The sequence below is a fragment of the Lepisma saccharinum genome, chromosome 16, assembly GCF_977018435.1.
Source record: "Lepisma saccharinum chromosome 16, izLepSacc3.1, whole genome shotgun sequence".
Taxonomy (NCBI): Eukaryota; Metazoa; Arthropoda; class Insecta; order Zygentoma; family Lepismatidae; genus Lepisma; species Lepisma saccharinum.
Genome location: NC_139244.1, coordinates 31,640,249 through 31,712,337, shown reverse-complemented (window position 1 = coordinate 31,712,337; position 72,089 = coordinate 31,640,249). Strand labels below are relative to the sequence as shown.

The following is a 72,089-nucleotide window of genomic DNA, read 5'->3' as shown; positions in this document are numbered from 1 at the left end:
TCCGATACGTCACGTGGAGTTTGGTGATAAACAGAAGGATCAATAATGACGTGCTTTGTCCGAATATGCTAGTATCAGTATCAATTTCAGGCCATTATTAGTAAAATATGTGCAATTCCACGACGAAAATTTGACCTTTATTTTTATTTTTGCTTCCAACAATTGCGTAAATCGTCAATGTAGTTTACATATATCGTCGCATGAAGTTTTCATTTTGTAGGTGTTTATCCATCGATTTGATTTTTTATTTGTTATTTAGCGTCGTTTCTCTTACACTTCTTGCTATTCGCTACAATGCGGATGAGTGATGATGTGAAGAAATTTATAAAGGGACACACACAAAGAACACCCATGTCCAAGCTGGGATCCGAACCCGGGAATTTATTTGTTAATGCAGTAGTTTCGGAGATGTAAGAAGTTGTTACCGTAGGACAACGCGTACCATTTTTCCGCTGCCTATATTCCTGAAAAATTGTTTGTGTTCGGAAGAACCCTCGATGCCCCTATGACTCAAAGTTCACAGTGGAAATTTAACCTTCCATTGAATTGTGAGTTTGAAACATTCAGTGATAATATGGAGTCATTTTTCTCAGTCGTAATAAAATATCGGTGCGTTTATTCTCCGCACTAATTGCACATTGTGTACTACAGTCTGTTGGCTACACTTCCGATTTTTTTTTCGAGTAAATGTATCTCGTACTTTCTGAGGCGAGAAACTAGCTGAATTTTAGAATAAAGTAACAGTAACTGATATTTTTAAATGGAGTAGCTGTAATTGTATCTCAATTGCTATAAACAAGCAACTGTTTATAGTGCGCGTGCGCTCTGGGGCCGGCTGAGAAGAAAAGAAGAGATATAAGGGAAGAGATAGAGAAGGAGTCAGCCGAAGAAATATAAGAAACGATAGACAGAGAAGCAGTCAGGGGAAGAAATATAAGAAACGATAGACACAGAAGGAGTCAGCGGAAGAAATATAAGAAGCGGTAGACAGGGAAGGAGTCAGCGGAAGAAATATAAGAAACGGTAGACAGAGAAGGAGTCAGCGGAAGAAAGATAAGAAACGGTAGATATTAAGAAGTTCTCAAGCTATTCAGAAGTTGAGGATCTACACACTTATATTTAAATAATACTTTGGAATTAATAATTTAATTAATGAAAGATTCAAATTATTATATTTATGGTAATTAATCTTCTAAGACTTTTTTTCGGTATGCCTACTTTGATTTTCCATTTGAAATGGAATGAAATTAATATATTAGTAATAAAGTTTACTGAAGAAAACAAATTATACGAAGCTGTAAACGGAATACTAAAAATAGCATAAAACATGAAAGCAAGGAAAAAATCATGTAGAAAATTTGGAAATATTTGTTGTTTAAAGTCCACTTTTTGCACAGAGAGGCTAATAGGGACTCGACTTAAAGTGGGATCCGAATCAATGTGCTATGTGCTCCATCGGGTATCATAGCTGGGAATCCTTCATATCACGAGAGAAATGGGTTGGACTAAAACTTGTATAGAATTCATGGCAACTATTTTCTTTTCTTTTCTTGCCAAACAGGTGGCAACACTGCGATGGCAGAATACATGTTTAAAAGTCCAGTTGCTGAACTCGGTGGCGCAATGGTTAGCGAATCCTAGATAAAGCAGATACGTTTGTTCGTTGTGGTAGAAATACAGTGGGAAAAGATAAATCATTGAAGACACAGATAAAGATACAAAGATTTTTTTTTGTGTATAAATTCGATATTGTACTTGAGTGCTATGCGGGAGACCCGTGTTCGATTCCTGTTCTGGGTGGGAATTATCAGATGGGAATTTTTTCGGTAATGTCCTTGCATAAAGTGGGGACTCAGGCTCAAGAATTGGGTCCCTGCGAGCTAGATGGAGACAAAAGCGGCCGGAGAGTGGTGCTGACCACGTCGCTTCCAATATGACTTAGAATTGCCACTTAATAAGACGATGTAATGCAGTAGCTTGCTTTGCTTTTCAATGAATGATTTACTCTTTCAAGTGTAACACTGATGGCTGTTTGTATAGGCTGTTGCAAATTGGTATCGCTTCCGCCTTTTCAACAGAGTAAACATTCCTATCTTCACAGCGTTGTTGATCGTTCATCCAAAATCTAGATTCAAGGTCAGTCGCTTCCACTTCGGAACCTAAACGTTGGAAAAAGTATGAAGCGTCCGTTGTGACATGACTGCGTGATAGCGGTCTGTTGTCATTTGGCGAAAAAAAAGCGCGCAGAACCGGCCGTGAAGCTGGGAGCCATTCCTCATGATCGAAGGTCCATTTCGAAGGGGAAATGTCAAAGGGTATCTGTCAGACGGGGCCATTCATCACAGGCCCCGACTAGATAGAAGCTTCCTCTAAAATTATGTCTGCAGAGCGTGTTTGGAGAGATATGCGTGGTGTGTCATCTTTGCACGTGCAGTCTGAACGGCGCAGAAAATGTTTGTAGTGAAGCGCGAAAGAGTGAAAACAACATCAAAAGGCAAGATATTTTAAGTCTAATTTCATTTTAATTGGCAAAACATTCCTAAAACTTTTTCCGGTTCATTTTTTTCCGCACTATTTCCTCTTCGCTGGACTTCCTTCCACCTGGGCCACCACTGCTTCTTTCTCTCTCTCTCTCTCTCTCTCATATACAGTAAAACTTTTCCTAACGGACACCTTTAAATTACGGACATTTTTAAATTCCCCGGCAGAAATATATGGGGTTTAATGGCAATATTACTGCTCAATAACGGACATTCTTAATAACGGACGCGGACACTGAAAACTACCTCCCCAACGCAGATAAAACTTCTTAATAACGGACAGCCTGAAAGAAAACGGTCGTAATTCCTGGAATTCGACACAACAATGACCAGTATTTCGAACTAGCGCGCATTGTTTCATGTTACACCGAACGTATTTCTTTTTAAAAGTGCAGACAGTAGACAGTATTCTTTGTGATTATCTTGAGAAGTGTGTCATTTTGACACTACGTGTACTGTATTTTCTTCTTCGAAATTGGTAATGTATGTAAATTACTTTAGTAAATTTAAATTCACCGTATGTAGTACAGTATTTTGTTCCTTGAATGTAGAAAAAAACATTATGTTCGTAATGTACGTACTGTAATATGCTTATCCTATTGTGTAAGGTCCTACACTTTTTTTCTGAATAGCGGACATTTATTTTTCCCAAAGCCTGTCCGTTATTGAGAAGTTTATTGTATATATGTATATATCATGTGAAAGTGACCCTGAACCTCAAATTTTACAATTAAATGCAATGCTGTAACTTTATCCTATCTTGTGAGCGAACAATTCAGGCGTTGCGGATGCGAAGGGCGAACTCAACAAACGTACATTGTAAAGGAAATGCGTTTCAAGTTATCAGGCACAGTGCAAACTCCACAAAACCTTGGCAACAGTAGATCGGAATGTTTCATGCGTGATTTTCAAAGTTTTTTGTGAAGTTCGCACTGTGCCTGACAACTTGAAACGCATTTCCCTCACAATGTACGTTTGTTGAGTTCGCCCTTCGTATCCGCAACACCTCAATTTAAAATTTCCATTTGCATAAAAATTCAAGTAGCTATTATACATAATTAAGTTAGAAAGTAGAGGGTATATTACATATTATTCGTTAATTTTAACATTTTGACTTACTTGTGCCACCAAAAAACAATTAATGTTCAACAGAAAAAAAGTGTAGTCTCCAAATGTCTATGCATAAAAATAACAGTTGTAAGAAATCCAGTCACATTCGGAATCAACTGCTGATCTCCCGAGGCAAAAGTTGTACACGCTTCAGTTTAGAATATTTCTGAATGATTTCACCATGAACTGAAAGATTTCCTAGCAAGCACATCCTGTGTAAGGAGTGTTAGTGGTCATGCAGCATATTCTCTAGTGCGCATGAATATTTGAGACATGTTTAGAATTATGCGACGTAGAAATTACATACAAAGACATCTTGAAACACAGAGGCATATTATAATTAAGAGTCTGGTACAAGAAGTAAATATTTACCAGTATTTATTATGTTCATTTTTCTACGTAAGCTATCAAGGGTCGATCTATTTCGACGGTAAATACAGCCGCTATTTTAAGGATAAATGGAATATTTGAAATGGTACAAACAAGACCCTTACAACTCTTTCATTGCAGTTGATTGGGCCTTTCCCATAATATTTGCTGTGAATAAGTTTCGTCATGATTGCTATTACACCATTTATTTTACGAATGCATCAATGGAGGCACAAGTGGTTCGGATCCCACTTTAAACTGTAGGTCCAGTCCCGATTAGCCTTAAAGTGGACTTAAAACACTAAATCTAACCAACTAACGAATGCATCCAAATTCAAGAAATGGGCAATGAATAGCACAATACATTTCCTTTGCCACTATTATTGCCATTTATACACTATACTTTTATTACAATCTCCAACATCAAGTACGCGTCGTCGCCTTGTAATCAAGGGGTCCCGGGTTCGATACCCGGTGGACGCACATGGCACACACTCTAAAATGTAGGTCCAGTCCCGATTAGCCTTTCTGTGCATAAAGTGCATTTAAAACAACAATTGAACACCAAATACTTTTAGTTTTTTTCTCACTCTTGTATTTGGGAGGTGTTTCAGTACTTTTAACTCTTTTCCGGCATTATGCAAGGCAGCATCATGGAATGTCGATACAGCATGCACAATAATGGATATATTTACTCGAACGTTTGCTGCTTTTCTTATAGGGCAAAGCAAAGTTCCTCTATCGTGAATCAATATACTTTAACTGCGATAATATTGTAGTCAATAAGTCAAAGTTGGTTTAAGTCTACTTTAGGTTATGGAAGCCTAATCGGGACTGGACTAAAGTGGGATTCGAAGAATTATGCAAAGTGGCTCCACCGGGGATCGAATCAGCGACCCCATGATTGCAAGCCGAAATTTATACATCCGTGCTTATCTCTAACTTGCACCGTGCTATTCTTTCCACAGCCTTGACGTTGTTCAAATGTAGTTTCAAGAAGAGTAACATTTTGACAGCCCTATCTTTCACTTGTATCGCGTCATGTGACGAATGCATATACATTCGCTTCTGTACGTATTAACAGCAACACGCACATGTGCTTTAGTGATTTCAAAGGCATGACTGCACCATCTGTATTTTATATACAACACTCGTACTCAGTTCCTAGTTATGACACAATTTTATTTCAATTCTGTAAAGCTGATTGTTTCAACACACCAATATTTTTAAAGTTTGACACTCATTGTAAGTTATTCTCTTGTTCGAATACGATTTATTACATAAAGTACGTACTTTAAATGCAATAATATTGTAGTCAAAAAGTCAATATTTGTCATAGTTTTAAAAGCCCTCCCCTCCCCAACCGCCCCCTGCCCTAGCAAAAGAGAAACTTGGTAAATAAATGCAATTTTACCCCTGATACACATTTTTGTCAAATCTATAATTTCCTTGGGCAATTTTGAGAATCAGAGACTACGCCCATCTCCACCAAAAAAGGTTGATATCTGTGAAACACTACCATACCAAACGATTCTTTTGTACGAGAAATCTGTTTTTCGTGATGATAAACTACAACCTTTACAGATAGAGATTACAACCGCTCCGAGGTCACTGGAACCCAAGATTCAGTGTCTCAGCAGTGTCTCAACAAATGTACGTAGTCTACATTTTGTTTCAAGACATCTTTATACACGGTCAGGGTCACTACTAAATTGTTATGATACAATTAACTCCATATAGGTTTGATACAACCCAGAAATGTTCCTGACTGTACATATATGCTGAGAAGGACAGATCATGCATTAATATGTGCTCCTGGCGGGAAGCCTATGATTACAAGGAGACATCTTTAGCTACAACGTTTCCGAAATCTTGGCTGGAAGAAGGGCGTACAATTTATTTACATTTATAATATTTTTCTTCGCACGGTTGATCGTACACTAGCCAAGAAAAGGATAGGTCTACTCGATAATATAGTGCTAGTGTCGCCTTGTAATCAAGTGATCCCGGGTTTGATGTTCGGTGGAGACACATTGAACAGTGCTTGGAATCCCACTTCCAACTGTTGTAGTAACGTCGTCGCCTTGTAATCACGGGGTCCTGTGTTGGATACCCGTTGGAGTCTCATAGTGGTTCAGCTCTCACTTTAAACTGTAGGACCAGTCACGATTATGGCTCGACTGGAACTTTGGCCGTAAGGGCAATTTTTTTTCAAATTTTCCTTTCCATTCAAAATACCTCTTTGATATTCCAAAATATGAAAAATTACATATGCTTGGAATTCCTCCTCGAGTATTGACGTAAATTTTCGTGTAGTTTGCTTTCACTGTTCTATAGATATTCTCAAAAGTTTTGCGATTCCGTAAGTCTATTAAACTATTGATAATATCTAGATAATAGTGAAAGGAAACCATGAAAATTCACGTCAATGCTCTAGAAGGAATTTTAAGCGTATGTAAGTTTTCATATTTTGAAATATCAAAGAGGTTTTTCGAATGGAGAGGAAATTTGAAAAAAATTCGCCCTTACGGCTGCCGAAGGTCCAATCGAGCCTTAAATTACCTGAGTTGACTTCTAAACTTTTTAGATCTTTTTGATCTAGAAACACCCACCGACCCGGACCGGAATTCATACTGGGAAACTTACGAGATGATACAATGATACGTAAAATAAAGAGAAGGGTGTATCTTGTTCCTTGAAGTTTGTGTCAGGATTTTCTTAAGGGAGTTACGTGGGGGTTACGACACAATTTCATTTCCACTATATAGCTGATTGTTTCAACACACCATTCTTTCTTTAAAGTTTCAGGCTGATTGAAAGTTATTCTCTTGTTCGAATACACTTTGTTACATTAAGTAATTGTCATAGTTTCAAATGCCCCTCCCTTCCTGTACTTTCTTAGCAGTTAGTCCTGATTCTGCTATCTTTTCCTGCCTTTTTAGCACTGCTGGGCCAAAGGATGGGTCATGACCCTCACCAACCCCCTCAAGGGCACGCCACTGTACACATACGAAAAAGAAAATAACATTTAAGTGATGGTTCTGCCCACTTACCTTGCCCATACGCGGCGCTTCCGTTCCACAAGCACGTGTCTACTCACTCAAATTCACCGGGAGACGTCAAGCAACGTTCTGACCCGCATTTCGGTCCAGCGCGGGTCTCGCTTCGGCCACGGTGACAGCGCAACTCCATCCTCCGTGACGCGATCTGCGCCGCGTCTCTCCACATGGCCGTCTGTGCGTCCCCACCCCCGCGGGGCTCCTGACCAAAACCTTGAATCAATGACCCACCTTCACGCGGGTGGCCTTCCCCGCTTCCCAAAACACATTATCTCAACCCTTTTTTCATTTGACGCTCTCCCCCTCCTCACCGGAGGCTGCTACGTTTGGGGTGGAAGATAAACAGGGGTGAAACAGATAAAGCGCGGGACAAGAATAACAGAATGAAACAGAAGATGAAGAATAAGGAAGGAGTAATCTTGAAAGTAACTCCGGAATAAATACGAGAAGTAGCTAATTGTGTATAGATAGTGCGGAGTTCTCGTAATCGGATCATTTTTGAATGAAACACATATAAAATCGACAGTAGTAATTTTTTTCGACACGAACTGAACAGCATCCACAAGTACATCATTGCTACATATGTTCCTGAAACGCTGTTTTCTACATTTGCATATTAATAAAGTTACATATTGAAAACTAAAGGAACTACAATTTTTTTTTAAAAAAATGTCCTGCAAACAGGATCACGTGTCCTTGGAAGCGGATCATAGGGTAGTAGCTGAAATATAACTGCAGTGACAAACATATTTGGCCAAAATTTCACTAACATCTTTCACTACACAAAACACTTTTCCCTGCACAACACACTTCCCACAAATGGCTGTAATTTTACCTTGTGCTCTAACACATTGTTCATGGACCGACGCTGAGCACCTCATACAAGAAATCCAATCGCCTATAAAACTGTAATTTAAATCTGAGTACAACCGCTCACAAAATCCACACTTGTCGTTACCTTGACTTTCCTCTAACGATTCGTCATCAGAACTGGTGGAGCTATCAGTTGAAGAAATGCTTCTCTCTTTTTCTATAATGTGATGTTCTGTCGCCTCTTAGATTTTAGCAGAACTTCTAGACTTTTAGATGCTGCTGCAACGTCTCGTAATTCTCTCACATTATTGGTCGTCTTTCTTCTCTTGTTGTTTTTCTTTTGTGCTGGTGTTGGTGCTTTTTTGGTGAGGGTACAATGTTTATATGTATATATGTGTGTGGGGGGAGGGGCTGGGTGTGTTATATATCTGTGTTTTCTGATTTCTGTTTTCTTACATCTAATCATACATTCTGTTTACATATTGTGCTATTTTGTGGTGATCTGATTTGCACTACTTTTTATGATCCGATTAAAAGGATTAGTATACGAACTGCAAAGTACCGCCAACACGAGCAACAGCAACAATGACCATGAAAACGTCAATGACATCGTATTTGCGTAGTATTCCTCCTATTTATAACACACAAACATCAACACCTATTACAACAATGCTTACCTTATGAGCTTAACCAAGTACTGAAGAAATATTTCACAGCAGTGAACACACACAATGGCTCACATCAACGGTATGTTCCGAATCGCTTTGTAACAATGAGTACAGAGTGAACACTGCACCCGTCCGCTATGGTCTGCACGAGGCATGGGGTCACTCAGTGAGAATATTAAAATATCACCACGCCATATGTTCAGCGCTGGAGATAGTAAACCTTAGGGCGATTCGGTTTGCAGGCCGATCCGATTTTGAGGACTCCACTCTTCGTAAATTTCTCATTACTTCAAGAATTTCGAAAGTGCAATGATCCAAACAGATTAAGGATAAATGTTATTCAACACATAGGAGCGTACTGCTCGAGAGATTTCAGTTTAGTTTTTGCTCTAAGTCCACTTTACAGGACTGAACCTACAGTTGAAAGTGGAATCTGAATGAGGGGCGTAGCGAGACTCGTGGGGGTGCCTGGTGCCTCGTTGTTACTGCTATTAGTGGCTAGATCTACGAATACAAGAAATGCTTAAGATTTAGTATGTAGAGTAAAAGTAAAGTGCTCCCCTGTGCCTTGCACCAGGCCATTATGACGTAGAAGGGATGCGGAGTTAGGGCCCCGCACTTTCTTGATCACGGCCGAAGGTGGGGGTGATGCGATCAGCACCACGCCCCTGGCCGCCATTACCCCCAGAGTTTTCTCGAGGTGTCCACTTTATGCGACTCTGCGTGGGCGCCGGAACCGCTTGAACAGGTGAAAAAATTCAGGTTCCCCAACCGGGGATCGATACCGGGTCTTTCGCATGGTAGTCGGGCGTCCTAACGACTCAGACATCCGTGCCTCCTCGTTAATACTATTTGTGGCTAGATATACAAATGCAAAAAATGCTTACGTTTTAGGACATAGGGTGGTTAATAAATAGTATAATTACCTCATTATGATTAGCGATATGTTTATTTGTCTTTACAAGTCAGCTGCTCGTGTACGTACACCTATTTACCGCGTTGCAGCCCTAGAAGAACGGTGTTAAACCCAGCATAATTTTACCACGCTAGCATAATGGGAAATCTTTGCATAATTATTGCACGTGCATTTATACAAAACTTTCATACGTCACTATAATCTACCTGCAGTGGCCAATCTAACAAAAAATAGGCCAGGAAAACTTATTACAGTCTCCCGATCCTTTCCTGGCCCCAGCCCAGTTACGCCCCTGATGCGAAATACTATGTACCTCCACCTAGTATCGAATCCGAGACCTTTGTATTACACATGCACGACAGAGCAAGCGGGCAATTTATACCCCCTGGTTAGGTCAGGGTAGGTTTGATTTGATTGATTGATTTAGTTTATTTTACTTCGCTACTTTGCCACTTCTGGCTACTCACGAACATGAGGATGAGTGATATGATGAAATTGATGAAGGGATACTCACAAAGAACAGCCATGGAGAGGCCGTGATTCGAACCTTCGACCTCTGGCGTAGTAGCTCGCTCTGCTAACCCCTCCGCCACGGAAGCCAGCAGGTAAAGGTAGGTTAAGTTAGGTTAATCTGTCGTATAAGTTTAAGCTAATCATTCATAAGCGTTTGGAACTAGGTAGTTAGTTATAAGTAACACTTTCTTATTGAGAAATTCTAACTGTAACTAGTAACTATTAAGAGTAACTAACTTTAACTGTAACTACTTTTGTACTAGAAGTAACATTATCAACAGTTACTTAAATTGTTAAGCTGAAAAATTGTAACGTCGTCTCTGTTTCCAACTATGTGTATTCTATGGATGGTAAGGTGAAAGGATTTCTGTGGAATCTCTTAAGGCAAGGAAGCCGGGCATCGTTACATACCAACAATCCACTCATGATCGTTCGTACAAATTACCTTCAGGTTCATCTTAATATTATCTTCATTATGATCTTCCCACTGGTCTCTTGCCACTAGGTTTACCAAACAAGTTTTATGTAGCCTGCCTCAGCCTCATGCGTGCTACCAACCGAAGTATTTTCATTTAATTGTTCTAATAATATCAGAGGTTGAATAGCGATTATACCTAGGTATACCATACAAGACTACAGGCATTATTCCAGTCTTGTATATATTAACTTTCATTTTTTTTCGAGAGTATGTGTAAGTTTATGTAATACATTAGACACGTTGTAAAATTAATTGACGCTTTCGATATATTTTTCAGTATGAACATGTGAACATTTTGAATGAGACTGTTCAATTTTCCACACCATATGAAAAAAAGTACTTTAATTTAAAAAGAGTATTTTTGAATTGATTGATTGAATTGTTGTATGCACAAAAAGGCTAAACGGTACTGGGCCTACAGTTGAAAGTGGGATGGGAACCACTGTGCCTCCGGGTATCGAACCCGGGACCCCATGATTACAAGGCGACAACGAAAAATAGTATTTTTTGCCGATGATAATATATGTAGTGGCTCGTTTGAGCGAGAGGGTTGATGGAAATTTAAAATCGCCACTTACTTCAGATTATCCTTTTAAATAAAGGAAGCCGTGATATTGCCTACCCATGATAACCAGAACCATGATAACTGTCCACACGAATTTATTATGTGTCGCAGCAGGGGCGCCGACTTGTCAAAATTATTGGGGGGAGGGAGGCGGGTGCTCTGATCACTGAAATAAATGAATGAATGACTCACTCCCTCCTTTTTTCAAAAATAAAAATTACGTCTTCGTATAGCAGTTTTTTAGCAGCTATTATATTCCTCATGTACATGAGATGTAACATGAAGAACGTGTGTCTGCTCATTTGTTTTTTAAATAACAATTAACATTTTTATTTAAAAGTAGGCTATGTATTTACATTAAGACGCCAACATAACAGTTTTATGCCGGCCTCGGTAGCCGAGCGTGTTGGGTGGTCAGCTCAACTCGCTTTGATCCGGAGGTCTCGGGTTCGAGTCCCGGCGAGGGTATGGGTGTGTTTTAATGTCCGCAAAATACTTGTAAAGAAAGGACATGTGACGTGTGCAAAGAACCTTAGTGTAGACGTATCCATAAAAATAGCGAATATTTACAATATTTAACAGTTTTATTTAATTATTTACATAAATGCTAACACAAATTCTAGGCAAATAGTTTTACTTTTTTGTTCTTCAGACAATATTATACTTTTGAAATTCAATTTTGCAATAATAAATAAACACATAGCACGCCGTGCTTTAGCAATAATGCCTTTGATCATAGCCGTTCGCGCTTTCGCAATACAGACGTTTCATAAGCTTTCCTTGCGTACTTTACTGCGAGCCAGTGTTAAATAAACTCAAAGACTTTAGAATTATTTTCCCTTTATTCTTTGGACTAGAGGAAGAGATTTCGAGGATAACTAAATATCGTACATATCAATATTGCCTGAAAGCCGTGTTTACGACCTCAAATTGTTCAGAATTCACTAAACTACATACTGGTATAATTGTCATATCACCTCGTTCTTTTGAAACTCTTTTTAGTAAAAATGTTAACAATACTCATAATTATATACTTAGTATATAGTAATAAGTCATTCGTTTTGCTGTCTCCATTCATAGCCCCCCCCCAAAAAAAAGTTGATGGTCTAGAACGTTTCAAATATGTATTTAAAGTTAAGATCATGTTGCACAATTTTACAAGGGAAGAAAAATAATACATTAGATCCTCTTAAGCAATATTATTTGAGGGGCTCTGCCCCCACATCATTAACATTGTAGGGCTCAAGCCCCCCCCCCCCCAAGCCCCATGGAGTCGGCGTCTATGTGTCGCAGTACACATCGGACGTGACTGGAAGTGTATTGGTTAGGTTTTACTTACTGTAACGATAATTATACTTGAAATATTGTGAAAGAAATTTCACAGGTGCGTGCGTACAGGCGCGTAGAAAGTTAATCACACAAGCATTTCCGCAGACTAGCTAGTAGATAACATTGGCTATTTGCATAATGTTGTAATCTGGTTTCCATGATAAGGGGGTCTAGACGATTCCAGCCAACATTTATTTAAAATTCTAATTAGGTTGATAGTTACTACGGAAACAGCATTACTGTCGTTATGACGAGAAGATTCCCTTTCTGAACTGGCGTAATGCGTGAAGTGAAAATTCAGTTGCCCAACCTCGGAATGGACACTCGCTAAATTATACCACACCAAATCAACAAATTGAATCTATGATCATGTTGCTAATATTACTTTTCCCAAACTCTGCTCTATACTCTGTCCCAGCTAAGTCTGGAACAGGCAAACGAAACAAGTCTCTGCGCAAGTAGTGACGCCAGACGGCTCCACCAATGAACACGTGAGAGGGAACGGGATTGCATGGAGGGGAAGCGACTGTAGTTACCAGCCTTCACAGCAGAGTGTACTGCTTCGCTCTGGCCACTCGATTTCCTTCGTTTCTCTGCCGCTATGCTCAGCCTTGCTCCACAGTTAGCTTGGACTGGGTATAGTGACATATTTAGAACATTTCTAAACAATGTGTTTAAACGCTATTCTAGAAACGTTCACATGAAATGGCGAATTTGCGGAACGTTGCATTGCCAGCAGTACTACTCGTATATCGCTCATACTTTTTCCCAGATTGCTTAACATATTTCCTGCTTATTGACATCCTCATATGTCAATGTATTTATGTGGGTAATTAGTATATATTTGTAATTAAGCTGCACTGTGTAAAAGTTGTGATAAAGAATAGTGTTAAAGAGGGACATTCCATGCCAAATTAACACAAGGGCAGTGGCGGCGATTGGGTTTCAAAACTAGTGGTTGTTTGTAAAATGTCCATTCATCAATTTCATAATTTCATCACTCGTCCCCATATTCGCAAATTAGCCAAGAGGCACAAACCGCCAAGTAAAATAAAACAAATCAATCAATCAATCACAAACTACTATTCACATTAATTTTCACATGATGTGTATATTTCTCTCTACTGTACTCTGATACTCTCGTCAAATTTCTTTTATGATCGACCACCTCTGTTTAACTTCCATCAAAACATATTTATGCTGTTCTCAAATTCCTCCGAATTATTATTATTTCTTTATGCTATTTAATTTTTACGACATATTTATTTAATTTGTTTCTGATACGTGGAATCCTAAAATTTCTACTAGTTCTTACTTTATTATATTTACTTCGACTTTGTGTCTTAACATTTGTTATTGATAAACAGTATGTCGCCGTACAACATAACAAACTTTCTACGCATGGTATTGTGGTACTGGAGTCACTAACTTAATAGCTGACTGTCCAGGATTTACGGTGTTCAACCAAACAATGTTGGAAGTCGACGCAATGACAAGACATGAAAATAATGTCACTATTAGTATAACTTTCTTTCTGTTTATTATTGTCACTATCTATTAATTCTGTAATTTTTGTGTATTATGATGTATTTTTCATTTTTTTTATTTCTCATATTTCTCATATTATTATTTAATATTATCATTATTATTCTTATCATAAAATATCACTATTAGTATTAATGTAACTTTCTTAATGATTATATTATTGTCACTTTTTATTAATTCCAAATATATGTTTTAAATATATTATCTTTTTTCATGTATTTTTTTTTAAATTCTCTTAGTCACTTTCCTATGGACAAGGGTTGGTTTTACGTAAGAGCGGCCAAAGTGTCCGAAACAGGCCTGCTTTAATAAAGATTATAATAATAATAATTATTATTATTATTATTATAAACTGACAAGAAGGTCGTCTGTAGGGCATGAAGTCTATTTTCAAAGACTTCAGGGCTCTTTTTGTAATATTTTTTATTCATGTTGTTGAATATATACATCAAGTTGGACATCTGCCATGCTTGTTCCTTGACGCTTGTCTTCTTCGCGTGAACGACAACACGCATACTTGGCATCACACTTAATGGCCAAAAAGATTACGCCTCTTGCATAAGAGCCGTGTTTGAATAGCGCCATTACACGAAACGGTTGCCATGGTAACATGCGGGAGCACCTGTCACTGGCTTCGTGCCATACAATAAAATTAATTCCTCCTGCATTAGGGAAAATGTCATCTCACGTGGCAGGAAATTTCCGAGACATCCATTTTGGATGGGATATCAGGTGGAGCCCTTCCTCTTTGCTTTCACCCTCATCCCTTGTAATGTCAGTCATCTTTGCAGAATCCTCAGATAACTTCCTTAATAGATGATAGAAACTGTTTTAGGATCTAGAGAAGCTACCACATGATCACGTTCTGGTTTTGTTAATGCAAATATGTTAGGATAATCCAGTGTTAAAGACCACTCCAATGCTGTAGTGGTAACGTCGTCGCCTTATAATCAAGGGGTCCCGGGTTCGATACCCGGTGGAGGCACATTGCACAGTGGTTCGGATCCCACTTTAAACTGTAGGTCCAGTCCCGACTAGCCTACTTGTGCATAAAGTGGAATCCAGTGTTAAAATTATATTGTAAGACAAATTTGAACTTTTCTTCTTGTACGTACGTTTTTAACTGTTGAGTTGGTGTTTTAAGTCCACTTTATGCATAGTAAGGCTAATCGGGACTGGACCCAAAGTGGAATCCGAACCACTATGTGCCTCCATCGAGTATCGAACTCGGGATCCCTTGATTACAAGGCGACGACGCTACCACTGCGCCATCGGGGAGGCCCTCTTTGTACGTACGTATTCTGCTCCTTGATTACACTGGATAATCAATAAAATGATTGAATTAGGTTATTTACTATAACTTTTGACTAATCTTCAGTGTGAAATGAATAGCTATAGGATGAAATGGATGAAGGGACAATCATGAACCCATACGGACAACGAAACACGAGCCCTACAGAGGATTGTACTGGCTGTGAGTCCAGATGCCAAAGCCTTGTTAGCCTGCAAAATACAGTCCAGGGTGTAGTATGTGAAAGGGAGCTTGACATTTGAGTATCTTCAGAAAAGTCACCCCTTACACCTCACCATAACGAACGCATAGGTTTGCATTCTTAATGTAATGTAGAGTTTGGCTTTGCCATTGTAGAAAAGCTGATACGTACCGTGAATGAGTTTGAGTTGGTGTTTTAAGTCCACTTTATGCACAGTAAGGCTAATCGGAACTGGACCTACAGTTTAAAGTGGGATCCGAACCACTTGTGCCTACACCGGGTATCGAACCCGGGACCCCTTGATTACAAGGCAATGACGCTACCAGCGCGCCATGGGGGAGGCTCCGATACTGTGAATGAAGTACAATGCTTACTTGCAGTTTGCACCTAGACGAAGTTAACAACTGATTAAATACTTGAAAATTCTGGTCTCTGAATTAAAACATATGTTTGTAGTTGTTAGAAATGTGTATGAAAATTCATAAATGAAACTGCCCTACCACTTACCAGAGACTTTGTTTTAGTTTTGAATAACAAAATTGAGATACTTAATACGCGGAGGGCTTCAAAAGATCTATCACTTCATCTTGTAATCGCCCTTTGGAGATTATCTGATAGTAGATCACACTCTTTCGGCAGACTGATTGTCTATAAGGGGCAAAGGAACAGATGTTTTCCAGTCAAGAACATGCCTCCTCCAACAGATAGGATGAACTATCAGCGAAAATGGTCGAACGTGGTATGTAAAAGTCCCAACAGATATTAAATTGATACAGAAATGCATGCAAAACTTTTTAGATACAAAAACAGTTGAATAGCGTAAGAGTAGTGGGTGGTCGTCAACGTCTGAAAAGAATATGGGAAACATTCATTCGCTTATCCTTCAACCGATCACGCAACTAATCAGTGGAACAATATGCACTCCAAGTGCCGAAGTCTACAATACACAGGTTGTTAGAACAGTGATTGAACTTTCATGCGTGTTAAGTTCAAATAGTGCAGGAACTGAAACCAAAGGACATTGAAAAACGGGAACAATTTTAATCAATATGTTAGACCGAATGGATGAAAATGAAATTTTCTTACAGCAGATTGTTCTGATGAAGCTACATTGCATGTAAGTGGTGTCGTAAACAGACACAGCGTTCGTATTTGGGGTTTCGAAAAGCAAAATATCAGGAGGGTTCATATCGGAAACCTTTCCAAGCTGAAACTTTCTTTTGCGCGCAAAGACCCGAGTCATTGGTTTTTCTTTTTCATGAAACATATATCGACGCTACTGTGCATGTGGATATGCCCGAGAATTACGCCATACCCTAGTTACACGACCTGCAACCCCAAGTAATTCTTCAACAAGATGGGGCATTAGCTCACTGTACAATGTAGGCCAGAGAACGTCTGGACAGAATTTTCCAATTAATGGGTTGGAAGAGACGGCCCTGTCCCATGGCCTCCACGACCACCTGACATTATCCCGTTGGATTTGATGCTTTAAGGATACGTTAAGGGAAGGCTGCCACATGTGCACAAGCTATTGTAAATGCCACTCCTCTAATTTTGATCAACGTTTGGCGGAGATTGAGCAGCGATTGAACATTTTGTTTGTCACTAGAGGTGCTCCTGTTGAGTGCCTAAAGTAAAGACTGCATTGCAGTTAAAACATTTATGCGTACATATGTTATTGTCTAAAATCTGGTATTTGTATCTATATTCAATATAAGTTTATAAGCAGTTGAAATCAGGGTCATCATTGTAGCACATGCTGTACTTGGGTCTGTTGGGGATTGGGTGAATCCCTGGTATTCTATTTCGCCCCCTTCATTAGAAGTTACCTAAAATGCACAATAGTTTACCATTAACATTCAACAGCCTGTCTGTTAATTTACAATAAAAGAGGACGCAACATGTCATCGGATGAATGCTCTTTTGTCGTATCTTCACATTTCGTCGGATATGAGTTGATGACGTTATCGTGTCCTGTGCATGTTAATGCGTCAGGTTCCGAAACGACGTGTCTGGTTGTCAGGTGGCGTGAATCATCAACAATAATAAAATGTTTGTGAAGATCTTGTAGTGTATTCCAAAACAATGTTAGTCAAACTTCAATCAGCTCTCTTGCAAATTCAGGAACATACGACAACATTGTATTCATATAAGGCCTGTAGCCGGCTCCCGTGGCGGAGTGGTTATCACATCGCGCTACGACGCCAGGGGTCCCGGGTTCGAATCCCGGCTTGGGCATGGATCTTTTCAAATTAGACAAAAGTGACACAAGAAGCGAAGTAAAATCAACCAATCAATCATTATAAGGCCTGTACTACAGCATTGAGATACATAGACCTTCGAAAAATAAAAATCAGATTTAAATCTTGAGTATTAATCGTATGACTTGAACTTGCGTTCACAATAAATATATTTTTAAAGGCTGAATCATTAAATTACATGAATTACCATTAACTCTCAGGCCTTGTCCCCGCATAAAGCTGCTCTGGGGCTCACCCATTCTCAAATAAATGGGTACCTGAAGTCAACCCTGGGGTCAAAAGCGGCCGGAGCGTGGTGCTGATCACATCACCTCCAAAATGGCCGAGATCGAGAATATGAGGGGCCCTTCCCCAAGTCCCGTAAATGTGTCTTTATGGCACGGTGCTATATGCACGGGAAACTTTACCTTTTTACCTTTACCGTCAACTCTGTAAACGGTCTTGGTTATTTATTACGGTTGTTTGATGGCAGCTGAAATTAATGGTCTTAGACCGTTAATGCTCCTATCAACTTTGGTTGAGAATCGATAACAATTAATTAACGATCAACATTTTCCGTTCTCATTCACCAAACAGTGGATTGCTATACAGTAGATGCAAACCTGAATTGAGCTTCCTACCTTGGGATTATATTAGTAAAGTTACAAACATAATGTACTGAGAATTCAGCGTCCCTGTGATGTCCCAAAATCCTCATCTCTCGAGGTTTTCCGCGTAGTACTTTTTTTTGAAACCTACACATCCGTTTAATAAGTGAGCTCGGAATAGAATTCCCCCGTCAACGGAAGATTAGGCAGAGGACGTTTGATCTTACAAATCGATAATCACATTTTAAGTAATACTACATATCTTCTCAATTCGGTTCATTTTTTGGACTGGTACGATAATATTCACACTATCATTTTACAAGCAATAGGTAACCTCATAGTTCAATCTATTTCGGTCATTTGACGTCACTTTTGTATCTATTGGGTTAATCGTGGCGATGAACATGAATGATAAGCTGATGAAGTATATGATGAGGAAAACACACTGCTTTACTCAGCGTTCGAAACTGGAGCCTCAGGCTTTCTAACCCGTTCATATAGTCACTCCAACACAGGGACTGGTAATGAAATTCATTGGCCAAAAGTGGGATCCTCAACTGATTGTCCTGTGAGATCAAAATAGAGGCAATCGAAGGAAATTATGGTGATTAAGTTGCAGGGAAATTAAAAATATAACTTGCTAGTGGAAAGACACTTATAACAGGTCACAAAATTTAGCATCTTGCCTTGGATGGCATGGATATTTCAGTGGGTTTTTCACTTATGTATTGTGTGCAGTGCAAATTACTAGAATTATTTTGTGTACACCTGTATTTGAAAGTAACAGATATTTACAAGAAACTTAACATTTTTCTCTTAATAAAATTTTATCTTCTTGTCAGAGAAACTAAAAGTACAAATATACAAAATAGTAATTTTTCCTGTAGTATAATATGCATGTGAAATTTGGTTCCTTACATTAAAAGAGGAACAAAGATGAGAGTACTCGGAAATAAAATCCTTTGAAAAATATTTGGACCTAAAAGGGTGTGTAGTTTGTTTGTGTTTATATTGTGTAGTAGCTGTGATGTGTTTGTGTTTATATTGTGTTATAGTTGTGATGTGTTTGTGTGTGTCTTGTGTAGTAGTTGTGCTGTCTAATGTGTTTGTGTTCGTCTTGTGTAGTAATTGTGCTGTCTAATGTGTTTGTGTGTGTCTTGTGTAGTAGTTGTGCTGTCTAATGTGTTTGTGTTCGTCTTATGTAGTAATTGTTCTGTCTAATGTGTTTGTGTTTGTCTTGTGTAGTAGTTCCTCCATTCATATTGGGGATTAGGCGTAGAGCTGACAACTCTGCACTGTAAAAAAAATGTCAAGAAACAGCAATATAAGGCCATGGATGTTCCCAAGGTAAAATATTCCGGAGGTAAAATAGTCCCCCGTTCGAATCTCCGGGTGGGGACTACTTTGGGAGGTCCCTGGACTAAGCATAAGATCTACGTTAGGAATAAGGATATTAAATTAGGCACCTGGAATGTTCTGAGCCTTTACCGGCCTGGCGCATTTCAGTGTACAGTTAATGAGATAGTTAAGTATAAATTAGATGTAGTAGCTGTCCAGGAAGTTAGGTGGCCAGGAGAAGCGAATTGTAAAACTAAAAATTATACTTTTTTCTATGGTGGTACTGAAAATCATAATTTTGGAACAGGCTTTTTCATAAATAATAGAATTATCTCGGCTCTTAAAACAGTAGAATTTATTAATGATAGGATATCATATGCAGTTTTACAGGGTAGGTGGTGTAAAATTATTTTAATAAACATACATGCACCAACGGAAGATAAAGATGATAATACTAAATATGATTTTTATGCAGAGTTAGAACAGGTCTTTGATAAATTTTCTCAGTATGATATGAAAATTCTGTTAGGTGACTGTAATGCACAGATTGGCAAAGAAGAGACATTTAAACCCACGATTGGTAAAGAAAGTCTTCATGAATTAAGTAATGATAATGGTATAAGATTGATTACTTTTGCAACCTCAAAGAATTTAATTGTGAAAAGTACCACTTTTAAACATAAAGATATCCATAAATATACACCTGGTCTTCTCCAGATGGTAAAACTCATAATCAGATAGATCATATTCTCATTGATAAGAGAAGGCATACTAGTATAATTGACGTTCACACATAGAGGTGCTGACTGTGCCAGTGACCATTATTTAGTAACTGCTAAATTAAGAGAAAGACTCTCAGTGATAAATCATAAGCAACAAAATCTAAAAGTTATAAAATTTGATACAGGAAAGTTTACTGATGAAAGAATTAAGAAAGATTACCAAATTAAACTGTAAAATAGATTTGATGTTTTGCAGGATTTAAATGATGATGAAAATATAAATGAAACAGACGTAAATAAGAATTGGGAGCACATACGTAATGCAATAGAATCAGCAGCTAAAGAAAGTATAGGATACCATAAACCGAGAAAAAGTAAGCCATGGTTTGATAATGAATGTCATAATCTAATAGAAATAAGAAATCAGGCTAGACTTAGGTGGTTAAATAACTCTGATGATACAAATCTAAACAATTATAATAGAATAAAGCGAGAAGTTAACCGCACGTTTAGAAGTAAAAAAAGAGAATACTTGAAAAGCAAAATTAACGAAATTGAAACAAACAGCAAAAATAAAAATATCAGAGATTTATATAAAGGTGTAAATGAGTTTAGAAAGGGGTGGCAACCTAAAGTAAACTTGATAAAAGATAAAGACGGTGATTTTCTAGCTGACCCAAGCGATATTCTAAATAGATGGAAGAACTACTTTAATAACATTTTAAATGTCCATGTAGGAGATAAATCAGAAGTAAATGAAGTCCACACAGCAGAACCTTTAGTTCCAGAACCTAACTTGACTGAAGTTAAAGATGCTATTAAAAGGCTAAAGAATAACAAAGCACCTGGCATTGATTTAATACCAGCTGAGTTAATTAAATATGGTGGAACTTCATTACTATGTCAAATTCATAAATTAATTTGTTTAATATGGAATAAAGAAGAAATCTCTCAACAGTGGAAAGAATCCATAATTGTTCCTGTGTTTAAAATAGGTGATAAAATAAACTGCAATAATTACCGTGGAATTTCTCTACTCTCAACAACATACAAAATATTGTCTAACATTATTTTAACAAGACTAACCCCATATGCTAATGAAATTATAGGTGATTATCAATGTGGATTTAAACGTAACAGATCAACTACAGATCAAATTTTTCACATCAGACAGACACTTGAAAAAAAGTGGGAATATAATCAAAATGTCCATCAGCTATTTATTGATTTAAAAAAAGCATATGATTTGGTCAAAAGAGATAAATTATATAATATATTAGTAGAGTTTGGAATACCTAAGAAGCTTGTTAGTATGATAAAAATATGCACCAGTGAAACAGAAAGTAAAATTCGTGTGGGTATTAATATGTCTGACAAATTTACAATTCATGATGGGTTAAAACAAGGAGATACATTATCTCCATTGCTCTTTAATTTTGTCTTAGAATATGCTGTTAGGAAGGTAAAAGAAACTAACGAAGGACTAAAATTAAATGGTGTGACTCAGTTGTTAGCATATGCAGATGATGTAGACTTACTGGGGGATGATGTGAATACAATTAAGAATAATGCTAAAATATTTTTCAAAGCAGCTAAAGAGATAGGTTTGGAAGTTAACAAAGAGAAAACTAAATATATGCTTACAGGTCGAAACCAAGTGTTAGGTAATAATCAAAATCTAATTATTGATAACAACTCGTTTGAAACAGTCTCCAAATTCTAATACTTAGGAGTAATATTAACAAATGAAAATTATATTAAAGAGGAAATAAAAAGTAGGCTTAATTCAAGAAATGCATGTTACTTCTCTCTTCATAAACTTTTGTCTTCTCGTTTAATATCTAAAAAACTAAAAGTTAAAATATACATAACATTAATTTTGCCTGTAGTATTATATGGATGTGAAACTTGGTTCCTTACTTTGAAAGAGGAACATAAATTGAGAGTATTTGAAAATAAGATCCTTAGGAAAATCTTTGGACCTAAAAGGGATGAGGAGACAGCTGAGTGGAGAAGGTTACATAATTTAGAACTACATAATTTGTATTCATGTCCAGATATTATTAGAATAATGAAATCAAGAAGACTTAGGTGGGCAGGCCATGTGGCACGAATGGGAGAGGAAAGAGAAGTTTACAGGATTCTTGTTGGGAAACCTGATGGTAAGAGACCAGTAGGAAGGCCAAGACGAAGATGGAGGGACAACGTTGAGATGGACCTAAGGGAAATCGGTAGGGAAGGAAAAGAGTATATAGAACTTGCTCAAGATAGGGAAAGATGGAAGGCCTGTGTTGCTGCAGCGATGAACCTTCGGGTTTAAGAAGGCTAGGGAGTTAGTTAGTTAGTTAGTTAGTAAAAGCATAAAATAGGACATAGAAAAATGCCTGCATGGTGATGCATACGTAATTTAAGAAGGATGGGATAAAACCATGCCTTTCATCTCTCATGCGCTTGTGCTTGTTATCCAACAAAAAAAAGAGATGCCAGTGCCAACCATGAATCTGTGCCGTAAGGCTGCATAGATATACTCGTAGCTTCCAAACCAGGCATCGACTAGTAAAACTTAACTTACACGTATTGTGTTACGTTTAGCTATTATTCATTATTTATGTATTTATCCGCCAAATTTTATCTTCATAGCTTTTAAGACTTTTGTCTCAGCACTCTAAAGCCAAGAAAGTCAAATTTTACCATTAATTTGTGGAATTGATTTCATAGAAACATATAAACAAGGGGCACGTTTAGAGCAAATCTCGATTTAGAAGCAAATAGATAAATCCATTTAGCTAACAAAAATATGAAAATAATGCTATTTATCTAGCTTTTGATACAATTAAATCGAACGTCAACTAGGCAATAGACCGATAACATAATTTTATGTTCCCTTCCTTGATTTCGAGTTTGTTGTTTAAGTCCATTTTATGCACAAGAAGGCTAATCGGAACTGCACCTACAGCTTAAAGTGCGATCTGAACCACTATTTTCCTCCACCGGGACCCCTTGATTGCAAAGCGACAACGTTACCATTATTTTTTTACATTTTAAAGGAAAACTTCTGAGCGGCAGTTTTCTACACTAAACAATCTCACATCAATTGAACTCAATTCTCTAGTTTTCAATCAGGACACACAAACATAATCATCCATGTCTTAACCAGGAATCGAACCCAGAACCCTTTGTGGCATAGCGCTCTGCTGTCACCACTCCGCCACGTAAGTCGACGGAGCGAATTTACAATGCCAGACCCCTCCCCGATTTTTGTAATATTTCGCATACTCACTAACTGAGGCCTCCTAATCACGAATTTGAAGTTAAAATTTGTGGGTCACGTGTAGAAATTGCAAAATAAGCTAAATTCAGTGGTCCGCGAACAGAAATCCTGGATTTCTCCACGAAAACAATGGTTATTCCAATATTTTACGTTTTAGAACGAAATTTTAACTATGTTTGCCTAATCTAACCTAACCTAACCTTATCGTGAATGGTTTGTTATAATTTACTTTTATTTAATATCTTTCAGCATTATTTGTGACTTATTTTTATTGCTTTCCCACTGGCCTTAGCCTGATTAAGTTCTTGTTTGGCTGAGACTAACCGAACTCCCTTTGATTTTGCTGAATGGTTTGTGGGGAACCGTAAAAAAATGTCAGTTTCGTAACACTTGAGCGATAAATTTTAACTACACAATCGTGATCAAGTGTCCTGAATTATTGACTATGCGAAATGTGAACGAATGCCCTGTATTATTAATATCTACCTAACTAAAAGTTACTAAAAATCTTACGAAAGAAAGAACTTTATTTCCTACCTTCAAAGTCGCCATCTTCCTCACACACGCAGATTACTGAACAAGTGAACGCTACGTGGAACAAAACATGGCTTCCATGCTTGTATACGGAGAACGATCGCGGTAATTGAAAAGCTTATTTTACAACTTCTACACATCAATTAATAATTTCAACACGTCACCCACACATGTTAACCTCAGATACGTCCTCGAGACCACGTATTTCGTGAGTATAAGAACTAGGATATAAATTACGGAAGGGTTCGGTATTGTAAATTCTTACCAAGTCGACTAACCATTACGCTATCTGGGAGGCCATTGTTGCTTCCTCTCGTAATTCGTTTTTCGTCCAAGACGAAATGTTTCCAATTTTAATATTTTAGCAAAGTGATTGTAAAAAATAAATTACCTCTAGACGCGAAGTTTTTGGGGAGGGAGGGGAGTTTGGTGCATAGGCTAAGAGTGCCTTTGCACCAGGCTCCACCAGCTCTAAATTCACCCTGAACGTATGTTTCTGCATCAGCTATCGAACAATATTTATACCAAAACGTTGTGCAATGATGACAAACGCAATAGGCATTTCAAAACAAGCACGAATAGGTAACGAATGTCCGCCAAAGAATCGTTAAAACGTGCTTAACTACTCCACAAATAACAGACCAATAAAAATTTAGGGTAACATTAATCTTTACTTTCTCGTCCAGACATTAAAAAAGGAATTCAAGATTCGTAAGTAACTTTCAAGGTTCTGGCATCGTTAATTTTCGTCATATTATTCCGAAAGAACAACTCTTGGAAAATACGCAGCATATCAACACTACAAACAAGCGAAACTTCTCACTTAATAACTAGACTAAGTATATAAACTAAGTAATCCCGCTTTGAAACTATTACTATTATAGCAGGGTATTTATTTGCTAATCATCAAAATCTTAATTTCGTTTCGTGTGGTGAAGAAGCGAAAAACTAATATATAAGCAAACCTAACGGTTTATTCAGCGTTTCTTGGCCTTCCAACTTGTCACAAGAAAGGATAAGCAAACTTTTGAAAAGGATAAATATTGCTCTTGCCCTCGCTTCTAGCTACTCAAAACAATGATATCGGTGAAAACAATTCAAGCGATACTTACCGATACCGATCGTATCGTTTTGGCTCAGCCCTAGCTTTAAAATATCTGAATATGAAACTTTCACTTACGAAAATATTTCGACCCAAATAAGATGAAGACAAACTAGTGAAAAAGGATATGCAATAATTCTGCATTACATAATCTGTACTCATGTCCAAATGTAACAATTAAATTAGAAATAGCGCACGTGGTGCGAATGGGAGAGGAGAGAGAAGTATGCAGGATATTTGTCGGGAAGCCTAAAGGTAATGGGGCTGTAGAAAGGTCAAAACAAAGATGGAAGAACAGTGTTGAGAAGGGCTTGATCTAAATTGGCAAGGATCGTTAATATTGGATATCTTGTCCTCGATAGATACAGATGGATGGACTTCTTGCGTCAATGGTAGTTTTTAAGTTAGTAATCTGAAATGTGTAATATTATAAAAACTTGCATTATGTTTATTACATTATAAAACATTAAATGAATGCAGTGTCTGCTGTGTGGTTTTTACGCACACAGCTGCAAAATGGAAAATATGTATGTAAAAAGTGTATTTCTGTGTGTATGCTCTGGCCTAAGCCGCGCGTCAGGCTAAGTTTTCAGCAGGTTTTGTGTATCAATCCGCGCGACAACTGAACTCAGAATCTTCCGTGCCAGTCTTTCCTCAACCGCCGAGCTGCTTACATCGCAGACACTGAGAAAATCCACAGTATTGACAACCGCAGAACACATCAAAACCCGAATGCATGCCAAGTGGAATGTATTTTTGCTTCTCTTTGTCTCCTGAAACATAACATTTTAAAAGTACTTTCTGCGCATATATTATTTAATAAATGTGTCATTACTTAATATAAGAGCGAAATAACTTCTAAACATGAGAGCATGTGTGTATATTTCGAGCACGCAAAACGAAAAATAAACGGATATAAAAGTAAACAACAATAGGACCCTCTTGAATTTAATGACAAATTATTGTTTTTGGTTTAGAAAGAAATACATTTATGAAAAACGTGGTTGTTTCGTCCGCAATACATCCGTCCCTGTAAGACACGCAATTCAAGTTATACCACCAAAAAAGCATGATTTGTTATTGGTGATATATACAATCAGGTGCATTGTCTGCTGCTATTACTCTGGTTTCAATTTATGAATCACTTCACTAAATCAGGATTCAAATCTTGGTCTGCCCATTTCTTGCTGATAATCACCCTTTCTTTGCGCGGAACAGTAAATATGCACCTTCAACAAAGCTTTCATTGCCGCCAGTGGGTGAAACAATAAGCCTCCCCGTTCCCCTCATCGTCGGTTTCTTCAGCCCTGGCGGTGGTTTTGCATGGTGGTATCCTTCCATGTTTTATTCCCCCTTCCCCCACCCACCGAGTTGAAGGACGTCTCGTCCAAATAATAAACATGTTTCTTCTCACTACAACATATTTTAATACCGCGGAGATTCTTTTGTCGTCAAACAACAAACAATCGTTTCCTCTTGCTAAACTCAAACCGCAAATCATTCAACACCCGTGATACAATTCGTGCGCACATTCACCTCACGCCCTGTTTTACTTTGATCTTGTTGCCGCAAGGAGGATTATGCATTTAAAACAACTTGCTTGACTTTGAAGAGCATTTCCCTTCGGATGAAGCCCAAAATAACATTCAGGTAAAACCGCGCGCTGAACAGGAGATTCAGCCATTCTCGCCGCTCTACAATAAACCTAGGGTTAAAATAGTGGGATGTGCAACACTGGTATCACCGATTCCACGCGTTCTACAACGCATTCAGTCTCACTCGACTCGCTCTAAAGTTTCAGTCAAGGAATATAGAGATTAGGTAAAGCCATCCGAAGATTGCCGATCTTGCACGAACGCGTGACGTCACCGGAGAAGCAGTGAGCTCGGCTGAAGCAGACGTCCCCTAGCATTTATACGGGAGATTCAGAGAGCGAAAGTATATTATTACTTTTGGGAGGGGGAAAATAATAATTGTCATCCTCCAAGATGGTATTGAGGCATCCTTTTAATGATTAGTAACATAATTGAAAACGCACTACTTTTAAAAGGGGGCAAAGTACATGTGAAAAAATGTATTTTGAAAATCCATATTCCTGAAACTTTCTGACCGATGCGCTACAAAGAAAGTTGCGTGTTCTCCTTTAGAATTTCGTCATTTTACAAATCGTAATATAATTTTAACAAAAACGTGGCATGCTAAAGAAGAATTAAAGAGTTTGAAAAATAATTCATTAATAGACTTAGTTTATTTTACTTCGCTTATCTGTCACATATGGCTAATCGCAAAGATGAGGATGCGTGATGATATGATGAAATTGATGAAAGGAAATTAGACCCATGCCCGGGCGGGGATTCGAACCTGGGGGTCCTTGGCATCGTAAAGCGTTGTGCTAACCACTTCGCCACGGAGGTCAGCATTACAAGGAAATAAACAGAAATTGGCATCTATGTTTTAATATGCGAGAAACATTTGCGAGGAGGTTATTGAAGTAACAAATAATTATTACAAGACGTTGTGATGAAAATTATTAATATATCTGAAATATCGAGAGTTGACTTGCAGTCTCTAAATGTACTTTTAGGATTACGCAAAACCTTTACTCAAAATTGATAGTGTAAATTTATAAGCTATTAAAATTTAAAACTTATTCCTGTTCGAAAAGAGAAACTGCCAAGTCAAATTAATATTTCGTAGAAATACATACATTTGTCTTTCATGAGGCCAAGAGAGTATTTGGAGGGAACGCTGGCTTGGGAAGGCTATAGCCCCGGATCTCGATCTGCAAAGGGGCTTCCAGTGGGAAAACATTCGTATGAAATAGTCCAGAAGAAGGGGCGAAATGATTTTTTTTTTAAATGGCTCAAGAATACAAAGATATAAGTGGATATTTGACAAGCTTAGTCTAAAACTTACAACTGAAGTCGTACGTGTGTGTGTGTAGGGTGGGGGTGGCTCGTACGTGAGGTAACACAGTGGAATATGATTCACAATACTAAAATTAAAATAAATATGTGGGAACAATAGAAATCAAAATATGTTGTAGCTAGTGACAGCGCAATGGTAAAGATGGAGGGGTAAATCATATTTTCCCGGGGCAATCATTTTTATTATTCCGTTACATACGACACAAAAATGCATATTTTGGCTAAAAGAACATTCATTAATTTATTTATTTTGTCGTTTTACTGGGGGCAGATAAGAGAGAGAGAGAAATTGTCGAACGAGAATTGTGACCCGTAGTGTGGTCACTGCCTATGGCTATGCTGGAGAAGAATGCACCAATTAATACGCTATTAAATAAAACAGATACTTTTAAAACTTTTAATCAAATTATTTGTGAACTATGATTTAAATTTAGAGAGAGCACATACCTGTTTAATTTAATTTGGATGAGTTAACTTCTGAAGCCTGCCATTTCCGAGCCTTCTTCCGGTGTAACTGCACTGCCCTTTGATCCCTAGCTGCTGCGTTCAGGTGGCGGAACGAGCAGAATACTAATTAAAACAAATATGTGACAAATATATATAAAAAAACAACGTGTTGAAGCTATTGACGCCGTCAAAGAAAAGACAGAAGAGAAACGTGGAGAGTGCAGTGATATTTTACGGGAAGCAGCAGGCACGTATCCAGGAATTCCTTTCGGGGCGCCGGCTGAACACCATTTTTTAAAGGGGTATCACAATTGTATTTTTAAGGCCAGTGGTGGCAACTGGGTTCCAAAATGTGGGGGGGGGGACAAGGAGACAAGCATTAAGAGGCCATAGTGTGATAGTGTGGAGGCAAAAGAATGGGGAGCAACTATCTCCTAAATCGTCGCCACTGTTTAAGGCTGTCATTTTAATCAGAACGTGAAATCGGGACATTGTCTACCACTCAACTCCTCTGTTTCCATGCATTAACATTGTGTGCCGGAACCATCTCAGTATGTGTGTTTGTCCATTTCTTCTCATCAGGCATCAAAACATCTATGTACCAGCAGTGTTTTTACGAAGGTGTTACACATGCACGGAATGCACAATCACTCGACAACGCAAGATTCAAACTGTGTGCAGGAAACTGGAATCAGACAGTTCACGAATATTTCTCTCTCATTCGAGCCTGAACACCACTAATGTGTCTTGTCCTCCCATGTTTACAGCTCTTATAAAAGCCGAAACCCACCAAATTGTTCATATTCAGGCCTAAGCACTCGCAAGTGTCCAAAATTGTATGTTGATTGTGTGTCGAACCCAGTAGCCTTAAACAAAAGTATTTCTTTATGCCATGAAATTCTCGGACTGCATACACAAAATTTGGTCCTGGCACAACCAAATCATCACTCAAAACTTTGATTTTCAGTTGATCTGTTCAGCTTATTTCTTTTTTAATAAATCGCTCCAATGCCCAGCCCGATAGTGCCGAAATATTCACTTTAGAGAGAGAGACCTTCGATCTCTTCGTCTTTCGACCCGAACTACTCGTATCGTAGCACTACTCGAAGTTCCGCTGTCGTCAATGTCTTTAGCTTTGGGACCGAACTGGAACTAGTGGTAGACTTCGTTACTTTACGGTATTTAGTCCATTTCATTTTCGAATCACTAGATCTTATAAAGCAACCAATGGACACTGACTGATCACTAATCGACTGTATGAATTGTCACACTAACCTCTGAAGTCTCCACCCATTCTGTTGTACAGATCAACCGGGAAATTGAAGCCGCGTATTAATATCCTCATTATATTCTAGAACGTTTCGCAGATATCATGATTCGTAAATATTGCCAGTAGTTCGACTCCTTCTCTTTTTCAAGAACGTTCCCTCTCGCGCTTTCCAGAGATTAAAAAATTACAATGAATCCGAATCGCCCTACCTACGGCGCTACCTTTGTTGTGCAGCTTCCAAATGCTGACAAGTCTCTTCTACATAGTGTTCAAGTTCGCTACGACAACACCGAAAGCGTAAGAAAAGTTTACGTGCAATATTATCAACAACAGGGTTATAGAACATTCTCCGTCTTGCCTTGATAAGTATTTATCTCCTAAAATTATCGTCACATTATTCAAGAAGACAAAAACCTAATTGTATCTAGTGTAAAATGAAAACTTTCCTGGTGGGGGGAGTCCACGAGTTACGATCCCCATCTTGGACACGCGCTATAAACAATAACAGGGTCCGCAGAACATTCTCCGTCTTGCCTCGATAATTATTTATCTCCTTAAATTATCGTCACATTATTGAAGAAGACAAAAACCTAATTTTATCTCGTGTAAACTGAAAAATTTCCGGGGGGAGGGGGCTCGAGAGACCTGATGCCCACCTTGGATACGTACCATTAACAATAACAGGGTTATAGAACAATCTCCGTCTTGTCTCGATAATTATTCCTCTCCTTAAATTATCGTCACATTATTCAAGAAGTCAAAAACCTAATTTTATCAGTGTAAACTGAAAAATTTCCTTGGGGAGCGGGGGGGGGGGCTCGAACCACCTGATCCCTACCTTGGATACGCGCTATTAACAATAACAGGCTTATAGAACATTCTCCGTCCTGCCTAGATAATTATCTCTCTAAAATTATCACCATATTATTCAAGAAGCCAAAAACCTAATTTTATCTAGCGTAAACTGAAAATTTTCTGAAGGGGGGCTTTAGCCCCCTGATTCCCACCTTGGATACGAGCTGTTACTAATAACTTGGTTATAGAATATTCTCCGTCTCGCCTCGATAATTATTTCTCTCCTTAAATTAACGTCACATTATTTTATTTGACACCACAAGAAACAAAAAATCTCATTTTATCTAGTGTAAACCGAAAACTTTCGGGGGGGCTTGAGCCCCCTAAGCCCCCCCTTGGATACGTGCCTGGGAAGCAGTCACGTTTATTACACCCTTACATTTACATACAATATTATAAAGTTCTGCTTTTAGATCTCGCACAATGCCTTTTTCACAAAAATGGGCAATCTCGCATTTTTTTATATCAATCAAGCTGTGATATTTTAGATTTCTTCCGTTAGTTTTCTGATAATAGTTTTCATAGCTTTCCATAGCATTTAGACATGATTTGAGTTGACAAGAACAAAATAATCTTATTTCAAAACATAGAGCAAAGTTAAAACTCCCTTACATTGGAAGCCTGGAGAGAACAAAACAGGGGTTCCTTCGTAACACGATTTCTTGAAAACCATTTTACAAATTTGAATCAACTTTGTGATAAATTGATTAGAAAGGATGAATCTTAAGAGTAAAAGTTGTAACTTTTCCCTTGCTACTATATTTTAGAAGATATTCGTTGTCAAATTTCTCAATATTTGCATAAGGAACCAGCCTTTTCCGTGCCGAGTGTTTCGATGGTGACGTCATGCATCCACGGACAACTGCGCATACGATCTGCGCCGCCGAACGAGCACCCCCTGAGTTTCAGTGTCTCTTCAACGCAATACACATTGCAGTTGGCGAATCTGCGGTTCTAAGTTCGTCTGCACAGTGCTTGCAACCAATTAAGTCCATACCTGCTAATGGATGTAATATTTTGTCTGTATATTACAAATTAAATAACTGTTTTCTTGCAAGTATGCAGTTGGGTCGGAATAGAACCTGTCTCAGTGGAACTATATTCTTGCGCGCACGTTTGGATCTACATATGCGAAAACCTGCTGCAAGGTTGACTTGACGCTTGGCTTAGGTTGCTTTTTGCCAAGTAGCAAGGAAGCCAACGGTTGTTTTCCCTCAACCGCTTCCCCGTTTGAAAGGCAACAATATGACCTTGCCTCGGTGGTTGGAGGCGAGTCGTTGGTCGGAGGTATAAATACCTGTTCCGACTTGTTACGCTCTCACATTCTCATATCGCAGGAAGTTGCCGGTTCTCAGATGCTCCCATACAAAGCCCGATGAATTGAGGCAGTTTTTATGGATGCTTAGAGGTGTACAGAGAGTGAGTGCCGAATGTTTAGTGACCTCTACGCGGGTTAGCGCTATGCTAAATAGTGCGCTCGTAGATTGAAGTCCTGAGAAGTGCAATTCTCTGTATTTTGAGGAAAAAGGCAACCGGAAGCAGTTGATACTGGATTTGTAATGAAAAGATGTATATACGACGAAGGGTAGAAATGTAAATAAAACTGTACATAAAGAGAGAATTGCGTGAGACGTTATTCTTGTCAACATGTCATAAATTCCATACACATTGATTGCGGGTACCTAGGAAAGGAGTACCATGCGTACCATGTACCAAAGTGTATATTCAAATGACTTCCTTTAATGAAAGTTTACTGCCTCCCAACTTTTGTTGAAGGTCATTACTTTGTCCCTGAGTAGTTTTTTTAAAATAGGGCGAGGGCACCAGTAAATGACCATCTCCAGTGAATGACCATTCCTAAATACTACAAAGCAAAATAAGGCTTGGAACAAGCTGAGCCAATAAGAAATGGGCTTGCATTCATCTACAATCAATATTCTCTTATGTAGGTTGTGATTGGTTTGTCCAGGTCACAAGGTAGTGAGTTCAAGAGCACACTTGATTGAGTTCAGCAGAAGAGACAAAGAATCTGGTATTGCTAATAAAGTAAGGATTACTACATTGTAATTACGTGTACAAGAAACATTCAAGATGTGTGAAATTTGTGCTTATGTAATGGTCACATGATAAAATCAGAATAATGGGCTATTCAAAAATCACACATTCTCTGTTGTACATTTAATTGCAAGAAAGCAGGGGAGGAGGTCATGCACTATATACCAATTTGACATCATCTCTAGTAAATGACCACTGCAGTCAGAAAAAAAGGAAGATTCAGATGAAATTGTTACTGCTTTACAAACATCTGCAACACTAACACATAACCAACTACCAGTTTTTGATCTTTGGAAAAAAAATCAAAGAGAAAGCTTCTGGAAATGAACCTTGTGATTTTCATTTTGATGAGGAAAGAAATACTGATATGTCCTGCTCATTGCTACATGAAGGAAGTAAACTTCAAAGAAGTCAAGCTGAAATTTCAACACTGATATGAACATCAATACCTCAGTCTTCAAAAATTTATCAAATGCAGGCCAGTTCTTGGCCACTGACAGTTAAGAGGAAAGAAGCATCTCCTGTGCTTGAGTGCCAACAACCAAAAACTCCAGAAGAAGAGTGGGCTACTCACTTGCATTGGCCTAAAGTAAGCGACAAAAACATGAACAGCCAACAAAAGAAGATCTAAAAGATTACCATTTGCAATGACATCGAAGAAATGAAAAAAATATCATGAACTAAAACATCAAGGAATAAAACAGCAACAAGTGAAAGTGGATGTTAAGAAGAAATCAAAAGGTATCACATCGGAAGAAGATAGAATATAGTGAGACCAATAGATTCAGATTAGATGTCGTTGCATCACAATCCGAAGGAGATTTACATTAGTTGTTATTATCTGTTGTGCAAAACAAGAGTGAAAGCATTGAAAATTGCCTTATGCACAATGTTGGTGATTACGCTACAGTGTGTTATGATGGTGAATATTTTCCAGGAATAATAATAAATTTAAAAATGAATCTGAAATATAAGTTTTGCTTAACTGTGAGCTAACAAATGGAAGTAGTCAAACAAAGCTGATCAAATTTAGCACAGTCATTGAGACATCAAGGAGTGTATTCAAGCCCCACAAATATCCTGTCTGAAAGGTCTTATCGTGTATACTATACAGGGAGGCTCAATAAGTCCCTTAGCAGCCCCGCTACAAGGCCACTGCAGCGCGCAATGTGGAAATGGTGACGACCAATCGTTGCCAGGCTAAGGGGGGAGCACATTGACGCCACCAGCTCAGTCGGCGGCCATCTTGATGTCCTCCAATCTTGAAAACAACGTGAACATTGTAAATGGGAAGGGGGTCGTGCAACACATCAAAGTAGGCTAGAATTTCACCAGGAAACCAACTGTGACATTTGTTTGCACCTAACTTTAATTGTTGCAGAGATAACGGTACCACAAAAGTTATTACACATGCTCAATATGGCGTCCCTGTTGCGCAACACACACGTGTAAACGTCTCTTCCATGACCTTACTACATTCTGCAGAACCTCAGGAGAGATTGCAGCACAGGCATTCATTATGCGTGTGCGAAAATGGACCACTTTCCTGATTTTCGTAGCATATACCATGGATTTCAGATGTCCCCAGAGGTAAAAGTCCAATGGTGGCAGGTCAGGTGAGCTTGTTGGCCATTCCACAGTTCCTCGGCTACCAATCCAGTGGTGATGGAATTGTTGATCCACGTACTGTCGGACCATTATCCCATAGTGCGGTGGGATACCATCTTGCTGGAACTATTCAGGATAGCTCCCATCCTCGGACAGTAAGGATGGTAAGATCTCCTCCCGTAGCAGAAGTAAGTAGCCCTCAATGAAAAATGAACCAACAAGTCGGGAACCCCAAATACCACACCACACCATTAGCTTCACACCTCTCGTCACCTTGCTGGGATTTGTCCAATGTGGATTATCGGGTGACCAGTACCGCAGATTTTGCTTATTCACCTCCCCCGACACATAAAAATTGGGCTCATCAATGAACAGAATCTTGCTACCGAGGGCTGGGTCATGTTGCAGTTGTCCTAGGGCTCACTCAAAAAACTCCAAACCTCTCCTGAGGTTCTAGAGAATGTGGCAAGGTCATGGGAGAGACGATTACACGTGTGTGTTGTGCAACAGGAACGCCATATTGAGCATGTGTTCTAACTTTTGTGGTACCGTTATCTCTGCAACAATTAAAGTTAGGTGAAAACAAATGTCACAGGTGATTTCCTGATGAAATTCTAGCCCACTTTGATGTGTCGCACAACCTCCTTCCCATCTAAATTTTTCACGTTGTTTTCAAGATGGAGGACATCAAGATGGCCGCCTACCGTGGCGTCAATGTGGTTCCCCCTTGGCCTGGCAACGGTTGGTCGTCACCATTTCCACGTTGCACGCTGCAGTGGCCTTGTAGCGGGGCTGTTAAGGGACTTATTGAGACACCCTGTACAATTTGCGATTAAAATTACCACCTGAGTGCTAGTGTCACTTCCAATATGGCCGCTCTAAGTAGGATAAATCTTTGTTTACATTCAGCAGTAGTACAAAATAGCAGCGTGTTGTCATGACTGGTATGGTAGAAAAAACGTGCGATGTGAATTCCAGGTACTCTAACAAACGTGAAGCTGTACTGAGAACGAAGCATTTAATTATGATAGGTAAAAATAACACGGAAAATGCAGACGAAACTATGTATACGCACTGGTTGTCCAAAGCAGTGCTGTATCATCTGCACGTCATGTTGTAACTGGGGTTCTCGGAAATTATATGAAAATAAAGGAATTGAAATTGACCTGTACTTGAAAAGCTGGGACAGGAAAAAATTGCGAACATATCGGTGCAGTTCTTTCTCGAAAGAGAAAGGCTGGTTTAATAATAATATTCACAATTTCATGACCAGGCTATACTCACTGAAAAAGGACATCGTACTGAATGAAACAGTAACATTAGCATGTCCACTTTTTTTTCTGGTTACATTTGACATTAATTCATTCTCAAACTATTTTCATCTTCTCTCTTAATCGACTTGCACCCGTTCCAATTTCACACATACGTAATACCGGTAATAGCTACATGGACGCAATGGATAAGACGCTTCATGATTTTTCTGGGGAAAAAAAGCAGCTTTATTTATAAAGTACATTTTAAAACTTTACTTTCATGGTAATATATAGTTATCTTTCGAAAAATAAAGTGAGCAGACTCGGGCATTCTTCGTAATTTCCTTGCCGAATTACAGTGTTATATCCCCCATGCCAATCTTCTGTCAATTATGTTTTCCCTGATTTGTTAACAAATTTCATTTTGTTGATTCCACGGGGTGGAAACATATGAAAACTTTTAACTTGTTCTGACCCATAAAACGATTTAGAGCAAAAAAAAAAAAAACCTGAACAGTAGACATTACTCTCTCGCATATTCCCCATGTTTTAAACGACTTCAACACAACGTATCCTACTTAAAGTACTTCCTGAAAATCCCACAAGCTGGCATATCGGTTAATTTTAATCGCGAATACCTGAAATGCTAATCTAATATATAAAAGTGGATGTATGTGTGTTTGTTCCATCATAACTCTCGAACGCCTGGGGCGATTTCAACCAAACTTGGAACACGTACTACTTGCAATCTCGAAATAAATACTGTGGAGATAAGACACCCCTGGCACCCATAGGGGTGGGGGTGGGAGGGGGTGACATGTAAAACGACCGATATTAGTGTGGAATCCATAGTTTTCGGGACCGCTGAGATAAATAGTGACACTCCCAATGCCGTTCAACTCCAAGTTCATTTTACACTATAGTTAGAATTCATTATTTTCCTGTCTAATAGAAGATTGGGATAAATAAATACCCGGGCAACGCTGGGCAATTAGCTAGTATATATATATAAATAAAACAGTCTGTAACCTTTTCAAATGTATTTGTTCAGGAAACATTATTATTATTATTATTATTATTATTAAAAATGTTTGTGTTTATTCACTGATACTGAGGTAGTCATTCACTGAATTTTGCTGGCCATTCACTAGTGCTTTGATTGGAATTCATCAATCTTTACCTATTTCTTTAATAATGATATGTATTTTCTTTAACATAGTATTAAGTGAAACCCAACATTATGCCGAATTCATGCATGCAATTTGCTTGGATTCACTTTGTTTTCTCTTTGACCTAGAATTAAAGTTGTGGGAAAATGTTCTTAACTGGTCATTTACTGGTGCACTAACCCTATCTAAGCGAGCTGCGCCATATGCTACAAGAACTAGCAGTGTTTCAATAACGAATTGTCGAGAATTTAGTAATGATATTGTTTGAAATTGATAATCATCCATAATGACCATCATCCGTTCCTAAGGATTGCATTAGCTTTTAATTTAGATATTACGTACTTTGCATAGCTCTTGTAATATTTCTTATGTACTCTTCTCGCCTCTTTATTTTGATTTTGTACAGCAGCGACGATTGGGTTCCAAAACTAGAGGGGCAAGGTACAAAAAGTGGGGGAGGACAGTTTACTTTCTCTTGGTACGTAAGGTTTAACATAGTGCGAGGGCTGAATTAGCAAAAAGTGTGGGCGGGGGCAACTGCACCCCCTCGCCCCCTAATCGCCGCCACTGATTTTGTAACATTAAAATATTGTACGAACTGCTGTATCACGCCTCCTTAGCTGCTCTTCTGCAGGTTAATAATATATATATAAGTACGTATGCTGACAGTCGATCCAGAATTTGATTTCGATTCCATTTAATTCAATTAATTTTTCGTCGCTGTTCTCCGACTCTTGTCTAATCGAGATGATAATGAATGGTGATTGGAGGAGATAGATGAAGGAACAAGCCCACGGACAGAACAAGCACAATACAAAAACCTTCAAAGATGATTATGCGGGCTGTGGGTACAAGCGCCAGATCATCGTCTGCCTGCAAGAATGAAGCATCCAGGCCGTGCTGTGTTGAAAAGGTTGAAATTTGGGTCCCTCCTCAAGAAGCCATTCGTCTCCCGAGTGGTGTAATGGTAACGTCGTCGCCTTGTAAACAAGGTGTCTCCGGTTCGATATCCGGTGGCGGGTAGAAGCATATAATGTCTCGGATCTCACCTTAAACTGTCCCGATTAGCCATTCTGTGCTCTAAGTGGACCCAAATGTAAAAAAAGTCACTCTTTACATCTTTAATGGAATTATATCATATCAAGCAAGTCAAATAAAATGGTCCTTGCTTTTACGTATTGCTAGAATTAGCTACTTTTTAAACAATGGTGATTTGGACTTATGTTTATTTAGCATGCTTGCAGCGCGTTGAATAAGCTGTTAGAAGTTGTTTGCAAGGCTCGAACTGGTGCGGGCACCAACGGTCACCGTCTTACACAATGATTCAGCAAAACTCTGGTCTTTGGCATGCACTGATAACAGCCAGTCATTGTTTTATGTTTTAGAATAAGTCATGTTCAATGTTGATCTCACATTTCCTTTCCCTTTACAGTTGCAATGCATGTAAACAGTTCCGAAACAATGGGTCATCATCACCAAGTCACACAATACACTTCACCTTCTTGAATCAGCCAATCAAAGGCCGTTTTGTTGACGTTCCGGAATGATATCATGCGTGGTGACGTAAAGCAATGGCGGCCAGAGGGTGGTGTATAAAACCGTCGGGGCAGAAATCCAAATCCATTTGTGAGGCGGAGAGAATGGAGATCAAAATGGCCGACGCTAAACCTAAGATGGAGACCGAGGACCCGAAGGTGAAGGCAACGCCGAAGCAGAGATCAATCTGGGTCCAGCATCTCATCATCCTTCGCGTCTTCATCGCAATTGGGATCCTGACTGCTCTGCTGATGTGCACTGTCGCCTACTTGCGTGAGTATTTACTTCTCTTCAGTGGCGGTGATTACGATGGAGGGGGGGGGGGGCTTCTCCGGTTATGGAACCCAGTATCCGCCACTGCTTGTCTTAATTTGTTGATGTTACTGAAGTTGATTTGATTTACTTTGTTTCGCTTTTCTGCCACTTTTGGCTAATCGCGACGATGAGGATGAGTTATGATATCATGAAATTGATGAAGCAACACTCACAAAGAACACCTATGCCCTGGTCGGTTCGAACCCGAGACCCCTGGCTGTGTTAACCACTCCGCCACAGAAGTCGGTTCTCTTAATTTGTGCCTAAACCAGGAGCGCACTAGTGGAGGGTTGTATGCATAGGCGCAACTTGGCAAGGGGGCGCTTGTCCCCCCCCCCCCCAGGTTTATGAAAATTTAGAAGTTAATGGTACGCTTGCTAACCTGCAACTTGAGGAGCAAAGAAATTACTATTTTTTTATGATTTTGCAAATGTAACAATTACTTATCAAAATAGTCCTGGATTATATTATTACGGGCTGGAAAACCTTTTTATTATTCAGGCTAATGTTATATTAATTTTAACATTAGAAATCAAAATTATATCACGATAAGTCCTAGTAGAATTTTTCGTCGCCACTCAGAAAGTTGGTTTAATATTTTATTTGCAGCATCTATAATTAATATCATACAATACATAATGATTACTTTTTTAACATGGATATTAATTTCATTATTTTAATGCTAGTTTGTACATTTTTATTTTTTATGATACATTAGGGGGTGAAAAATGAGGGCCAGGGGGTGAGAGTGTGTGGTTACATCATTGTTTTACACCCGACAAAGCTTTCAAAATATAGGTGTCAAAATTTTAATTAAACTGTAGGCCGGTAAATTTCTTCTATCAGTGCTAGAACACAAAGAGAAGTAACTGGTAATATAACTGCCTGAAAATAACTGAGTTATAGTTACTCATTTTAAAGAGTAACTAGTTGCAGTTTTTAGAACACAGATTCGTTATTTCCAGAACCGATAACAAAGAACAGGGTTATTTCAGCATGTTGCATTTTCCTGGAAACTTATGAGAACTGTATTGTCATGGCTATCCTAATCGAAATGGGAGAAACAAGATTTATAACAACCGCATCCCCTCGATCTCTTCATCAAAAGCGTGTGCTATAGTATGTTCTTATGTCGTCAGCAGCTACAAAATTGGATTATGAAATTCTTGGTGATTTATTTTGATTCTACTAATTTGGAGCAAGATTTACGTAAAGTTCTGTCAAAAATTGGTGTCGGTATTGGTTTCATTTGACATTTATTTTGAGATAACAAAATTGTTACTCTCTCTCTCTTATATATCGATAAATCACAAGGCTACTATTGTAAGAACTGAAGATTAATTGTACTTTCTATTATTATTTAGATAGATATAACAAACATTATTTTAAAACTTTAAGCAACTCTTTAACATACATTATTTTCCTAGAGAAACTTAAAAATCAACTTCAAAACTAAGAAAATATAAGAGTTTGAAGTAATTGTAATTGTGCTACCATCTAGCGGTGAATTTTCAAGCATCGCCAATGAAATTTCATGTTCTGCATTTCATTCATGCAGCAAAACTAAACTTTTTATATTCCTTATTTTTTTAAGTGAAGTTATTTACTACCATAATTTTTGTGCACTACATTACTACATAGTGACGGTACTAGAGGAGAGGGGGCAAGGGAATGAACGCCCCCGGTTGTCCAATCCGCCCCGCAGAAAGCGTGCAAAAATATATAAATAATGAAATGATATTTTACCCCAAATATGCATTTTTATATGGTGCTTAGTATGTTATGTGTGACTAACCACCCAGAAAATATTCTGGCCTCTATTTCCTAACAGAACGCTACAGTGGCGAAGCGTTGTCTTAAGAAACCAAGCAATATTTTAATAATATATGCAGTAGCCATTCCGAAATGGGAGAGGTGTAAATTATTACCGTCCAATTGGCCCAGTTTTCCTAGTAAATAAAGGTGATTCGAAATAAGAAGAAGAAGAAGAAGAAAATAACGCATAGCCTCCAATTCCTCTCTCAACGGCTATTCTCCTTATTTGAAAATTCTTGGTCACGCAATTCATAAAATAAAATACTTGCTATTATTTACAGCTTTATATATATATATGTAGCTACAATTTAAAATATGCATCATCCATGTTTGTTTTGGTAAATTCACAACAAACAAGAGAAAACACTGTTTTCATCCGTGTTTTCCCACAACTAAATGGAAGATCATTCCGAAAAGCTCTGAAACTACAGCGCAGAAGAAATAGCTTGGCAGTGACGTCATCTCCCACCTTCACCTCTTCTTCCAGAAGCGAAGGCTCATTCGCTAGAGCGGACGACAAGGTGGCGTGCAAACCAATCGAAATCATTCCGAGAGGGGTGATGCAGGCGTGCAAACCCCCACACTGCTAATTAATTAGTCTAACAAACCGCAGCTACGAGCGAGGGATTGCAGGCTATTTTGTTTCTTTGTTAGGGAGGGTTTTTTGGTTGGTTTTGTCATTGTTGTACAATGAGCAGTGGAGTAAAAAAAGGTAAGCCCTTGCACAGCGATACAAGAGAAATAGTTTTCAATGTGTATAAGTACTTTGATTGCGATGAAAACAAAACCACAGCTGTTCACAGAACGCCCGTGGCGACAGGTGTCAGTGAAAGATCTGTGTGGAGAATTTTGAAGAAGAAACACAAAAGTGTTGCGATTGCGAGCGGGAAATCTTTTTCAACGGCGGGCAAAAACCGACCGAACGCCCAGCAACGTGTCACAAATCTGGATTCTTTTGATGAAGCAGTCGTGCGCCAAACAATCCATTGTTTAATACACGAAAGGCATTGTTGTCACCATACATAAACTGATGAAGGAACTGCAAGAAAATGTTAATTTTAAGGTTTCGCGTTGGTCGTTGCGTATGATCATAAGAAAATTAGGATTCAGATTTAAAAAAGCACAGCGTAAACAGCAGGAAGCTACTCCTTGAACGAAACAGCATCGTTGCGTTGCGGCGATCATTTTTGCGTGAAGTTAAAGAACTGCGCACAGAGCAAACCGCCGGTCTTTCATTTATATGGATGAAAGTTTCGTGAACACACACCACACTGTCCCCAAAGTTTGGCTGGATTCCAAAGATTCGGGGGGGGGGTTAAAAGTGCCAACAGGAAAGGGTCCCAGGTTTATTATTGTGCATGCCGGTGGTGAAAGTGGATTTGTGGAGGGGCGAAGTTAGTGTTCCTTTCAAAAACAACTTCTGGTGACTATCATGGGGAGATGAACGCTAACCATTTTATGTTGTGGTTCGAAGAACAGCTTCTTTCCAATCTGCCCCCAAACTTGTTATTGTGTGTGACAATCCTCCATACCACAACAAGTTACTGAAAAAAATCCCAACATCAAACAGCAGAAGGATGAAATGAAGTCGTGGCTATCATCTCACAATATTCCGCATGCAGAAGGTTTGCTGAAAGCCGAATTATATGAAACAATTAAAATAAACAAACATAAAATAAACATCTAGCAGTGCTAACATTAAATTGAAGATTGGTAGTTTGCACCGCGATTCTTGCTGCTCGTACTCTTACTCGTGCTATGGTTCCTTTCATAGTAGTTGGCAACGCTGACTTAGCAGGGAGTGACGTTACTGCCAGGTTATTTCTTCCCGGCTGTAACATAAGTGATACCAACCTCCTTGTCAGTGGTGGCTATTATTGGGGGGAGTGTGCGGGGGCAGTTGATCCCGCACAATGCTGAATCTCCCGCAGTTTGGGAACCCAATAGCCGCCACTGCAACTTATTCTTCACAGATAGAGGCGTATTTTCCATGTTACTGTGTTTACCGCCTGTAAAACAACTTATTTTTCATATATTTTACAAACTATTAAACCAGCTTCTAAACCAAAATGCAAGTAAATTATTTTGATTTTAATTTTATTTTCTTATTTAGCTAGTTTTTCTGCTACTTTTGGCTAATCGCGACGCAGGATAATAGTGAACAGAGCACCTGCCTCCAATGCCTCCAAAAGTGTTTGGACTAGAAACATAAAAGCTTTCAGAACCAATTAAGGATTGCGTAGGGCGTCTGACAGCCAAGTTGGAGTCCGGGTTCGATTCCCGGAGTGGGTGATTTAAGGTAGGAATTTTTCCGGCCTTGTCCCCGCATAAAGCGGCTCCGGGGCTCACCCAGCCTCAAATCAATGGGTACCTGGGGGAGGGGGATAAAGCGGCCTGAGTGTGGTGCTGACCACATCACCTCTAAAACATGTCCGAGATCGAGTATGTGTGGGGCCCTACTCCCACATCCCCTAAATGTGCCTTGATGGCACGATGCTATATGCACGGGGAACTTTGCCTTTCTTTTTAACCTTACACGTAATATATTGATATATGTATTTATGTTGTAATGAATAACATTAACATCGAATAGGTTCTATAGAGGAAACATTGTACTAGACGTGCGAATTTAGTCGTTTGTGACGTGTTTCAAGAAAGCAAATAATAACCATTTGGAGCTATGCACAATAAAACAAAGATAATTTTTAAAACACGCGTTGTTACGTTACTCTACAAGATAGTTACAAGATAATACAATCAATAGGATTTTTTTTAAAAAAAGTAACGTAATAGCATGTAGTCATAAAGCACCGACAACTTTTATTTGAAGAAATATCATATAAATACTTTATAGTTTTGAAAACAGAAATTTAGAGATTTTGCCTCGCCAATAGAAAGGTTCTATCGCAGCTGTTATCTAGTTTCCTACATATCTCTCGGAGCGTTTGCTTGTTGTTGGCGGTATTTCCAACAGGAAATGATTAAATGTATTTGAATTTCCACTCATTCTCCAATTACTTCACATTCCAGGTCTCATGGACTGCGAGAGTTTGTCAGAGTTCCTGCACAGTATGGCCACTGCTGCACACCATGAGGTGAGTAAATTAAATCCACAATTATACGTGGGTTGTTAATTTAAAAGTTTCAACACTGTTGCCAGGAAGAGGCGATAACACGGTGCATCTGCTATCAGTCGGTGAGCATTATCAGTTGTCGATGTGTGGAGTACCAAAAGAGGTCGGTGCTACGAGTGCTGTTGTGTATGTACGAGGTTCAAATGAACAACATGTTGTTCACTGCCCCAAAACATGACACCCTGGACCCCCTCTCTGAATACGTCTTTGGATACTACGAATGGTACCAGAAAAGTTTATATATGAACGTACTGGGTGGCCCTCTGTAGCCTGTTTGAGACATCGTAGAACTCTGAAATTTGGTGAATCCACTATGCAGACCATGGGAAAGAGGATGGCGATAAAAAAGTTCAATTTTCCGCCACCAGGTTGAAATGTGGCGCTATACTTCCACGATGGGTAAACTGCTCCAATTCGTTATGGATTTGCCATTACCTTGTAATCTTGCAACAAACGAGAGATTATTTTCTCGCAACTTCCAGCCACTAACAAATGTCTTTCTAATTAATAACTCAGTTAAATAACTTATGTTTTTTCAATATTTATTATTACAGCGCCACATTTCAACCTGGTGGCGGAAAATGAACTTTTTATCGCCATCCTCCTCCACATGGTCTGCATAGTGGATTCACCAAATTTCAGAGTTCTACGATGCCTCAAACAGGCTACAGAGGGCTCTGAGTTGGGTATCTTTAATTCTGGCCACCCGGTCTATGAGCGATTATAAACGTCCGAAAGCATAGAAACTAAATATTGATGTGAAACCTACTTCCCCTGTCGCGATTAGATTCTTCCACCTGAGCTAAACCCCGACCGGCAAAAGATAAAACTTCATACCCAGACTTTTCGCCTCCAGTTGTGGGAGTTTCAAGCAAGGGAAAGCGGTGTTGCTACACCCCTGATTTTTGTCGAGTCTTACACGACACCTTTTGCTGTCAACGTGCACCTTCACTTGCATTTCATGGAGGGACAGGGAATCGGAAACCCATTCGCTTGCTGCGCGGCGGCAACCATTAGGCTTCGCCGCCCCTGGCCTTGTTGAGGATGCCACCTGTTTCGAAAAAGACTCGAAACAAAAAAAAATGGCAACACAGAATACCAGAAGAATTTTCCCTCACCGCGGCAACTGGATCCAGCCGATTGGTTCATCGGTTCATTTGACCCTCCCTGGCTTTCCACGGAAAAGAAAAAAAGAAAATTTTGAAGTATATTGTAGTTTATTGTACCAAAAATGAATGTTTTAAGTAGTTTTATTAAGAATTTTTGTATCTAATATGTATAAACTCGACACAAGACGAGTTTGAATTTATATTTAAATCGACTATATGCACACAAAGATTAATCGGGACTGGGCCTTCAGTTTAAAGTTGGATCCGAGCCACTATGTACCTCCACCAGGTATCGGACCCGAGACCCCTTTATTACAAGGCATCACAAGACAAGATCGTGACTTCGGTGGAGGCACATAGTGGTTCGAATCCCATTTAAACAGATAAAGTCCCAATTAGCCTTACTGTGCATAAAGTGAACTTAAAACACCTCCTCAATCAATGAAAAGATCGTGACTTAGCATTGGGAACCGAGGCGAGAATGTCTTCCTCTTTCACAAGACGAAACGAGACTGTGATATCATCAACTATATTGTTCATGAAACATCAATATTATTATAAGTAGTGCTCGGAAGTTGATGAAGACTCAACTTTATTTATCCGGCCATCTCCCTTAGTTAGAACCAGAAAATTTCATTTTGCTTTCTTTTCATTTTTCGGACTTTTTAGGCTATGTTATTTTTCAGTGTTTTTTTGCAGATTTCGTTGCATTTTTTTTCATTTTTGAGATTTATTTTCCTCCTTCCCTGTTGTTTCGTGAATTTTAAATGTATTTGCTAGCATAACTTACATATTTAAATGCCCTAGAAATGATCATTTTAGCAAGTTCGCCATTAATCTAAAATACGGTCAATAGAATAGCACAATATTATTTTTAACTGAAATGTTTGGCAATGGATTAAAAAAATAATTGTGGTAAATTTATTTCTCCTGAAAATACTTTGTGTGAAGCCTACTTTGAGGTTTCCTTGATGCTCACTATTATCGTTGTAATTTGTGATTTTACATTAAAATTTTCGCAATATAAAAGAAACCTGATGTACGCGAACAAAATATGTATTTTCAGTAGCTTACCGAGGAAGGTCTCCTCTGAAAGAAGGTGAATGACTTGTAGAGACAAACCTTCTGGTATATTTTATGTAACCTTGAAGCAAAATTACATTTGCTCTTAATTGCTTCTTTTCCTTTTCTTAAGTAGTTTAAACAACCAATCAACTGGTTTTATCAAATTATTCAACTACTGTTTTGAAATTTATGGGGAAAAAATCAAGCTTTTGAGCTCGGTGGTAGGGACAGTGTACGTACAGTAGGCACAGCAAATACAGCCAATACATAAAGAGGAATGAAGTAGGCACCGCTGGACCAGCGAAATAAGATCATAAGCACGCTACTTCAGAGCGAAAATTATGTTTAGGTCATCTTTACAATTTTCATGTCATTTTTGACATTTTTTAGGTCATCAACTTCTAAGCTCTAGTTATAAGTTTAAGATAATTGTCATTAATCTTACCTGTATAAAGATAATGGACGTAAGACATCGAACCATATTTTCTTGTGGGGGTGGCTGCTTGTCATATTCAATTAGGACCGTGGGCTAACGGGTTAAAAAGGGTACCTGTACTACTGGTGAATGTTGCCATACCTGAGAAACAAAAGAAACACATGAAAAATAAGAAATCTTCCATCCTTTACTTACATTTGGAAATCCTCAACTTGCTCACAATTGGCATTAGTGTTCAGATTAGAAGGTATACTAATACATAGGAAAGACTGGTCCTAATCTGGACACCAATGTAAATTGCCTAATTCTTCATCATAAAAAAGAGTCAAGCAAGTAAACGGACTTATTGCTATGGTGATCGAATAGCATTATTAAACACAATATTACTGTTTGCTGCAACAATATACTTGCCAATTATTGCGTGTGGATTTGAAATTCAATATACCTAACTTTTAAAATGCGAAAATTATGATTCCTCTTGTAAACGATAATAAGAAATTCCTATCGACTTCAAAAAATGTTATTAATGGTGTTATCTGAATACCAAAAACCTTACGCACACACACATACATATTTAATTCATTGTTCTCTGCTTTAATTAACACATAGGCCTCCCTGATGGCGCAGTGGTAGCGTCGTCGCCTTGTAACCAAATGGTCTGGAGTTCGATATCCGGTGGAGGCACATAGTGGTTCGGATCCCACTTTAAACCGAAGTTCCAGTCCCGATTAGCATTTCTGTGCATAAATTTGACTTGAAAGAAAAACTCAAACTCAAATTGGCACGCTTTTCGCTCTACCCTCCGACCTTTCCGATCTCGCGCGTTATGCTTCATGCCATCGTATTATCCACCTAATTTAATATCACCTATCATGTGATATTTTCTTGTTCTCTTTCTAGTGCGTCTTTTATCAGGCAGTTCCTTCTTAGCCAGTACCGCAGCCAATTTCTTTTCCTTTTCTTGATCAACATTGCTCTTATATTACAAGAGTGAAACTAAAAAGTCTAATAAAAATTGTAGGGTAGACTCTATACAGCTTAAATTTACATGAGGTATCAACTGTTATTTACAAAATGACCTCAAGGCTGCAACACTAATCAAGTGAGCTTCAAAACACCATTTTTGTTATTTTAAATATGGCGCCTCCTATACACACTTGCACCATTGAAGAGGAGTGGTTTCTTGCTCTTTGTCAGCTAAAACGTACAGAAATTTCTCGGCAAATGGAAATTAATATCTCTGCATGTTTACCACACCAGCAAGTATACTAATGGAGGAGAAAGTTCGACAATGGCCTCAGTTTTCAGGCAGAAGGGTGGAAAGGCCTTCTCAGTGGCTCATAAGTGACTGCACGTGGATCCCAAAGACTTATTCTTCTTAAGGTATACAGGAACTAACTCGAAGTTGAAGCTAAAATGCAGCAAATTGTGCAACCCTACATACAGAAATCTACTAGATAAGGAACAAAAAAAATTAAGGTGACTCTCACTTGTACAGTAGCGGAGATTGGCTGCCAAAACTGGAGGGAGAGAAGAAAATATATATTTTCTCTTGGTAGTCAAGGCTTAACATTAAGAGACCATAGTGCGGGGGCGAAAGTGGCAAAACGTGGAGGGGGAGGCAACAGCCCCCTAGTTGCCGCCACTGGTCACTACAATCATTAATGGTACTATCACCAAACACATTCTGTACAGTTCTAAGTTAACATGGTTATATTGGTCTACCAAGAAGAGAATAGCCCTCTGGCACTGTCGTCGAATTTTCAACCGTACGCGTGGGGGATGCAATCAGCTGCTTACCATGCCATCTTAACCAAGCGTTACCAAAATATACAGGGCTCTTCAACACATTGTCGTCACCTTTATTCAGTTCCAAATGTTTGTATCACCATGAAGAGGTAAAACTGTACGCATCAAAAGCAGAGACTACAATTTAAAGTTATTGAATTTTTTCACAACTAAGCAAGGGAGGAATACTTATAAATATGGACTGTCCTGGATACTCGGCCACACGCGAATGGGAACATTTTCGTCTGCGGTGACTGCAAGAGGAATAAATAAATGACTATGATGTTTAGTTCGAGAGATGACACCCGTTTCCTCTTCTTGGCTCTACTGTTCCATAAGCTAGAGCTCGGAAGTTGATGAAAAATCATATTTTTTTCTAAGCCACACGCAAACCTGATACCAGTTCGTTTCCCTTCAGTTACAACCATAAAACTTTGTTTATATTTTGCATTTTTTGCATTTTTCGGCCTTTTGTTTACTTTTAGGTCACTCTTCACTATTTTTTGCCATTTTTGTAGCATTTTTATTCATCTTGGATTTTTCTTTTTCTCCATCCCTGTAGTTTCGTGAATTTTAAATGCATTTGCTAGCATAACTTACATATTTAAATTGCCTGACCTGTAAGTTTGCCATTAATAAAAAATAAGGTCAATGCAAAAGCACAATATTATTTTTAACTCGAATGTTTGGGAATGGGTTAAATAATTAGTTGTGGTACATTTATTTCTCCTCCAGCAAACTTAAAATACTTTGAGTGAAGTCTACTTTAAGGTTTCCTTCCTGCCCACTATTATTGTTAATCCGTGGTTTTGAAGTAAAATTAGTCACAATATTAAAAAAATATATATTGATGCACACACGAAACACAAATATATTTTCAGATGCTGACCAACTGCAATTCTGAAAGGAGGTGAATTACATAGTATACAAAAAACGAAAAACCTTGCAGTGTAACCTTGAAGTAAAAATAGAGAAATCTACATTAACACTTAATTGCTTTTTTCCCTTTGCTTCAGTAGTTTAAACCACCAAATAACGGGTTTTTAAGAATTGTTCAACTGCTCTCTTGTAATTTATGAAAACTCAAGCATTAATTTTAAGAGCGAAAATAATTTTTAAGTCATTTCTTTACCACTTTTATGTCATTTTTAAATAATTTTGAGGTCATTCCAAGGGTCAATTTTTATATTTTTTAGAAATAACGGACATTTTTAAATTCCCCGGCAGAAATACATGGGGTTTAATGGCAATATTGCTTCTCAATAACGGACATTCTTAATAACGGACGCGGACACTGAAAACTACCACCCAACGCAAATAAAACTTCTTTATAACGGACAGCCTGAAAGAAAACTGTCGCAATTCCTGGAATTCGACACAACAATGGCCAGTATTTCGAACTAGCGCGCATTGTTTCATGTTACACCAAACGTATTTCTTTTTAAAAGAGCAGACAGTATTCTTTGTGGTTATCTTGAGAAGTGTGTCATTTTGAATGCAGTAATTTAACAAAGGATTACACTACGTGTACTGTATTTTCTTTTTTGAAATTTGTAATGTATGTAGGGATACTTTAGTAAATTTAAATTCACCGTATATAGTACAGTATTTTGTCCCGTGAATGTAGAAAAAAACACATTATGTTCGTAAAGTACGTACTGTAATATGCTTGTGTAACACCCTACACTTTTTTCTGAATAGCGGACACTTCTTAACGGACCTTTATTTTTTCCCCAGCCGATAGTTTTACTGTAGTTGATGTGGCCAGGCCTTGCATTTCCTATCTGATCCGTCTCCTCAAAGACGCTTCTTTGCTACATAATTGTACGATTAGCTAGCAGATATTAATCGATGCATATTAATTTATTTCAGCACTCCAAGCCAGCAATGGATGCAACTAAGCCTCAGCCACAGAATTAGCCTCAAGGTAAGTGTAGCCTCGATGTTTAGGAAATTGATGAAACTGTTTGCTAATAATTTACCTTAATCTCTCGTTTCAACAAACTTAGTACAATCTCAAAGAATGCTTACTGCGAGGAAACGATAATACTAATACGTATACTAAAGAGATTGCCTCCACATCCGTCTTTGTTACAGAGAGCTGAGAAAAGTACACTGGTATTTTCGTTCTACTATACGTTCCTATCAACTATCTGTGTCTCAGATAGCCAGTTAACTGTAAGATTGCCAAGATTAACAACAATACCCCAGAAAATTTTAATAAGGTCGAAATATCAAGTAAATGTGTGTGTGTGTGTGTTCAACTAAAATAAATCCGGCCCCTGTGGCTGAGTGATTAGCACATCGTGCTACGACGCCAGAGGTCCCCGGATCGAATCCCGGCCTGGGCATGGATGTTTGTGAGTGTCCATTCATCAATTTCATCTTATCATCACTCATCCCCTTCTTCGCAAATTAGCCAAAAGTGGAACAAAAGCGAAGTAAAATTAAGCAAATCAGTCAATCAAGCATCTAAGATAAATAATCCGTGAAAATAATATCGATTGATAACTTCCAATTGATTGATTACTATCAATATTAAGGCAAACAGGTAGAGATATACAATCATATATTGATTTGGTTCCCTCTTCTGTCACTTTCGGATAATCGCAAAGATGAGGATGACTGATATGATGAAATTGATGAAGGTACAATCACAAAGAATATCAATTCGCAGACCGAAATTCGAACGCGAGACCCTGGTGCCATAGCGCTGTGTGCTAACCACTCCGCCACGGAGGCCGGCTATGGGCCTGTGTGTGTGTGTGTGTAGCAGAACCAATTCGTAACTGATAGAAGAAAAGGATCTTGAAATGCCAGCTTTATGTAAAGAAGATTAAATATTCTACACAATTTATCGATCTTGATATCGGAAAATTCGATATTCTGAAATAGTGCCGTAGATAGGCGAGAAATATCTTGTTTGAAAATATATGAATGACGGTGTATTAAAATACAAGTTATGTACTTATTGATCAGAAATTTCAACGTCGAAGAAAAATTACTGTCTTCTGATATTCTTATTACGGAGAATATAGCTTTTGTATTAATCTAGCGTCCACTCATTATTGGTATTAAAAATATAGAAGGCTGATATATATATGTATATGTATATATATATAAAACTTAAGCATAATTATATAATATTATTCTAAATCAATATTATACTTCATTCACATGCCAAGAATAGAGTAAATCCAGAAACTATATGTCAGATTATTGTGTATGAAAATCCAAAGTTGTTATGTAACATGTAAACACCAAGGGTGGTTGGAATGCCTCCATTTACACACTGTATTTAACAAGGAATAAAAGAATAAGTATATCTGTACATAAAATACTCTCTCTAAAGAATGATAGTGACTATTTCTTGAGAGTTATTGCTTATATGGTTTCTAAATATAAGAATATTTACAATTACCTCTCAGTAAATTGTAACAAGTGTAGCAGGGTGATAAAAACTCCAATATATAATTTAAATTATGACGTCTAGTGAACTAATTGTAGAAATATTGGGCTACGTCTGTTAATTTTTTGCGTCAGCACTAAGGAACTTTTATTATTATTCTAATTTTATCGATAAAAATGAAGAACCAAACATTTGAATTTTTCTCTCGTTTTCTATGCACATTACAAAATGTAATTAAATACTGCACAAGTGAAAAATTGTGAGTAGCCTAATTATTTCACATTCGTATGGACGTGTGAATATTCCTGTTAAAATTCAGAGAACAATATGAGATGGATGTTAAATATCATACCCAATTCCTAAGCAGCCAATGTATAATCTTTGTTTGCTATACGTATATATGATACATGTACAGTCACTGCCAATAAAATGATACATCTAGATCCTGAAATACTCGCTTTTCTTCAAGGCGTTATGTGTGTTGCCTAACTTTACGGCGATAAGTGGATTTTATTGCCGATGACTGTACATAACTTATATGTACATGTATGCATTTATTTATTTACTTTTTTGTCATAGGATGAGGTTGCTAAGATGCCATTGTGAGAGGAAGACGCCGTCCATCGTCAGCTCTTGTCCTTTCCAAAAGGAACCATGATTTGAGAAGTGTTCTCAAACACCCGACAAAATTAAATAAAAATATCTTTATTGAGAATATAAGGTTTTTTTATTGAACGATCTTTTAATATCTCAGGCGAAATTGACATAATGGCCATTCAACACCTGCAAGAGTTTAGAAATGTATTCTGCGCAGATTATCAAACGCCTTGTAATCAGCTCTCGCTTAGATTACATAGCTTATTTCTGATTTCACATAGCCTATATCTTCTACGAATATGTAGGCTACCTCTTTCCGGAGCGTGATACTGATCGCATCACTTCCACATAGACCCAAGTTGTGACTGTGTGGGACCCATAAGTGAGCTTTCATACCAAAGCGACACGGGCATCTCCAGTCTGTTGGAAAAACGTTCACTGAGCATGCGCGAGTAGCAGACCGTAGCGACATGATTCACCATGGCCAGTTCTAGCGACACTCAAGCAACAAGTGCAGCTTGTCGTGTCACTTCGGTACGAAATGTTGCATTCGTTTCTAAGTGAAACGTGTCGTTTCGGTCTGTAAACTACCTTCCCACTTCCCCACGCGTCTACATGGCATCTTGCAATGTGGAGGCCATGGTTTACATTTGCTCTTTAGTCCAATCGCGGCGATGAAGATGGATAAGTGTCCAATGGAAATTATGAAAGGAAGCTCACATCAAGCCGTAATCTTCATAATTATACAGGGTATCATAAGTAATTAAGCAAACTGACACAGTTGAAAGTACACGATAATAGAAGCAAAAAAGTCTCAGTAAACATGGGTCTGTAAACGAGCCGTTTTCGAGATAATCGCGAATATGTGGTTAGAAGCCGCAACTGACTTCGTTGTTTGTAAACATCGTCTTAGTTGGTAAAATGCTAATAATGTGTGCGAATGTATGGTTAGAAGCCGTCACTGATTCCATTTTGTAAACACCCAGTGCTTTACTCCTTTCGCGTTCCGAGGTTTGCTCTTTGTTTACAAAACAGAACATTTCCGAGAGGTGGCGTTGTAATCAAACAGAACATTTCCGAGAGGTGGCGTTGTACGTAATCAAACAGGATGGATACAATCAGTACAGAAAATTGTACATGCTTGTGACCAATTCCGAAATGAACCGGGGATGCTCGAAAGAATTCGAAACTCAATGTGGAATCGCGTACAGTATTGCAACCAGATGCAAGGAAGACACTTTGAACACCTCCTTTAACATACGAGTGTACAGTAATTGTAACATACTAACGTTTGTTAAAGTAAGTAGAATGTTCAATTGAGATCTCCAATGACTTTTCTTACTGTATTATTAGCATTTTACCAACTAGGACTACGTTTACAAACAATGAAGTCAGTGGCGGCTTGTAGCCACACATTCGCAATTATTTCGAAAATGGCTCGTTTGCAGACCCATGTTTACTGATACTTTTTTGCTTCTATTATCGTGTGCTTTTAACTGTGTCAGTTTGCGCTATTACTTATGATACACCCTGTAAATGAACCGCACTGTTACCGAAGGAACTGATTATATTTTGGAGAACGTTACTCTGCACGGCATAACTCTAGTGGGAATTTGTATAAAAAATTTTACTCTTCAGAGTAAAGCTTATTGTTTCTAAGACCAGTGTATTAAATCTATCCAATACAGGGCAACCCAAGTAAAATTATACTCATACTGGCTTCAATAAAACTATTCTAAATGTAAATAACCAGGTAAGCACAGTTTTATTTACTGCAATTGTGACCAAGAAATTGCCTACAGTAGGTGTTGGAAATGACCGCCCTCAGTCCGAAGGCACATGTCGACCCCTTTTTTCATTTGGGCCTGTATTTGTATAGATAATAACTATATAAGAATCATAGAAATCCATTAAAAATATATTTCAGGCTACAGAAAATTTAGTATTATAGTTATCGAGGGTATAATAGTAAAATATTTCATATTCCTGAGAAAACACACACTTTAATGATACAGGGCTATTCAAAATCAAGTCACCAACTCTAAACGTTCAATGTAATACAGATAGGTTATAATTATTTAAATGAAAAGAGGTTTCAAATGAAAGCTTGCATGTCAGAGAATTTACTTGCAGTAACAATTACAAATTATCTATGTGTACGAAGGTACCCCTATATCAGTGATGTAACCACAGGGGGAGCAGTGGGCATGACCCCACCAACCTTGAACGAAAATCAATTATACTGAGGGCAAGAGGAGGCAAACAAGATTTAATAAATAAGGCAGTGGTGTCAAACTTTGTATTTGGTTACACTATTAGGGAGAATTTTAAATATACGGGCGTCTCAAACCTAAAATAGCATACAAGTATAAATCTAGTTGGTGGAACGTGTTACAAAAGTTTTCTTTCGCTTGTTTGTGTTGTGGAGACCTAAAACTAGGGCTGGTCAAACAACTGAAAGAAAAGCTGTTCCTTGTTTCAAACCTTACTGTGAAATCTGGCTTGCACAAAACTTGTATCTAAAAGATAAGTTTCTCTTACTAATCTACCAGTACATGTTTTCCCGTTGTTCCATTTAGTCTATCTAAGTAATTTCTATTATGGAACTTTAACGTTAGCCAGGAAGCTCTTTCTCACTTCCTTCACCCTTACATTTACTAGTCGCGATCAACCTTAAGTGCAAATTGGCTGTGTTATTAAATCAACCACTGAACTAAGTTAAAAAAAGGTAAAGTTCCCCGTGCATATTGCACTGTGCCATGAAGTCACTTTCAGGGGATGTGCGGTAGGGCCCCGCACATTCTCGATCTCGGCCAGTTTGGAAGTGATGTGATCAGCACCACGCTCTGGTCGCCTTTACCCCCCCCCCCCATTGAGTTGAGGCTGAGTGAGGCCCAGAGCCGCTTTATGCTGTGACAAAGCTGAAAAAATTCTGACCTTACATCACCCACGCCGGGAATCGAACCTGGGTCTCCCGCGTGGCATTCAGGCACCCTACCGAATAGACCACCGCGGCTCCAAACTAAACCACTAAACTAATTCTTGTTTGCACCTGAACGAATGCTTTCGTAATCCTCATCTACAGAAAAAATAAAGCCTTCTCATTGGCGTAGTTATAAAGTTGTCGCCTTGTAATCAAGGGGTCTCAGGATCGATACCTGGTGGACGCACATTGCACAGTGGTTCGGATGTCACTTTAAACTGTATATTCAGTCTCGATTAGTCAAAGTGTAAAGTGAACCTAAACGAAACAAAAATCGCAGGGGAAGGGGCAGCATTGTTATAATGGCCTAGGGGGAACAACAATTTAAACCCAAACCTGTGTGTGGGAGTAGGTTTTGTCACGTGGCCGCATAAAAATATATATATAAAGACGTTAACCTACAGAAGAATTCCATAGAAGAACAAAGTGGAAGAATGTTTAAAGACAAACATCTTAATCTGAAATTGTATAAAGACAATTAATCCGGTATCTGAAATGTATTACGTCAACTTTTTCAGAATATATGTCGGTTCGTACCTTCTGTGGTGGGTTAAATGAGTTGTTTCCTTTAATTCCTTGTTATCATTCAGTTTCAGTTGTCCTGAGTATCTCATGTTTTACCCTGACCTAAGCCGGACTGGTGCTACCCTCTCCGGGACGTGGCAGTTTCCTTAGCAAATAAGTTAAATTATCAAATAGAGACATCAGAGGAAGAATTCTAACATTTATTCCTAGTTCCAGTAATATTTTCGTCCTTTTATATGCAGTTGAAAAATGTTTATAGACATTGGAAATATTGCAAGTGGAGTCATTTAGGCTACCGAACCACGGGGAGACCAAGTCGCACCTCCATTTAAAATCTCCTCAATTAGTTCGTAACAATTAATAAAAATTAGTTATGAATTTTAATAAACACCTTGTGACTTCTATCTTATCCTGTACCAGTATTCAAGCAACACATATTTTTGTTGAAGAAGGTAGCAATCATTAACCTTACTTTTTCCTGTGAATGATACTGGCAACACTTCTAAAATTACTTTCGAAACCAGTTCCTGTACCATATGAAAGCTTTAGGAACAAAGATAAGCCAATCTAAACTTTTATTTCCATTTTGTATTCTGTATTGAACAGAAATACAATTAAAATACTTGTGGCACAGGCTACTAGAGGTTTTAACACTGACATAATTTTCACTTTTGTTCATGTTGACTGAAATGGCCCATGTTAAGAAAAAATATCCATCATACTTTTAGCTTAACATACTTTATTATTCATGTTGAATTAACTTCTATATCGGTATAAGCTTTTCTCCGCCGGAACGTCATCTAAGTTTAGCTTGGTTGTCAATCCAGGCTTTCTGTTCAGTAGAAGTCAAGGTATGAGTTAACGGGGGAAAAGCTAGTATTTACCCTCCACCGCATCAGGGTATCTCTAGTAAATTTTCATCCCTCCTGCCAAGTGGCGGCGTTTGGGTTCCATAACTGGGGGGGGGGGGCAAAGTGCGAAAACTAGGGTGGCAAGGGTAGTTTACATTCCCTTGGAATATAAGGTTTAGCATAGTGCAGGGGGAAAAGTTTCAAAAAGTGGGGGGCCACTGCCCCCCACGCCCCCCTAATCGCCGCCACTCTCTGCTACCTATCTCGAATTGCATTAGGTAATGCCGTTTATCTAATTGAAATTTTAATTCCTGTAGTTATTATACCTTATTCACAAGCTATCTACCGTGCGTCCATTTCGATCTGCAGCCGAGAGATCGGGAGAAGCGTGGTGGGCGGCACTGACGGAGATGCCGACATTTGCGGCCTGAAATGCCCGCTTATTTTTATGGACATATGCAGACATTTATATAAATATTGCAAAACGAGCACTAACCTGTGTTATAAGAGTATGGTTTTAATTTTAGTAGCTTAGTGACTGTATGTGCCGATGATTTTGACACGCCCACCTCTTGTGAAACACGGCGTAGAGGTTTGTTCGGAGAACGTTCTAACGCTGCACCAATATAATCGAGTTTTGCTTCGGTTAGAATCCGTCGTTTTTGCTTAGGTGTTTTAAAATTTAACGATACAGTTTCTCGTAATTTAAGGACAAGATGTCTAACCGTATCTCTGTGTGGAGTTGAAACGCATGGGAACTTCTGTACAAATTACCTACACACGTCTCGACACGAGTTTGTTTTCACGTAGGTACGTGTCATACATAAAAAAATCTTTGTTCTAACGTGAATCTTGCGGCTGGCATTCCAATCGTCTCACTGACACGTCACACATACACACTACAATAACACAAACTAGTAACTGCAAGTAACCAAGAATAACACTCTTGCGCACAGTACGAAATTAACACGCTCTTGGTTTACATTGCTCGCCACTATATTTACAACTCTGTCTTCATCTAGTCGCGAAGGAACAAAAAACTCGAGCTCGGAGATTTCGGATTGCAAGGAAGCTCACGAACACTATTGACTTTTAACGGTTTCTTCTACAGCGTAATCTTGATACAGTGTTGCACATTCGAAACCTCCAAACGATCCCCATCGGCACAAAACTCTTTCAAGGATATAAACTTAAGCAGGACGTTACTGGTCAAAACTATGATTAAAATGTTTTGTTATCTGTGGCTCTTAACATCGTTTCTAAAGCGTATTTTTTGTGTATATAAGAGCAGAACTTGGATGAATTACAGAAGAACTTTTGCGTGTTATAACACAGGTTAGTGATCGTTTTGCAATATTTATATAAATGTCTGCATATGTCTATAAAAATAAGCGGGCATTACAGGCCGCAAATGTCGGCATCTCCGTCAGCGCCGCCCGCCACGCTTCTCCCGATCTCTCGGCTGCAGATCGAAATGAACGCACGGTAGTTATATACTTTTCAATCATCGGGCCTGTTTTCCATTATAGCACTGTGCAGTGGCGCATCCACGGGAGGTGGAAGGGAGCCTTCCCCCTCCACAAACCTTGGACGGAAATCAATTATAGGAGGCAAGGGGGGGGGGAACATTAAAGTAGAAAGAGCAAGACTAGCAGAATTTGAGAGTAGCAGGACAAAAGCACACTCAAGATGAAATTAGTTTTAACATGTTTCTTACATTTTTTCTTCAAGACGGCCAAGGGCACCTGCAGGGAGGTACAGAGGGGCAATTTTCCCCTCGACTTCAAATTTTATAAAAAATAAAAATACATTTCGTAAAACGTTCGTAGCGTGGAAACGAGACCTCAACGAGCAGAATGTTACCGAGAAAAGTTGCTCATCTCTATGCATTCTAAGGGTTGTAAAATTTTGTAAATGTTGCTCAGTTTCCAATGATAAATGTACTAATAGAAGCGAGAGAGACTGATTAATTTATTCATTGATTGATTTGGTATATTCTATTTTGCTATTTTGTCACTTTTGTCTAATCGCGAAGATGAGGATGAGTGATGATAAGATGAAATCGATGAAGGGGCACTCCCAAAGAACACCCATGCCCAGGTGGTTATTAGAATCCGGGACCCCTGGTGTCATACAGTAAAACTTCTCATAACGGACACCTCTGAATAGCGAACACCTCTAAATTACTCGCAGAAACGCAAACGACTGACTTTGAAGGAAAAAGTTGAAGTCATCAACGTCTACGAGAAAGAGAAACTTAGTGTTCGAGACATGGCCGTACGGTTTGCTGTTGGAAAAACACAGATCAATGATATATGTAATGTATGTAGTAGAGTACTGCATTGGATCACTTTTGCTCTAAAATACTCGATCGAATATCCCACGCTTGAGCGTAATTCGCTCGAATATATAGAACATCAAATATCTTTTATCGTACAAATATATGCGTAAAAATCCGTCCTGGTAGTTTTAGCCCATAATCATCTATTCATTTTCGTATATTGCTATGTGTTGTAAAGATGGACTAAATTACATTTTAATGACTATTCACTTCAGTTTTATTTCACTGCGTCCTTCACTTCACGATCCATGTTTGAAGGGCCAATACTACAGAATAATTACGGGTACACGTGAACTACTGGGTTTCGAGCGTATACTGATCGTTTTGCCTGTTGGAGCGAAATTCGCTCGTGACGTCATGGTGATCGTAGAGCTGTCAGTTCCTAACGCTATCTAGCGTCGTCCGTGCGAACTATTTGCCGGTCGAGCAATAAACGCTCGTTGCGGCATTCTAGTATGTATGGATACTTTAGTAAATTTAAATTCACCGGATGTAGTACAGTATTTTGTTCCTTGAAATTAAAAAAATATATATTATGTTCGTAAAGTACGTACTGTAATATGCTTGTCCTATTCTGTAACATCCTACACTTTTTTTCTGAATACTCGACACTTCTTAATAACGGACATTTATTTTCCCCCAGTCCTGTCCGGTATTGTACTGTAGTATGCTGTGCTGTGAGAGAGAGAGAGAGAGAGAGAGAGAGAGAGAGAGGCGGGGGAAAGGAACCAATTAAAGGTTTCAACATGCGATTTTCCAGTTCCATGTCATGCAGATATCCGCATTTACATACCTACATAACCGTTTATATTAAGATTGGAACTATTAGTACTTATAATAACTTCCTAAAAATCCGAATTTCAGGATTTATTCTTGCCTGCTTTTGTTACTCGTAATTCATTAAGAATTACGCAGGGCGACTGCAGGGCGTCCGACTGCCACATGAGAGACCCGTGTTAGATTCCCGGTGTGGGGATTTCTTTCCCGCAATGTCTCTGCATGGATCAACTCTGGGGTTCACTCATCCTCTAACAAATGTGTACGTGGCAGTAACCATGAGGATTAAAGGCTTTCGGGACGCGGTGATAATCACATCACATCTGCAAATGGTCGATGTTGTGAATGTTTGAGTCCTTACTTGCATATCCCCTCATACGCCTTCACGGCGTTTTGCAACGTGCAGAGGGTAACTTTACCATTTTTAACTCATTAAGTTTTTTAAAAAATACATTTTTTAGAAAGACTCGAAATAATGAATTCCACTACCCTAAACAAACATCTTAACATCCATGACTAATGTTGAAACATCCACGTGAGTTGATTCAGAACTTTTATGTCTGCTGTTACCGAGCGTACTGCAAAATTAATTGCTTATTGTTTCGCTGCTAATGTTGTCCCTTGCAGTCATGAAACCACATATTTCGCTTATTGGTTACGGTTGAATACAATGGAATCGGAATTTGAATGCGGATAATTAGCTAGCGTTATCGATAAATCAGGAACAAAGCGAGCATTCTTAACCCTTCCGTTCCAAGCTAACAAACCAATAAAATCTAACATGTCCTGATTTTTCATAAATTGACATTTTGTGAAAGCAAAAAATAAAAATTTGGGGTGTATGCTGATTAATGAAAGAAAAACATGATTTATATATGGAAAGAAATGTAAGGTATTACATATTTCCAGAATTGACAGACAGTCTTTTCACACCCTGTATAGTTTGTAATATCTATTTTGGTGGCTGTCCAAGTTTCATGGGAAAAATTACAGGTGCTCTGTGTGGCTTCTTGGCTAACAAGTTCATGTTGATCTGAGTAATTGCAGCTGCAATTCTGGTTTTCAATTCTTCTATGCACCGTGATGGAAAAGAAATGTAGAAGGTACTCCACAAATCCCCACATGAGGAAAATACACGGTATAAGGTTCGGGGACCTTGCTGGCCATGCGATTTGTCCCCCATGGCCAATCCATCGTTGTGGTTGGTGCTGATTGAGAAATTCCAGAACAATTTGTAGCACACCGACGATACTGTTGCACAACGGTAGAAACATTGTTACAAGACGTGCATTATAGAGTGATGTTTGAGTGAAGAAGCTGTAATTAAATCATCAGTAGGTCCATAGTTATGCCACTTCTAAAATAGGGGGCTAATTGTAAACACTCTGTACATTGTTGATTGATTGATTTGCTTTATTTTACTTCGCCTTTTGTGCCTCTTTTGGCTAATTTGCGAAGATCGTGATGAGTGACGATATGATGAAATTAATGAATGGACACTCACAAACCGCGGTGGCTCAGTCAGTAACGCGTCTGACTACCATGCTAAAGGTCCCAGGTTCAAATCCGGAAACTTTTCTAACGTTGGAAGCGGCCCCGGCGCCCACCTTGCGTCGAATAACATGGGTACCTGGTGGAAACCCTGGGGGGTAAAGGCGGTCAGGGACGTGATGCTGATCACATCACCCCCACTCACGACCGGATCAAGAAAGTGTGGGGCGTTACCCCCACACCCCCTATACGCCTTCATGGCGTGGTGCTAAGCACAGGGGAACACCTTACCTTTACCTTATTTTTACACTCACAAACATCCATGCCCAGGCCGGGACTCGAACCAGGAACCCCTGGCGTCGTAGCGCGAAGTGATAACCACTCCGCCATGGAGCTCGGCTCTGTACATTTTTCTTCTAGATTATACCTTCATAGTGATTAAAGGCTGCGACGAAGTATGACAAGCCTGCTCCACCCCTGTTTCTGGCGAACGCACGAGTGGGCCAGCAGACAGTGATGTCACATCCCTATCCTCTTCTGCGCTGTCCCAGACAAAGCGGCGTGTCTTTCTGTGGATATTATCATTGTAACTCCAGTGACATGTCTATGAGGGTGGAATAGAGAGACCAAGGGTGGGAAAGAACAAAAATAGAACGTCTACTTGCGCTACTTGTTGTGTTTAATCGAAGAAAGTTAGCAAGAGACTTGGCAACTCTGTTGCTGTGCACTCTTCTTCAAGATTTATGACTCTCGTTTTTCCTTGATTGGGGAGACGAAGGTCATCATACCCTGTCCAGAAGAATTTGCAATTAATGTATATTGTAAAATCTGTCTCTTCAGAATTGTTTTTGTTTTTTTGTAATAAACCATTTGAATTGTTTCTGATTTTGTTTGCGATTTTTGGTCCCGGGTTCGAATCCTGGTCTGGGCATGGAAGTTTGTGAGTGTCCATTCATGAATTTCATCACATCATCAGTCATCCCCATCTTCGTAAATTAGCTAAAAGTGGCACAAAAAGCGAAGTAAAATAAAGTAAATCAATCAATCAATCAAAATCGTTTGCGAAACTCCACCATCATATGCCGGAGGTATCATGTAACGGAATCCAAATACAATCCCATTGGCTTTTCCTCTTCTACCGCAGCAAAAAACCACAGCGATATGTAGTGTGGTTTAGAAAACACCGACAAAGCAGGGCTACCTCAAGAGTTGCCTAGTCTATTACCTCATTCCCACCACTACACGGAGCAGGCTAGAGCAGTGGTTTCCAACTTCAAAAGGCCCGAGGGCCAAAATTATATCCAGCAGTTCATAGGCGGGCCGCATTTTTTTTGGGGGGGGGGGTTAAAAATTACAAAAATTGTAAGTACTGAACTGAAAATGTAGAACTTTCGCATGACCTAAATTTCTAAAATGAGGCAATAAAACAATGGAATTACAAATCAAAATTGGATAATTACAATTTATTTCACAAAAACCCAATATTTATTGATGAATTGAAAGAAATTAAAGACACACCATACAAATAAGAATCCTTCATAGTAAGTGTTCATTGTGAAAATTGAGCCGATCTGCTTCTTTTATTAAAGTTGTATTTGAATTTCTGTATTTTGAAAGTCTCAGAAGGTGACGCAGTGAAGAATCTGCCAGTCTGCTTCTGTAGCGGTTCTTGATGAACTTCATTGAAGAAAAAACACTTTCACACGTGTATGTGCTGTCGAACATCGGTATCATTCTTTGCCCAAAACTACGAAGGTTTGGAAAGCGTTCCTTTGAAAGGTATTTGAAAAACTCTGGACCCTTTTCTTGCCTAGTTTGAAGGAACACATCGCCTTGCAAATCACGCAATTCAAGTTGGAGAGAAGCTATTTTAATTTTCAATCTTACGTTTTTTGGAGATATTGCTCATTTCGATATTTGCACAAACTTTAACAAACAGTCACAGTACAATCCGAGTTGGAACACTGGAAATCTCTTTGTACTTCGTGCGTAGTAAAACAGATCTCTATAGCTCCTCTCTGCAGTTTGTTTCTAAACACAAAGAGTGAAGCCTTCACGGAAGCGGCAGAGTTCATTCCACATAGCGAAGGGATGGAATGCTTGGTGTGAAGAGAAAGTTACGTCACTTTAGATTCTTCTGATTATCATTATTGACTGCAGAATCAATTCTACCTGTGATATTGTCTTTCTTCACAAAACATCCGTTCCTTCAGTAAAAAAGAAAGTATTTTAATAAAAATACATAAAATTAATCTATTTTGCAAACTGGCTTCGCGGGCCGCAGAAAAAGGCAACGGGGACCGCCAGTTGGAAACCCCTGGGCTAGAGAATGGGAAGTGATGTGTGGGACGTTCCCCCTTTGTTCCGGAAGAGAGAGGTTCATTCCATCCATTCTTGGAATTGAAATTGTAAAATTACACAACAAGTTAGATCTATTGGAACACCTTTCATTTAGTTATTCTTCATCCCAAACTATTAGGCATTTCCCTGCACGATGTAGCACCATTACCTTCAGCAAGTTGGGTGATTTGGTTAAGAGGACTGAGAAGGCCAATTAGTGGAAACTGTTTCAAATGTCAACTTCGACAGGCTTTTGTACTTTCTCCACAATGAGATGCTGGCCCAGGACATCTCAAGCAGTTACGCTATCAAAATAATATTAATGAATATTAATGGTCATTGTTTACGCCTTGTACTATTTACTGATTATGCAGCACAATCCATCATAAGAGTTCCTAAACAGCAGTTTTACACGACATATCAGTTATAGATATACGAGGGGTAGTCATAAAGTTTTAATTATCACCTCGAAAAAATAAAGTTATGTAATTATTTTTTGTGTGTTTGCAGGTACACATCTGCAGCCCTGGTATACATTGAAATCCTCGCGCCACAGTACCGTAGCACGCCGCTAGAGGAGCCAAAACAAAATGGCGCAGTCCATTGATAAAGTGTAGTATCGTGCGGTAATTCGTTTTCTGCATTTGAAGGGAAACAACGCTGCAACAATCCATGCTGAGTTGGTGGAAGTGTACGGCTGCAATGCACCATCATATGACACAGTGGTAGAAGCTTCCAGTGTGGTCAAACAAGTCTGAATGACGAAGAACGAAGTGGCAGACCATCTCTCTGTGAAGAACCGGGAATCGCAAGAGAAGTGGAGGCCTGGATCAGTTTTCAACATCTTGTACGACATTTTGAACATGACAAAGGTCGCCGCTCGCTGGGTCCCGCGACTGCTCACACCCATTCAAACAGTTCGCCGAACCGAGGCAGCAGCGGAAATGTTGCAGCTGTGTCAGGCCAATCCAGATGACTTCTTTAGCCGCCTAATCACCATATACGAGTACTGGGTGTATCACTATGACCCCGAGACAAAGGAGCAAAGCAAGCAATGGAAACATGTGGATTCACCACCGCCGAAAAAGGCGAAGACCCATCGGGCAAGGTGATGGTGAGTGTTTTTTTGAGACTGCCATGATGTGGTAGCGTCGCGGGAAGCTGTGCAAGGGGGTATTTTTGCTCCACAATAACGCCCCAGCTCATTCTGCACAGGACACAGTCACACATGCTGCTTCTTTGGGCTATCAAATTTTGCCTCACCTTCCCCCCCCCCCCCCGTATTCTCCTGACATGGCATCCAGTGACTTCTTCCTTTTTCCTCGGATGAAGAAACCATTGCGCGGCAGGCATTTCCAGAAGGACGACGAGGTGATTTTCGAGGTGGAACGTTTCCTGAACAGCCAAAATGCAGACTTCTACAACCAAGGTCTTTGCCAAGTCATCCATCGTTGGGACAAATGTGTCTCATTGAAGGGTGAATATGTAGAGAAGGACTAACACCATCACCAAGTTTCATGGTCGCAGCTTGATTTTTTCGCGGTGATAATTAAAACTGTATGACTACCCCTCGTACGTATACTTGTGTATAAGGTTATTCAAAAAGAAGGTGCAGAAAGAAGGGTGCAAACAGTGTAAAACCATCACTTTTGTGACCACAATAAAGCTCGTACGTGTAAGAGCTTTTAAGTTGAAATTTAAGCAACAACTTGTTAAGTCAAATGGATGATCGCGTATTGCATTTGAGTGAAATCAGTCAAAGGATGTCAAGATTGTGTGCCTTGTACTTGCAAAGCGGAGTAAAGTTTATGTTTCAAGTATAATTTCTGATAATCGGGACTGGACCTACAGTTTAAAGTTGGAAACGAACTATTATGTGCCTGCACCGAGTATCGAACGCGCTCGACTTCAAGGGGAAACATTGCCACTACGCCATCGGGAGACCTTGACGCATATTAGAGATTTTAATTTTATCATAACATCAGTGTCACAATGTATTTATGAAATGTAAGAAATGTAGCAAGAATTAGGAGTTTCTTATTTTAACTCTTCTTATCATTAGACACAGTCGTCACTTGCTGAAAGGGTTGGACCCTCATATGCACCGGGTACGTAATGTTGTTTTGAGTGTTCGGCATATTCTTATCGCACAAACTTTCAATCTTTCCAACAGTTTATATTCCATGTTGGGATATGATGACAGTGTTTTAACCAATGTCTTAAATTTCTTTAGAGGTTCTGGCCTCATACACTGTACCTAAGGATGTTGTTTAAGTTCCTTATTCATTTTTAATGTGTTTAGTATGCCTCGTTCACCTTTGCACTTTTAATCATTCTAAAGGGGCTCTTCACACACACCTTTTAACCTTAAAGTAAGGATTTTAGATAAGGGGATTTTCCCCCTTACATTCTGAAGAGTGCAAAATTGAAAACTGTAAGTGGTGTCTTGACAGGACACACAAACCTCAACCTCACTTGCACGTAGTACACCAATGTTGCAGGCCAACGAGGCTCTGACGTCTGAATCTACGGCCAGTAAAATCCTCTGTAGGGTTGTGTGTTGTCCTGTGTTCTGTCTTTCCATGTGCAGAGTTTTCCTTTACAGAGTCAGCTCTTAACATACCTAAAGTGATTTCAGTTCTCCGAGACACTAATCAATTCCCTAACATTCCTAAACCAGAAGATTTATGGCTGTAGCAACACAAACCTTCCATCAGCCCCAATCTTAGGCAAGATCAATCCAATCCTTTCCATTCTTATCGATTTCCTTTAGGTCCATCTCAACGTTATCCCTCCATCTTCGTCTTGGCCTTCCTACAGGTCTCTTACCATCAGGTCTCCCAAAAGGAATCCTGTAAACTCTTCTCTCCTCTCCCATTCGTGCCACATGGCCTTCCCATGTATTGGTATTAGTTTTGATAAGGGACTGGTCCTAGTGTAATTTGACGGGTTCGAATAGCCTAAGTGCTGACGTACCCAAACATTCATGATTTTCCAAATACGAGTTGCAGTAGATCGGTACTGAAGGAAAGAGGATGTCCGTCGAGTTTCCTCTCAAAAGGTAATATGGTTAAAGTTTGTCAAGTTCAGTCGTAGATGCCTTCGAAAGACGAGCCTAGGACAATACAACTCGCTCTCCTGTTTCAGTCTTCGCTGTTGATCTTTCCGTCACCTGCAGCGAATGACTGCAGAAGATCGGCTTCTTCCGACAAATAAATTTCCATTCCTCCCGGCGGCAGCTTCGTTCCAATCTATCTCCGGACGCGGAGCAGCCAAACAGCGCAGTCACTCACTGCTCGACTGAAGAATGGCCGATAAAAGGGGAGACTAAGTTGGCTGGCGCCGGGAGGTAAGGAACGGCCTCCGCCAACTTGGGAGATACGAGGTAATGAGATGGGCTGTAAACCCACGATGCCGAGTTTCAAGTTCAAGAATTAGGTGAAATGGACCGCAAATGTTTCTTTTTTTATTCGGATCAATAAAACCTGATTCGTGAACTGCTGAAACTTAGTCAATATCGAGTAGGTGTTTCACGGTTTCTAGTGCTCGACACGTGTAAATGTTGGTTTCCCACATCAGCTGTATGAGTTTCGAGCGAGGTTTAAACACGCAAACATTTTTTACATGAGGACTTAAACAGATTCCACGTAAACATGATCTCAAGAGAGACTCTACTAGCATGAAAACGTCATCTGGTGTAACGAGGCAAGGCATAAATAACGAACTTTACTTTTGGACCGTCAATGGACTGCAATTTTTCAATTCTACTTGGGTTATTTTACATTAAAAAAAGAACATTTGAAACTAAAATCCTTAGGAAAATATTTGGACCTAAGAGGAGACAGGTGAATGGAGAAGGTTACATAACTTAGAACTGCATAATTTGTATTCATGTCCAGATAATCTTAGACTAATTAAAGAAGACTTAGGTGGGTAGGTCGTGTGGCAAGAATGGGAGAGAAAATATGATTTTACAGGATTCTTGTTGGGAAACCTGATGGTAAGAGAATACCAAGATGAAGATGGAGGGATAACGTTGAGTTGGACCTAAAGGAAATCAAAAAAGGATGGAAAGGATTGGGTTGATCTTGCCCAGGATAGGGACAGATTGAAGGCTTGTGTTGCTGCAGCTTCGGGTTTAAGAAAGCTAGAGAGTTATTTATTTATTTGGGTCATATTATGTCGCTCTTCTTCTTGCCTGGTCAATCGTGTTACGTTCCTAGTAACTTTCCTCACCCTTTACTCTTATAGCCGGGAGCACTGAGGCTCAAAGGGTCTACACTGAAACCTATCTTCAGGGTAGGTGCAGAACAAATTCAACCAACGTCGTGAAGTTTTAATGAAAAGTTTATTTACTGCTCGAGTGTTTACAGCCAGAGGTTAGGTAACTCGCAACTGGAACTTGGAGATCAATGGTTAATAGATAATTTCGAACTTACTAGAAAGGTCAGACTAAGGTGGCCCAAACCTAGGGTTTTACAGAAGAGCGGCATACACCTATTCACTTCTTCCTAGACTTGGAGTTATCACCCGAGATTGCCAATTTAGGTTTTTACAGAAGAGCGGCATACACCTATTCACTTCTTCCTAAATTGGAACTTATATCCCATTCGGCTAACCTAGGTTTTACAGAAGAGCGGCATACACCTATTCACTTCTTCCTAGATTAGACCGTTCCTATTTGGCCAGTCTAGGTCTTTAAAGAAGAGCGGCTTGCACCTATTCACTTCTACCTAGACTGACACCAGAACAGACCTCCTTACGGACCAAATTCCTTCGTATTTATACCCAAAGTTCCAGCCTCGAACACCTGTCTTTAGGTAATTTCTTATTACAATACTCTAAATTACAACAGAAAGATATTTGAAAAATACATAGTTTGGCAATTAATAATTTACAAAGAAAGTTTACATATTCATTTGAGTTAACAATTATTTCTTTAACGTTGATAAAATCTTACATTTTGGAAATATACAAATTTAAATGTTCCGCCATTATTTAATTACAATTAGGTTAGTTCATCAAACATTGATAATCTTTGATTGGCAAATCTATATTTACATCATAATAAATGCTCGTTGTCTTAAGCGAGCTGTCTTCATTTGATAGTTACAGAAAGGTGAATACATTAGTTCAACAACGCCTTGATTGGCGCGTTCATATTTGCGTCACAACATGTAGTATCACGGACATTAACAATGACTTGAGGTAACACTATATCAATTTTTCTTTTTAACACGGCATTGCAAAGTTACAAAATAAGTAAGGTCGTAACAGGTTCCCCCCTCTGTAGTTTAAAGGAAAATTTGAGAAACGAAAGTGAAACAAATTTTTCTTTCTCTAAACTCTTTGCCTTTCTTATACATTTTTTTTTTATATATATATATATACACCAATTGCGTTTATTATTTCAAATTAAATGATTAGTTCAGTACAACTAATAATCATATTGTTTCCCAAATATTAATGCTTTATCAACATTTATAACACAACACTAGAAATTATATGGTTAGATTTCAATTAAGTACATGTCTTAAATACAATTTTACATTCAAATTTTAAACTGTTAAATCAACATATCATACAATTCTCAAACGATAATATTTGATCACAACTTTTTAAACGGCTTTCTTTTTTTATTATATATATATATATATATATATATATATATATATATTTTTTTCAATTCAACACAACAGTTTTTAAAGAATTAACAAACAAATACAACATATCAAGGTTACACACATTTAGTTAAACAAGAATTTGTGGCTTGATTAATTATTTCCTGTAAAGGTGATGTTCAGTTATAAGCTATTTCAGTAATCACCATTTTTTCTTTAATTAGGTTTTCTTTAAAATAAACCGCATCCCGTTCCAACTACACAATTTCTTCATTTCTCGCTTGGCACCATTCCGACTTAACTTTAGTTTCTTTGCCAAGAGTTGGAGGAAAATCTTCTTGTTCATTTTCACTTCCGGGCTTAGCTCCAGGAACCATCCTTGCCAATCAGGGACATCCTTTTTAGGAACCTTGTCTTCCTTCAGGGGACTAGTAACTAGCGGGGCAGGTTAATCGTCATAAAAATGGTCATTAATTAGTTCAGGGACGTTTACTAACTCCTTGCGCACTAGGGTTATCAAAGCTTCAACAGGAAGGTCGTCCACTAGCTCATCACAGGTTAGTTTGTTATCGTTTTTGTCGTTCCCAACTTCCTTAGAGACTGCCTCAATACTAGAGGAAAATTTGTTTAGTATGTCTCTTAGTTCAGCCCTATGCTGCCTCTGCTCAGCTTCGATCTTCCTAAAGGTATCCTGTAGTCGTTCGTTTTCCTTTCGCCTAGTTTGGATCAATATTGAGGTAAAACTTTTGGTAAGATCCTCTAAATATCCCTCTAATCTTTCATTGTCAGAAGTCCAAGCGTTGGATTGTTGAAACCACTGTTTGTAGGATTTGTCGAACTCCTCCACAATTTGTTGTTCTGCTAAGCTTAACTCTTTGGGTATCTGAATAGCAGAGCTCTGTCGTTCAGCCATGTTAGTTCTCTAACAATCTGAATACGTAATGCTTGACCGTTTATCATAATCTCGCTTTTTAAAGAATTTCGAGCCAGACCTAGACCTTTATGTAATAATTATTGATCTCTCTTTTTCTCAGTAGAACCTTTTTAATTCAAGAGTTTCTCACTCTTCCTTATTATTTGACCTCTCTTATAAACGTTTACAATTCAAGCCATCTTTGCTAACGCTATGAGGACTCAGCCTCTTAAAATAACAATTTCTTCCTTTAAATTGTTACAGCAATTTCTCTTCTATCCTCGAAGAGTAAGGGAATCAACCTTTTCCCCTGGTAGCCCTTCCTTGGCTTACCAAGCAATAACGCTTACTCGGCCTATGGAAACATCCTCGGTTCCCTGTGATCAGTTTATAAGGTCTTTCTTTTCATTCAGGTTCTGCACTATTATTAAATTTCTGTTTTTCTAGGTTCCAGTCCTCCTCGGCTCGAGCTCCACTTCTCCAGCAATTCCTTTCTACGTTCGGCTGAACAATTAATTTTTTTAAGGTTGTGGAAATTCTCCTTTCCTAAAACTTCCTTCGTCCAGGGATCCCTTAGCAAAGCCACATTATTCCCTATTTCTAATATTTCATAGGGACCTAGGAAATATTCGAAAAATTTGGCGATTTCTTTGTTTGGTGCCGAACTCAGTTTACGATTTCTTTTTAACACTAAATCTCCGATGTTCAAAATATATCCGCTTTGCTCGCCTTTCTTTTTCTGAGTTCTTGGTTTATATGAGGCCAGGAACAATTTGGTTTCCCATTTGATCTTTCCTTCGTCTCCTTCGGGCCATTCTAAATGCTTCAATAAATTAGAAGGTACTGGCTTGTTATAAAATAGTTCAGCTGGGGCGTATCCTGTAGCTTCGGATACCGAATAATTAATCAGCCAGCATACTTTATTTACGTATTTGTGCCAAGAATCATGTTGTTTTGAGCAGAAAGTCCTCAGCAACCTTACGATTTCTTGGTTTACCCTTTCTACGGGATTACTTGCAGGATGATAGGGAGTGGTGAACCACGGAATTATCCCATGTTTCTTTAAGAAATTAGCCCACTTATGGGAAGTAAATTGAGTCCCTCTGTCTGATAAAACATATTTGGGTTTAGGATAATGAGCCATATATCCTTGTTCAAGTTTATTTTTTACTTCTTCAGTTTTAGCAGTCCTTAAAGGGTAAGCTATAGCGTATCGACTGCCTACATCCACCATGGTGAGGATAAAGTTAAAAGTCCCGGATCTAGGTAGCTTTCCCACTATGTCAATAGACAATACTTCATGGGGAAGTTTATTCATAATGCTAAATTGTTGCCTACAGATTCCTTTCCTGTCCGGTTTGTTTCGGGAGCATACCAAACATTCCCGCACATATTGCGCAATCTTCTCTTTCATTTTCGGCCAGATGAAATGAAGTCTTAGTCGTTTATACGTTTTGGTGAACCCGAAATGTCCCGCTTCGTCGTGCTCGGCGACCATTACCTTAGGAATTAAAATGTCTGGAACTAGTAATCGGTAAGTTCCTCGTCCCTTCTGATCCTTGTAAAACAACAAGCCTTCATGTAGCAGGTAACCGGAATCAGGTTGCAATAGAACGTCTCCAGAGATGTTACGGCACCATTCATCTTGAAGTTGGGAGTTCCGCCACTCTTGCAGTTCTTCTCCTGCTAAACTGGGTGTTCTCGTCAATCCCACTGAGTAAGTGACTTCATTTTCAGGATCGTTATCCAGGAAATTTTCTGCTTGAGGATATCTACTTAGGACGTCGGCTATCCCATTTTGCTTTCCACTAATATGAAAAATGGAGAAGTTAAATTGTTGAAGTTTTAAGGCCCAACGGGTTAACCTAGCACTCCAGTCACGGCTATTCTCTAGCCATATCAAATTTTTATGGTCCGTATAAACGTAGAACTTGGTGCCATACAAGTAGACCTTGAAATGATCTATTCCGAAAAGTACTGCTAAACATTCTAATTCTTGTACGGTATAGTTTCGTTCATATCCCTTTAGTTTTCGACTTGCATACTGTATAATGGCGATGTTTTCTAAGTCCGGAGTTTGTTCTACTTTCCCTTGGAACAACACCGCTCCTAATCCAGTCAAGGACGCGTCACATAGCAGGCAGAAAGGCTTGGTGAAATCAGGCTGCGCCAGGGCAGGTAATTGGACTAACTCCTTCTTCAGAATTCGGAAACTAGCTTCATTTTCGTTAGTCCATTCCCAT

The 72,089-nt window shown here is 38.8% G+C and overlaps 2 protein-coding genes across 2 annotated transcripts in view; one reads left to right on the top strand and one right to left on the bottom strand.

Moving 5' to 3' along the window:
* The window catches only part of LOC146000000 (adenosine receptor A2b-like), a 140,003-nt gene extending 132,874 nt beyond the window's left edge, over window positions 1-7,129 (bottom strand). Inside the window, exon 1 of the mRNA XM_083137301.1 lies at window positions 7,073-7,129. The gene's annotated coding sequence lies outside the window, so the exon portion shown is untranslated. The remainder of the gene's footprint in view (window positions 1-7,072) is intronic.
* A 31,227-nt stretch (window positions 7,130-38,356) lies between these two features.
* Window positions 38,357-52,127, top strand: LOC145999999 (uncharacterized). The gene is made up of 4 exons (XM_083137300.1): window positions 38,357-38,609; window positions 43,497-43,561; window positions 49,871-49,925; window positions 51,987-52,127. Exons 1-3 carry the CDS (start codon window positions 38,372-38,374, stop codon window positions 49,916-49,918), a joined length of 351 nt encoding a protein of 116 aa, XP_082993426.1. The 5' UTR covers window positions 38,357-38,371; the 3' UTR covers window positions 49,919-49,925; window positions 51,987-52,127.
* The last annotated feature ends 19,962 nt before the right edge of the window (window positions 52,128-72,089 follow it).

Coding starts and splice junctions, on each gene's coding strand:
- LOC145999999 (XM_083137300.1), top strand. CDS start 38,372: ATGGCGGCCAGAGGGTGGTGTATAAAACCGTCGGGGCAGAAATCCAAA. Junction 38,610..43,496: donor GTGCACTGTCGCCTACTTGC/GTGAGTATTTAC, acceptor TTCACATTCCAG/GTCTCATGGACTGCGAGAGT. Junction 43,562..49,870: donor CCACTGCTGCACACCATGAG/GTGAGTAAATTA, acceptor AATTTATTTCAG/CACTCCAAGCCAGCAATGGA.